General features: G+C 42.7%; 3 long non-coding RNA genes across 3 annotated transcripts; 2 read left to right on the forward strand and 1 right to left on the reverse strand.

Annotated features, from left to right (window-relative positions):
- The first annotated feature begins 28249 nt into the window (after positions 1 to 28249).
- LOC134008974 (uncharacterized) lies at positions 28250 to 29129 on the forward strand. Its single transcript, XR_009928211.1, has 3 exons — positions 28250 to 28596; positions 28691 to 28824; positions 29012 to 29129. It is a non-coding gene; the product is annotated as an uncharacterized LOC134008974 (long non-coding RNA).
- A 17165-nt stretch (positions 29130 to 46294) lies between these two features.
- LOC134008740 (uncharacterized) lies at positions 46295 to 47827 on the reverse strand. Its single transcript, XR_009928181.1, has 4 exons — positions 47416 to 47827; positions 46761 to 47077; positions 46595 to 46666; positions 46295 to 46429 (listed from the first exon to the last, which is right to left on the reverse strand). It is a non-coding gene; the product is annotated as an uncharacterized LOC134008740 (long non-coding RNA).
- Positions 47828 to 57122: 9295 nt separating this feature from the next.
- Positions 57123 to 58365, forward strand: LOC134008662 (uncharacterized). Its single transcript, XR_009928171.1, has 2 exons — positions 57123 to 57699; positions 57927 to 58365. It is a non-coding gene; the product is annotated as an uncharacterized LOC134008662 (long non-coding RNA).
- Positions 58366 to 72089: the final 13724 nt, after the last annotated feature.

Here is a 72089-nt window from a genome sequence, read left to right on the forward strand (position 1 = left end):
GAATCATTATCTTCTGATTTGAAGAACCAAATTATTTGGTGTTAGACACTACACCTATGTGTTAGATGCTACCAGTGGTGCATCTGCTGTTTAAATATTTAGCTTCTAGTCTAACAAGGTTTACTTCCCACCACCATCCATGATTATTACAACTGTGCCTGCCTTGCCCACATAGGGTTGTACCTGCTTTTGCATTACCTGCAGGTTTGGATAATAGTTACATATATTAAAGTCATTGTTTGTTTTAGTTGGAAAATGTCTTGACTTAACTCAGTATTGATCTACTTCAGAGAAAATATGTTCCAATAAACAACCACTCATAAAGCACATCAGGATTTCATTCAGGACGCTAGGATGAATATATTTGTAGTTGACCTAATCAGGGTGCTGTCCCAGACATCACAGTGTTTCTAGTGTGGGCACATTGTGTGCTTTTGTATTTATAGCTTTCCAACTGGGTTAATCTTTGTTATGTAATATTTACTGCCTAACAGACAACGATCCCGCTTTACTAAAGCCCCTCTCCCCTCCCCTTCGCCATTCCAGTCTGGCCACTCAACACACGTGCAATTTTACTCACTGTCTCCAGTCAAGCAAAAAACATCCACAAACACTACCAGTCATAACATTGACTTATACTGCAGTAGACCGCAGTTAATCTAAATATTTTAAGTCATGCCAGTGCCGTTCAAAAATGTCTCATACATCTGAGAATGTTCCTGCAGCAGTTTGAATTCTAAAAGCCAGCAGACATGTTACCCAAGATAAATGCGGCAATGATATTTCATTAAAAAAAAACTGGAGCTGATGTTCCAAAGTATTCAATTTACAATTCAAGTAATTGTTTGTAAGTTTATGTTTATAAATGTAGGAAAATATTTTTGAAATGTGATTTACAGTTGATCATTAAGGTACATATTTGAAGAGAGGTGAAAATTATGTTATCTTCTTATAGACAATTTAACAATATAGAAGTCTTGTTCTTGCTCACTAAGAACATATTTCACTCACTGAGAACATATTGTTCTGGACCATATATATAATACATACAGAATAATTATGTAGAATACTGGTGAATGTCACCACCATATTTAAGGCTATATCTGAGGCCATTTAGAATGAAATGATTAATTAGTAGTTTCTATTCTCCACAATGATGCCTCACTACTAACAGTATCAAAAAGGACAATTAGTCTACATTGAAAGAGTCCTTTGCTATAGTTAACATTCTCTAAAGACTAATCTGTCTCTTTGTACCCTTGTCTTGAAGTGATAATATCACTAAGTTTTCCACAATGGCAGTGAGGAGTTATGGTAATGAAGCAGAATAACAATGAGGATTTGTGTTTAATATTTGGCTTTGTTTCTAAAATTTTTGGTAAACTTCCTTTTTAGTGAGCAAGAGGTAAAGGACGACATTGTGTCACAGCATTCACCATAATGATCTGCACACTCGTGTGATTCACAGTGACATCACCACACACAAACACTCGTGTGATTCACAGTGACATCACCACACACAAACACTCGTGTGATTCACAGTGACATCACCACACACAAACACTCGTGTGATTCACAGTGACATCACCACACACACTCGTGTGATTCACAGTGACATCACCACACACAAACACTCGTGTGATTCACAGTGACATCACCACACACAAACACTCGTGTGATTCACAGTGACATCACCACACACAAACACTCGTGTGATTCACAGTGACATCACCACACACACTCGTGTGATTCACAGTGACATCACCACACACACTCGTGTGATTCACAGTGACATCACCACACACACTCGTGTGATTCACAGTGACATCACCACACACACTCGTGTGATTCACAGTGACATCACCACACACACTCGTGTGATTCACAGTGACATCACCACACACACTCGTGTGATTCACAGTGACATCACCACACACACTCGTGTGATTCACAGTGACATCACCACACACACTCGTGTGATTCACAGTGACATCACCACACACACTCGTGTGATTCACAGTGACATCACCACACACACTCGTGTGATTCACAGTGACATCACCACACACAAACACTCGTGTGATTCACAGTGACATCACCACACACAAACACTCGTGTGATTCACAGTGACATCACCACACACAAACACTCGTGTGATTCACAGTGACATCACCACACACAAACACTCGTGTGATTCACAGTGACATCACCACACACACTCGTGTGATTCACAGTGACATCACCACACACACTCGTGTGATTCACAGTGACATCACCACACACACTCGTGTGATTCACAGTGACATCACCACACACAAACACTCGTGTGATTCACAGTGACATCACCACACACAAACACTCGTGTGATTCACAGTGACATCACCACACACAAACACTCGTGTGATTCACAGTGACATCACCACACACAAACACTCGTGTGATTCACAGTGACATCACCACACACAAACACTCGTGTGATTCACAGTGACATCACCACACACACTCGTGTGATTCACAGTGACATCACCACACACACTCGTGTGATTCACAGTGACATCACCACACACACTCGTGTGATTCACAGTGACATCACCACACACACTCGTGTGATTCACAGTGACATCACCACACACACTCGTGTGATTCACAGTGACATCACCACACACACTCGTGTGATTCACAGTGACATCACCACACACACTCGTGTGATTCACAGTGACATCACCACACACACTCGTGTGATTCACAGTGACATCACCACACACACTCGTGTGATTCACAGTGACATCACCACACACAAACACTCGTGTGATTCACAGTGACATCACCACACACAAACACTCGTGTGATTCACAGTGACATCACCACACACAAACACTCGTGTGATTCACAGTGACATCACCACACACACTCGTGTGATTCACAGTGACATCACCACACACACTCGTGTGATTCACAGTGACATCACCACACACACTCGTGTGATTCACAGTGACATCACCACACACACTCGTGTGATTCACAGTGACATCACCACACACACTCGTGTGATTCACAGTGACATCACCACACACACTCGTGTGATTCACAGTGACATCACCACACACACTCGTGTGATTCACAGTGACATCACCACACACACTCGTGTGATTCACAGTGACATCACCACACACACTCGTGTGATTCACAGTGACATCACCACACACACTCGTGTGATTCACAGTGACATCACCACACACACTCGTGTGATTCACAGTGACATCACCACACACAAACACTCGTGTGATTCACAGTGACATCACCACACACAAACACTCGTGTGATTCACAGTGACATCACCACACACACTCGTGTGATTCACAGTGACATCACCACACACACTCGTGTGATTCACAGTGACATCACCACACACACTCGTGTGATTCACAGTGACATCACCACACACACTCGTGTGATTCACAGTGACATCACCACACACACTCGTGTGATTCACAGTGACATCACCACACACACTCGTGTGATTCACAGTGACATCACCACACACACTCGTGTGATTCACAGTGACATCACCACACACACTCGTGTGATTCACAGTGACATCACCACACACACTCGTGTGATTCACAGTGACATCACCACACACACTCGTGTGATTCACAGTGACATCACCACACACAAACACTCGTGTGATTCACAGTGACATCACCACACACAAACACTCGTGTGATTCACAGTGACATCACCACACACAAACACTCGTGTGATTCACAGTGACATCACCACACACAAACACTCGTGTGATTCACAGTGACATCACCACACACAAACACTCGTGTGATTCACAGTGACATCACCACACACACTCGTGTGATTCACAGTGACATCACCACACACACTCGTGTGATTCACAGTGACATCACCACACACACTCGTGTGATTCACAGTGACATCACCACACACACTCGTGTGATTCACAGTGACATCACCACACACACTCGTGTGATTCACAGTGACATCACCACACACACTCGTGTGATTCACAGTGACATCACCACACACACTCGTGTGATTCACAGTGACATCACCACACACACTCGTGTGATTCACAGTGACATCACCACACACACTCGTGTGATTCACAGTGACATCACCACACACACTCGTGTGATTCACAGTGACATCACCACACACACTCGTGTGATTCACAGTGACATCACCACACACAAACACTCGTGTGATTCACAGTGACATCACCACACACAAACACTCGTGTGATTCACAGTGACATCACCACACACACTCGTGTGATTCACAGTGACATCACCACACACACTCGTGTGATTCACAGTGACATCACCACACACACTCGTGTGATTCACAGTGACATCACCACACACACTCGTGTGATTCACAGTGACATCACCACACACACTCGTGTGATTCACAGTGACATCACCACACACACTCGTGTGATTCACAGTGACATCACCACACACACTCGTGTGATTCACAGTGACATCACCACACACACTCGTGTGATTCACAGTGACATCACCACACACACTCGTGTGATTCACAGTGACATCACCACACACACTCGTGTGATTCACAGTGACATCACCACACACAAACACTCGTGTGATTCACAGTGACATCACCACACACAAACACTCGTGTGATTCACAGTGACATCACCACACACAAACACTCGTGTGATTCACAGTGACATCACCACACACAAACACTCGTGTGATTCACAGTGACATCACCACACACACTCGTGTGATTCACAGTGACATCACCACACACACTCGTGTGATTCACAGTGACATCACCACACACACTCGTGTGATTCACAGTGACATCACCACACACACTCGTGTGATTCACAGTGACATCACCACACACACTCGTGTGATTCACAGTGACATCACCACACACACTCGTGTGATTCACAGTGACATCACCACACACACTCGTGTGATTCACAGTGACATCACCACACACAAAAAAAGCTGCCAAATTCCTCCCGTCCCCAAGGATATCCTCTTTCCTCTGATTCGGTGAAGCCTGATTTCAGTCCACATTGTTGTCACTCACTGACCCTTTAAGTATTAAAGCACATTTACATTTAGTCATTTAGAGCGACTTACAGTAAGTACAGGGACATTCCCCCGAGGCAAGTAGGGTGAAGTGCCTTGCCCAAGGACACAACGTCAGTTGGCATGACCGGGAATCGAACTGGCAACCTTCGGATTACTAGCCCGATTCCCTCACCGCTCAGCCACCTGACTCACATAGAAAGATGCAAACAAACAAGCTGGATAGAAGCAGTCTAGCCTCAAGTGTCTATAGTTTTTTTTTTCCTCTCTCCATCAGTTTGCAGAACGTCCTGTACTATGTGTCAGTTGAGTTCAGTGCCTGTTGGCAAGAGCTGCATCTATGGGGTTATGCCAAGCCAGGGAAATGGCCAAGTTGCTTTGACCTATACTGTTTTAATAAGATCACTTGAAGCATAAACAGCCTTAGGGACTCAGACGCGACACTGTTTCGTAACTTGTGTCTGTCTCATGAATCCACAACACAAACTCCTTTTATCCTTTTTTGACCACACTAACAGTCAGAGCCAGAGCAAAAGCTGTAAACAATACACAGAAAGGACATTGGGCCTCATTCACCAAATGTTATTAAGAACAAATCTGTTCTTACACCCCACTTACGCAGTTTTCACAAAGATTTCTGGCAGTCACCAATGTTCTTATTTGGGATTTGTTAGGTAAGAACAGAATTTACGCACACTTAAGAGCACTCTTACACACAATTGAGAGCTGGCATGTTTGCGCAAAATAAGTAGTGATACCGTTTTCGCCCGTTCTAATTTAAAATTGAATATTTCTCTCCTTTATAATTTTGCAGCTAATAATTGGGTGTGCTTTGCCTTCGGCAAGGGCACAACCTTTGTTCTCTCACATAGGCCTATATCTTATTATTGGGCACAACCTTTGTTCTCTCACATATATATTTATTGTTTCTTGTTTCTTTTCGCACCCCTAAGCATCCATCAATATTTGGACTACATAGAAACGTCGGTGTCAAAGGTTTCGTCTTGGTAGCGATTTAGTTGCTTGTATTTTTATTTACGTTCCGTTGCACGGTTTAGGCTGAACTTAAGTTTTTGTGGCAAAAAGTGCCTTGTGTCAACAAAGGGTACTCAGTGCCAACGTCAACACGTCAGCACACATTAGCAACGGACGCATGGATACAACGTGCATAGATGTGCTGTTGCACAGCGAGTATCGTATCGTGCCGTGGTGTACTAGCAGCATCATACATGTACATTTAAGCAAATCAAGACTTGCATGTACAGTAAGTAATGTCACATTAAAGAATGTATTTAAACTCAAGCTTGTGTGGTGCGTCGCTGGCTTCAGTGCCACAGCCTAAACTTTATGTCAAAAGAAGCATTCTCATTTACGGTTTTACGTCCCAACTAGTTTCCAAACTAACTGGTTTCCCAGCTGTGCGTGCACCTATCAGTCTGCCTCTATCACCAGATTCGTCACAAATTCACAAACATATTACTGGTGATTTTCAAGTCGGATCTCATATTTGCTGCGGCAAATATGAAAGTAGGCCTATAGGCTACGTGCGCACTACATTAGGCTACCATTCGCGACAAAATAAAACATTTGCAGGTTCGCATGAAGTGGGATTCGATCGCACTAGAGCAAAAACACATGCGCACCATAGTCCGATGATTTACACGTCGAGCTATACCAGCTCACAAATATTTGCTGAATCGTTACGTATTTGTTAACTACGTTGGCCTTCAGGTAACACTTTGATTTGGCTTCTTCTGAATCAACTGGTTCCCATAGACACTACCCGAATGTAGGCTACTATGCACGTATTTGGAGTTCCATTTATTATGGCGTGAATGGCTGTAATGTAGTGCTCACTACATTTGTTCAGAATATACAATTATGAAATGAATTGATTTCAAAAGATATAGCAAAGAAACACAACACAACATGTTTCCATGATGTGTTACGCGTATTTTGATAGTATTGTCTGGGTTACCAGCGACGTTCTTAGTATGAATTTTTAATATGTGGTGTCAGAAGGAGCTGTGATGTCGTGGAAAATATGTCTATTGCCTCGAAAACAACCCCAAATACGTGCATAGTAGCCTACATTCGGGTAGTGTCTATGGGAACCAGTTGATGTGTTCGTCTTGGTAGCGATTGCGTTGGTTGAATTCGATTGAACGTTCCGTTGTACGGTTTAGGCTGAAATTAAGTATTTTCATGAACAGATTGACAAAGTTTAGGCGGTGGCAATGAAGTTCAGGTTAGTAGTCAGATAGTTTCACCTATTGAAAGACTTTTTATTTAAGTAAGGGGAGTGCCGAACATGTTCTGTCTCCGTTTGACTTCCTAAACAGCTGTGTAGATGTTTTTGTAGTGTGTCTCGCGTAGGCTATAGCGTTGCAGTGAGCAACACTGGTTTGAAACCACAGGTAATGATAATTTCAGCAACAAATCGTTTACTTGTAATGTAATGTCATAATAAATCCTACAACTAAAATTTATTTGTGAGGAATGTTTATTTTACCGATTGAAAACAGATGCATCATAGACCACTGTAGTGTGTGTTGCCCGGGCAACAGAGGCTAATGTCATGATGCTAATGCTTCAGTGAAATAGTAGACTATCGTTTCCGAATGTAGATGTGGGCCTACTTCCTTAACAATATCAGCTAATATTGTACATTACATTTCACAATTGTGTTTCACATCACAAAGTAAAATGAGTAAATAGTTATCACCCTGGCCTCTTTGCTTGTGGCGTTTCTGCAGCTGCCTTGCAGTAAAGCTATAGTTAGCCTAGCTATCCCCCAAGTTAACAGATGCGAAACGAATGTTCTGCTACAGGTAGTCACGCGTGTTTTCGTGACGTAGTGACGTTAGTAACGTCAGTGACTGTGGCTAGCAAGTTAGCCACCGTTAGCTTCACTTTTCACCACAAAAACATAATTTGAACTTCAACCATCCAACGAAACGTAAATAAAAATACAAGCAACTCAATTGCTACCAAGACGAAACTTTTGACACCTAGGTTGTCTATGTAGGCCAAATATTTACTTAGTTTTAGGGGGGCAAAAAGAACTAGAGAGGGTACAATTTCTGTAGAAATTGTAGGGTGTGCTCGCTTGCGTCGGTTGCAGGTGGGTCCGTCGATTTTCAAGCATTTAGCCTACTCAAGAACCACCTTTGAAACAAGCGAACCCCCTTTGAAACAAGCGACTGTAACAACGTTGTCACCGGCAGTATTTCAGATGGAATCGCGATTCAAACACCATCTGCTAACTGAAAATATGCCCCCAAAAACGTAAATAAGCTTTACATCTATTTAGGGAGAAATGGCTAATTCAAAAGAAGTTTGCTACGAGCAAGCTAGTTGCAGTGGCTAGCCAAACTTCACTGAGTGAGGGGATTGTTTTTAAGCGCCGGAAATGAGAACGTTTCTTTTGACATAAAGTTTAAGCTGTGGCACTGAAACCAGCGACGCACCACACAAGCTTGAGTTTAAACTTTAAATACATTCTTTAATGTGACATTACTTACTGTATATGTAAGTCTTGATTTGCTTAAATGTACATGTATGATGCTGCTAGTAGTAGCAAAGAGTCAATATAAGTTCTTTGGTAGTAGTACGGCACAATACGATACTCGCTGTGCAACAGCACATCAATACATGCGTCGTTGCTAACGTGTGCTGATGTGGTGACGTAGCTAGCACTGAGTACCCTTCGTCGACTAAAGGCACTTTTTTGCCACAAAAACGTAACTTCCTAAACTGTGCAACGGAGCGTAAATAAAAATACAAGCAACGCAATCGAGACCAAGACAAACATTTTGACACAGGCGTTGTCTATGTAGTCCAAATATTGACTGATCCTTAGGGGGCGAAAATAAACAATAAATAAATAATATATATGTGAGAGAACAAAGGTTGTGCCCTTGCCAAAGGCAAAGCACACCCAATAATAACTAGAAAAGGCTGTTCCTGCGAAACAGCAGTGAGAATGCTCAGAAACCTGAATGGGGATACACAAGTTATTGAGCAGTTTCCGCTCTACTTCCTAAATTCCTCCCCTCGATGCAATCCACTTCCGTTCTGGCGGGCTGGGTTTGTTTGTTTGCTAGCTAGCTCCGTTGTGCCGATAAAGAGCCTACCATTGAGTGCGTTTACTCGGCTTTCTTAGGATTCAATGTGTTGATGGAATGCAACATACAGCAGTAGGGCCGATACACAGGGGCGTCTTAATAGCACTTGAGGCCCCTGGGCTATGGACTTTTTTTTCATGTTTTGAGGCCCCCCGCACGCTAATCGCACAAACAATTTCAGCGATATAGCCAAATAGCCCACACAAGATCATTGCCTGCGTGATTGAACCGTATACATAGCTTGCATGTATCTTGTTTAAAATAAAATAACAATCTTAAAAACGAGTTGACTCGAGAACTGTGATCTTTGGCTCATTTACTAAATAAAACAGTACGTGGAAATAGACAGAATGACAATCAACAAGACATTTCATTGCTAACGGCACATAAAAACGTGTGTATAAAGGATAATTATTTCATTTAATTTACTTATTAATTTTGTTGCTAACTGCACATATATCGTGTTTAATTAAATTGGCAAGTTGCCATCAAAGGAAGGAACACATTTGATTTATGATAGGCCTATAGCCTATAGGCTAATAAGACAATCATAAATGGATCACTAGAAAGTCTTTCTCCGGGTCTTTCTAACCGCAAACTCGTTTATTGTTTCATTAAAGTCCACGGCCCGAAGAATGTCATATTCGATGGACATTAGGGTGAGATGGCTCAATCGGTCATGCTGCATGGTGGACCTCAGTTTGCTTTTAATGAGGGCAAGTTTTGAGAAAGATCGCTCTCCACTTGCGTTGGTGACAGGTAAGGTTAGGTACAGACGAAGTGCTATGTCTATGTTAGGAAACACGGTTTGCAGGCCTCTTTTCCTAATTAGTTTCAGGAGTTCGCCTACCGATGTCGACATGGTCATGTCCCTTTGAACATACTGCTGAAACTAAACAGCCTCCTCTACAAAGTCTTCCTCCAGATCAATTGCATATTTTTCCTGTAGTCTCAATGCTGAGTCGGAGGCCATGTGAAGAAGTTGTCCGCAATGTGTTTAAAAAGCCAAAGCTCTCCACTGTGCTGTTGTATGCCTGGTACCTCCTATCTAGCTCCACTACCAGCCTGACGATTACGACATTATAGACGCTCACTAAAAACTTGCGTCGGCCTGGTAGATGGCAATCTGGTGCGGATGACTCGGCCTGTCTCTTCCGTATTTTTATCCGCTCTGTGTCTGCTTTGTAGACATCTGACACAGTAGGAGACATCTTGGAGGCTGCGGTTTCAAAACTATCAAATTGATCACGTAACACCGCAACATAATCTCTCAGTGACCAGACCAGGCTTGCAGCGTTACACAGGTCGAGGTTAATTGCCTGTAGAGCAGCGCTCACTTTGCAGAACCGCAGGAGAATGACATTCCACATATTGGAAAGAAACGCTATTTCCAGCTTATTCATTTTTTGAATGAGTGTTTTGGCCTCATTTTGTGTAGTTAATGTCTGATGTGTATCAGCAGAGAGAAGCCGTAAAGATTGCTGGATACTCGCATAGTTTTGGTGGCGTCGGAGTGAGCTGACCATCTCGTATCTGAAAGTGATTTCAAAGTTTCAATACGGCCCTTCTCATTAGCCTGTAAACCCTCAGTAACAACCTGCCAGCGTGATGTTGACTTGGAGAAGAAGTTGAAGAGTGACTGGACAAAAGTGAAAAACTTTTCAGTTTCCTCGCAGCAGTTTGCACAAGTAACCCCCACTAAGTTTAACGTGTGAGCTGCCCACTCTGCCAGTGAGTTTATCTCTCTGATATGGGACTGCAAGCCTTTGTATGTCCCCGACATATTGCTTGCATTGTCGTAGCATTGCCCGCGACAGTTGTTAATGGATATCTATTAAAGTTGTCTTTAATAATATAGCCTGTCTGGTTTTCTTCCTTTTCTGAGCTCCGCTTGGATGTGAACGCTTCATTTTTTTCCCACCACGGCACCGACCTCTTGTTTTGTCCATGTTTGCGATTGGACATACAGTGCAAACACCGCCCCTTTATGTGAACGCGCACGTCTCTAGATTGGAAAGATCTGGGTTGAGTTAGAGAGTTGATAACCGCCGTCGTGATACCACTTATCGTGATTGCGATTGTTACGCTTCGCGTAGCCGGGTAACTGAAAGTGATCCAGAGCATGTTGATCTTGATTCGTAGTACAGGCCCCTGTTCTCCACAAACTAAGAACACAGCTTTGACTTTGACCTCAGTAAACAGATATTTGGAAGTCCATGTCATGTTAAAAACTCTTCACTTTTCATTTTTGAGGGCTAACCAACAGCTAACTCTCCTGTCGGTGAGGTTGCGCAAGCGCACATATGTAAATCGCCTGATCACTGTAGTCTTTCAGGACTACCTATTTACTACCACTCAACACACTTTTTTTTTTTTTTGATTTACCTCACGCGGGCCCGATTGGGACAGCCCGTGGGCCGGTTGTGGCCCGCGGGCCGTACAATGCCGAGGTCTGCCACTTGAATTGATTCTCTGGTGCTCAGGTCGTAATTCTAATCACACAGCACGGAGCAGTGTAGGCCTACAGGAATATCTGGACCACAGCCAATTAGAGGCAAAGACCTGCCCCATCTCTGTCTCTGATTGGTTTAGACCACGATAAGATCCAACCATGAGTGTGAGTTCCGTCAAAGGAGAACAAACGCGAGGAGGTTAGGTGCACCGGTGCGACCTAGGAACAATTTTAGTCGCACCCGTACAAATTTTGGTCGCACTCTAGAGGCCTGGTATGCATCTGTGAACACAATGTGGCCAGTTATTGTAAACTGAAACTATTATCATTCTCCTCATGATCCTCAATAGTGCAAACTGCTAAACATGTTGAAACATAAGCAGGCAGTCCAACTCTCTTCAATGTCTTGTACACATTTTTTAGACAGGACGAAAGCTACGAAGGAGACAGACACATGTCCTGTCATGTATAAGAAGAACAAAAGAATGGTCAATTAATTACTTTGCAAGTGACTGCACTGGCAACCCAATGTGGCTACAAACATGATACATGTGCTTCCACGTTCCCTTTCCTATTCTTGCCAACCCCACTCTGGGCAGCAATAACAAATCACAGCTACCCATACCAAATAATGTTTGACAGCCTGTCTTCAGACTGTCTGCCTCCAGCAAGAATGAATTCAAGGCCTCAACAATTTATCATCAAGGACCTTTGTTGGTACCACAATGCCCTTTTGAGGCAACCTGTGTGCAAAGAGAAACTGACATGTATCTCCAACTCCCCATGGGTAAATCAGAATGACTTGCTTGTCCTAAATCTTATGTATATATTTCAGTGGCGGCTGCTGGTCTTTCAAACAGGTGAAGCTCATTTTCGGCCTACATCATATACATTTTCAGTTCACTGGCTAGTTCACCCCTACGACACTAGCCTAGCCTACTGTATGAATGAATGAACGAACGATCTAACCAAAAAATATTTAAACCCGAAGGAAATATGGGAATTAGGTTCAACTGAAACAAGGAATGTGATGCATAATTGTATGAAATGTATGATGAAAATTGGCTAGCAATTTCGCCAAGCAAATACCAAGAAATAGGTTGCAGCCGTTTGTCTTTCAACTACAGTTGCAAAATCCGTGATGGGACTGAGTTTGGATAGCTTCGGCGACTTTTTATAGTACAAAATCGCTGTCAATCAAAAGGAGATGCAGTCTTTCGACAGACCCTCCAATCATCACGCGGAAGCCCAGCGTCCAGGCCTGCCCACTCCTCCATTCACCCCCAGAGACGCTGAGCGTCCAGGGCGGGACATAATCGCAGCATTTATCCAATGACCGTATAGTTTCGAAGCACTGAAAAAAACTGTTCAAAGCAGCCCCATTGAAGTCCATGGAAGCTGAGCTTCAACAGGGAAATGCACTGTGGCGCTACGGGAATGTATGAGATGGAAATCAGTCAGTTGACCTGCTAATATATGTAGATGAACGTGTTCTAACTCATTTAAAATGTTAACACAATAGTAAATATTTGACCATGAATTTTTTGAAATGTTAGGGGAAGCTGAGCTTTCCTTGCAGTCTTAAAGAAATCGCCACTGATATATTTTTTATATATACATAAGATTTATATAACGTTTTCCCCATATTCTACGGGGAAAACGTTTGTGAAGTATGATACTGTAACACTATTAAACATGTTAATGATACAACTTTGAAATACATGACGTTGAAGGGCCAAATATACATAATTAAGGCTTTTTATGATACTTCAATCACAGGGGGGTGCTTGTGGTCAGCTCAGACCAAGTGATGTAACCAAAACAAAAGTGACAGTTTTGTAGTGAGTAGTGTCTCTCAAAAGTTTGGGAACAGCTAGTCTTTTATAGTTGAGACGCATGGTTTTATTTTATTTTTCAGAGAACATGCTAACTCATATACATGTAGGTTAAATGTCCTACAGACCGTGATTGAGTGACTGAATTCAAATCTATTAAAAAATATAACAAAAATATCCCATGTACATTAGTATTCACAGTCTTTGCCATGACACTCAAAATGTAGCTCAGATGCATCCTGTTTCCACTGATCATCCTTAAAATGTTTCTACAACATGATCAGAGTCAACCTGTGGTAAATTCAATTGATTGGACATGATTTGGAAAGGCACACACCTGTCTATATGAAGGTCCCACAATTGACAGTGCATGTCAGAGCACAAACCAAGCCATGAAGTCCAAGAAATTGTCTGTAAACCTCCGAGACAGGATTTTATCGAGGCACAGATCTGGGGAAGGGTACAGAAAATATTCTGCAGCATTGAAGGTCCCAATGAGCACAGTGGCCTCCATCATCCATAAATGGAAGACGTTTGGAACCACCAAGACTCTTTCTAGAATTGGCTGCCCAGCCAAACTTAGCAGTTGGGGGAGTAGGGCCTTAGTCAGGGAGGTGACCAAGAACCCAATGGTCACTCTGAAAGAGTTCCTGAATTGCTCTGTGAAGAGAGGACAACATTCCAGAAGGACAAGCATCTCCGCAGAACTTCACCAATCAGGCCTGTGTGGTAGAGTGGCCAGACGGAAGCCACTCCTCAGTAAAAGGCACATGACAGCCCGTCTGGAGTTTGCCAAAAGGCACCTGAAGGACTCTCAGACCATGAGAAACAAAATTCTCTGGTCTGAAGAAACAAAGATTGAACTCTTAAGCCTGAATGCCAAGCATCATGTCTGAAAGAAACCAAGCAACGCTCATCAACTGGCCAATACCATCCCTACAGTGAAGCATGGTGGTGGCAGCGTCATGCTGTGGAGATGTTTTTATGCGGCAGGAACTTGCAGACTAGTCAGGATCGAGGGAAAGATGACTGCAGCAATGTACAGAGACATCCTTGAGGAAAACCTGCTCCAGAGCACTCATGAGCTCAGACTGGGGCGAAGGTTCATCTTCCAACAGGACGACCCTAAGCATACAGCAAAGATAACAAAGGAGTGGCTTCGGCACAACTCTGTGAATGTCCTTGAGTGGCCCAGCCAGAGCCCAGACTTGAACCCGATTGAACATCTCTGGAGATAATGGATAATCTGAAAATGGCTGTGCACCGTTGCTTCCCATCCAACCTGATGGAGCTTGAGAGGTCCTGCAAAGAAGAATAGGAGAAACTGCCTGAAAATAAGTGTGCCAAGCTTGTAGCATCATACTCAAAAGACTTGAGGCTGTAATTGCTGCCAAAGGTGCTTCAACAAAGTATTGAGCAAAGGCTGTGAACACTTCTGTACATGTTATATTTTTGTTCTTAACTTTTGCAAATCTCTTAAAAATATAAAACTAACTTTTTTCACTTTGTTATAATGGGGTATTGTGTGTAGAATTTTGAGATCTTTTAAAAAATGTAATCCATTTTGGAATAAGGCTGTAATATAACAAAATGTGGAAAAAGTGAAGCGCTGTGAATACTTTTAAGATGCACTGTATGAAGAGATATCAGCCAGTCAGACAAGCTGAAATTCATTCACTGACCTGGGGGGTAGAAAGTAAGAAAGAGGGGAACAATTTACTATAGTCAGTGTAGCAATGGTAAGAGAAACCATGGGACCTAATCACTTTATGAAGTAATCTAGTAGTGTGGACCCTATGGGGCCGGCTTTGAAGGACCTACCAGTCAGGTGGGCCCTAAACCAGGAGAGAGTGGTTCCATTTGAGCCAGCTTGGAGATAACCATGTCAAAGGCTACGGACAGGTCTACCAGGATCTGGACAGATGACAGGTTGGAGGCTCTAGCTGTGTTGAGAGTGTCCACAATCACCAGGTGAGTCATCTCTGTCAAGTGTCTAGTTTTGAATCTAGATGGTCCGTTTCAGCAGGTCTCCCTGCTTACAATAAGAGATAGCTTATTACAAAAAGAAAAATCAATTTGAATAGAAATGATAGGAGAGATACTGGTGCATAGTTGGTGACATAAGAATAAGTCCAAGCGGGCCTGATTTTCCTTGTGCCGCCCCCTACCAAAACAGAGGGGGAAAAAAATCGCATTTTGTTTCCTTTTTTCCACTGTATTTTGTCTATTTCGGCTGAGTCAATTATAAAAATGTATTGTAAAAAATAATACTTATTAAATACTGATTGGTTAGTTGGGTGGTATAAAGTCGAGGACAGCAGCAAGAAAGCTGGGAGTCAGATGGCTGAGAGGTTAGGGAATCGGGCTACCAATCAGAAAGTTGCCGGTTTGATTCTTGGCCCTACTTGCCTCGGGGGAATGTCCCTGTACTTAATGTAAGTAGCTCTGGATAAGAGCGTCTGCTAAATGACTAAATGTAGAGCTGCGCTGTGAAGTTTCTGGACAGTTGACAGCCTCTTGTCACATCTGGTGGTTAGCTAGCTAAATCTTCTTTTGAGTCTTTGAGCAAAACAAGGAGAAAATAGTTATTGCATTCCAAATATAATTTTTTCCTCTGTGGTAACATGATTGATCGTTGTGTGTTCATGCAGATACATATTTCAATTAGCTGAGGCAGAGGAGCAAATGCATGCCACTATTTTTAATATTTTACTTGTCAGTGAGGACCATACAAAGATCAATTCAATTGTACTCAGTTTCTCAGATTGCACCAAATTGAAGCTTTAAACTGCTAAAATGTAAAAATAATTTCCCCAAAAGTGGGCTAGAACCGGGCCTGTGTCAGAATAATACACAGTACTATGATGAACATGTTCCAGATCTTCAATAGGTTCACCAAGTACAGAGGGTCAAAAATGCAATTTACAAATAATCCATTTCATGGTTGAGCAGTGCATTGGCATTGCAGAAATACCCTTGGTCTAAAGTATAGGCAAGGTGCAATCCCCTATTTGTATTTAATTTCAGACTCTCTTTATCTGCAATTGCCATAGTTAGACCCAGATTTTGTATTTGTCATACATGTGGTATTTATCGTAAATTGATTTTTTCCCATATAATATGGAAAAACACAGGAGGTTGTTGTTGGATATCACATGTTGATGCACTGCCTGTGGTAAAACAAGATGACACTTCGTTTTAGTACAATTACTCGATATAGACTTGCCCCAAGCCTGTAGATCGTTCTTTGATTAGTAATTTGTGTGGTTGGAAATTGCACAAAAAAACTCCACAACATATCGTTTGAGAAACTTGTATCACAACTTGTATCACCTTGTGATGCGGGGTGAGTGGAGGACCCAAGCGCGAGGAAACACAGAGGCAGGATTTACACTAAAAAGGGTTTCTTGGTTAGTGAACCTATATAAACAAACGGAGCAACAGGTCGAGAGGTGGTCTAGTCTCCCGATCTCTCTCGCTGGTAGAATTAATATTATCAGAATCAATGTCTTGCCGAAGTATTTATTTTTATTTCAGTGTTACAATTTTGATTAATAAGAATTTTTTTACCAAAATAGATTCTTTAGTTGCGTCCTTTATTTGGAATAAAAAGACGCCAAGAATTAAAAAATCATTTTTACAAAGACCCAAACACATACAGTTAGGTCCATAAGTATTTGGACATTGACACAATTTTCATCATTTTGGCTCTGTATACCACCACAATGGATTTGAAATGAAACAATCAAGATGTGCTTTAAGTTCAGACTTTCAGCTTTAATTTCATGGTATTTACATCCAAATCAGGTGAACGGTGTAGGAATTACAATACATTTTATATGTGGCCCCCCCCTTTTTAAGGGACCAAAAGTAATTGGACAATTGGCTGCTCAGCTGTTCCATGGCCAGGTGTATGTTATTCCCTCATAAAGGGAGTTCGTTATTTCATTGACAAGGAGCAGATAAAAGGTCTAGAGCTCATTTCAAGTATGGTATTTGTGTTTGGAATCTGTTGCTGTCAACTCTCAATATGAAGTCCAAAGAGCTGTCACCATCAGTGAAGCAAGCCATCGTTAGGCTGAAAAATCAAAAGAAACCTATCAGAGAGATAGCAAAAACATTAGGTGTGGCCAAATCAACTGTTTGGTACATTCTTAAAAAGAAAGAACGCACTGGTGAGCTCAGCAACACCAAAAGACCCGGAAGACCACGGAAAACAACTGTGGTGGATGACAGAAGAATTCTTTCCCTGGTGAAGAAAAACCCCTTCACAACAGTTGGCCAGATCAAGAACACTCTCCAGGAGGTAGGCGTATCTGTGTCAAAGTCAACAATTAAGAGAAGACTTCACCAGAGTAAATACAGAGGGTTCACCACAAGATGTAAACCATTGGTGAGTCTCAAAAACAGGAAGACCAGATTAGAGTTTGCCAAAAAACATCTAAAAGAGCCTGTACAGTTCTGGAACAACATCCTATGGACAGATGAGACCAAGATCAACTTGTACCAGAATGATGGGAAGAGAAGAGTATGGAGAAGGGAAGGAACTGCTCATGATCCAAAGCATACCACCTCATCAGTGAAGCATGGTGGAGGTAGTGTTATGGCGTGGGCATGTATGGCTGCCAATGGAACTGGTTCTCTTGTATTTATCGATGATGTGACTGCTGACAAAAGCAGTAGGATGAATTATGAAGTGTTTCGGGCAATATTATCTGCTCAGATTCAGCCAAATGCTTCAGAACTCATAGGACGGCGCTTCACAGTGCAGATGGACAATGACCCGAAGCATACTGCGAAAGCAACCAAAGAGTTTTTTAAGGCAAAGAAGTGGAATGTTCTGCAATGGCCAAGTCAATCACCTGACCTAAATCCAATTGAGCATGCATTTCACTTGCTAAAGACAAAACTGAAGGGAAAATGCCCCAAGAACAAGCAGGAACTGAAGACAGTTGCAGTAGAGGCCTGGCAGAGCATCACCAGGGACGAAACCCAGCGTCTGGTGATGTCTATGGGTTCCAGACTTCAGGCTGTCATTGACTGCAAAGGATTTGCAACCAAGTATTAAAAGTGACAATTAGATTTATTATTATGTTAGTTTGTCCAATTATTTTTGGTCCCTTAAAAAGGGGGGGCCACATATAAAATGTGTTGTAATTCCTACACCGTTCACCTGATTTGGATGTAAATACCCTGAAATTAAAGCTGAAAGTCTGCACTTAAAGCACATCTTGATTGTTTCATTTCAAATCCATTGTGGTGGTATACAGAGCCAAAATGATAAATTGTGTCAATGTCCAAATACTTATGGACCTAACTGTAGGAGTAATGGGATTGCCCAGCTTCCGGCTCTATTATTGGGCCTGTAACATTCAATGTATGTCATTCTGGAATGGATCTCTTACACCTGATTGGGAACAGATGGAAAATCAAGCTTTTTCTCCTAATACACTGAGATCATTGATGCATTATTCCTCTGATCTTTCAAAATTTAAGGCTCAGAATCCTCTTGTATCTCACTCACTTAAAATTTGGTCTCAAATCAGAAGACATTTTCAGTGGAATCAATGTTCAGTCCTTACACCAATAACTGGTAATCAAGCGCATAAGCTATTTGCAGGTCAAACATTTCGACATTGGGACCTTAAAGGAGTGCATACAATTATGGACCTCTTCATTGACAAAATATTTCCAACATTTGAACAGTTAATACAAAAATGTAATATTGATAACAAGGACTTTTTTAAATACTTGCAAATACGCAACTTTACTTAAACGACATTTCCCTCTTTTCCCAATCAACCTGAAATATGTCCTATGAATACTGTATTATTGAACAACCCGCTCAAAAAAGGATCTATTTCTAGAATATATAATTACCTTCCGCAGATAGATTCTACAACTACACTTGACCATATAAAGGATGCTTGGAGTGAAGACCTAGGAATAAACATCACAGACGACCAATGGATCGAAGCTCAAGAGCGGGTCCACTCTTCAGTTTGTATCAGACACGGTCTGCTGCAGTTTAAAATCCTGCACCGATTGCACTTTTCCAAACAAAGACCGTCCAGGATGTTTCCGGGAGTGGACACCTCTTACGATCGTTGTGGAAATGCTCCTGCTTCATTGTCACATACATTTTGGAACTGTCCCTGCATCACCCTCTATTGGTCTTAAATAATTGAGACTTTGTCAGCAATTTTTTAAGTTAGACTCCCAGCAGATCCAGTAATGTCATTATTTGGTGTTATACCTGCAGATATACATTTGAACAGCTCACAAATTAATGTATTGTGTTTTGTAATGTTGCTAGCCAGACGTCTAATTTTACTAAACTGGAAAAACAAAATTCCTCCTACTCATCAAAACCTTCTTAGAGATGTAATGAAAAATTTACAATTGGAAAAAATAAAATATTCTTTAAGGAATGAAGAACGAACATTTTACTCAATTTGGCAACCTTTTATTAATTATTATAACAAGTAAATTTGGTCGGTCCTCCTAATGCCTGTTTGGATATATTTTTACTAGTGGTGGGCCGTTATCGGCGTTAACGCGCTGCGACTCTTATCGGCAATAAAAAAAATATCGCCGTTAATCTATTCTCAAAGTTGGGTTGGGAGCTGGGTCTATACTACGCAAGCTATGATGACTTTCACCTTAATATTTTAGCGCGGATGTATACCTAGCCGAATTGCACTGTAGGGGGCGAGAACGAGTCTTCGAAACCGGTGTGTATGCCTTGTGTATGAAATTATCACGTGACGTGCTAACATGGATGCAGCTATGATGCCGCCTGGTTTGCTTCAGGGAAAATGTATTTTTAAGAAGCTTCCCAATGGAAACCTCGACAAGACTAAGGTTGTTTGCACCTTGTGCTATGCGGAATTAGTTTACTGTAGGAGTTCTTCCAGTCTCAAATACCACCAAGCACTGATGTAGCGCAGGGGAAGAGTCGTCGTCAAACTACGATGTCTGAGTGCAACCGAGGCAAGCCCGTCAGCACAGCTCTATCAGCCAAGCTAACTAATCTAATAAACAGTTAATAAACACTAGTACATCTTATTGAACATCATTTATTTTCGGCACCAATTATCATAGTAGAACAGCTTTCTCAAGCAGTTTGTGATGCATTTTGGAAACAGGAGATGAGCTCCTGGTCTAATGCGCCACCTGGCTTGAGAAACCCGTTCTCAAAGACTTACTTTTAGTCATTATTTGGGTAGCACACATATTCTGAATGCCTTTGGCGGAATTCAAATGACCCATTTTAATCTAGATTAACGCGAAGATTAGAGTGAGATTAATCTAGATTTTTAAAATTAATCTATGCCCACCACTATTTTTTACTTAACACTTCAAGTGTGTGCAGGAATAAAAAATAAAAAAAAGACATTTTATGTTATGTTTTGTTTTCTGTTTACATGCATACATATACAAATTGTATATACGTAAGTGATTTGTATAAAACTGTTGGAAAATTGTAATAAAAAAAGAAAGGGTTTCTTGGGAAATACCACGGCGGGGATACTCACATAGACTTTGGACAAAATGGGAACCAGAAACATGCAACATGCTACAAACAACGAACAACGACTGAACAAATATGGACTTTGGGCTCTCTGAATGAAATGGTAGAGAACCTCAATGATGCACTAGACTCTGTAAAGGCCGGTATGCTTCTCCGTTTTCCAAAAAACGGACACATGGGAACGCCCTCCTCTACGGGGAACGCCCTCGGAGAGCCCCGGAGAGCTCGAAGTGCACCTCCTGAATTTTCTAACTATCCGTTGTAATTTCGGAAAGTTACGGATACCCCCTTGGCTGTGATTGGTCAGTATTAAGAACCGCTTGCGTCAGGGATGGGGTTGCCATGATAAACAGGACGAAGAGAATCCTTTGACCGCCATTGCTGTAAGTTTTTACAATTCATATTTCAGCTAAACAGTACATGTAAATCAGCATCTGAATTAAAATGTGACTAGAAATGGGCAGTGTAGTTGCTGAAAATGTGCATATTTTATTGATGAAACGGCTAATTTGTAAATTTGCTCCGACTTCTCGATAACCTAGGTAAATAAACACTCGACGACGACTTACAAAAAAACGTTGCACCACCTACTCTTCTGGCGGTGAATTGTTTTCAGCACCCACAGAGTACGGAGAACCATATACGCAGTCTATCTGTCCGTATCCGTCCGTATCCGTAAGCCCGCCCATCCGTAAACGGAGTCAGAGAAGCATATTGCGGCCTTTAGACTCTGTTGCACCACTGAAAACCAAAAACAAACAAGCAGAACCTCTCCATGGCTGAAAAATTTAAATGTTAGTGAAACGAAAATGGACAAAAACCAAGATCACTATCCACTACAATATATATATAAAGATGCACTAACCACCTATAACAAAACCATCCGTCTAGCAAGGAAATAATATTTTTCCAACATAATTACAGAAAATGCCAGAAACTCCACCATTGACCAGCTGCTAAACAATGCCCCTGCCCCGCCCTCTATCCTCAGCAGTTAAATGTGAAGAGCTTGCTCTGTTATTCAAGAGTGAAATAACTTAGATCAGAGCTAGTATCATAACTATTGGAGGTGAAACTGACACCAGTAGATCTTGCAACATAACCATGAGCACATTTACATGTATCGCACTAAGTGAACTGTCCAAAATCATCAGCAAATGTAACTCCACAACCTCAGATATTGATCCTATACCCACAACATTCTTTAAGCGAGTGTTTGATGGTGTCTCAGGTCCGGTGCTAGATTATAGATTATAAACACATCCCTTAGAACTGGCGTTTTCCCAGATGCCTTCAAGGGGTGATTGACTGGGTTTTTGGGGTATTTCACACTGTTCCTTAATACCAAATAGTGTATTTACATTTACATTACGTTACGATTCCCAACACAAGCTCTTCTCCTGTCTGGCCCCCCAGTGGTGGAATCAACTCCCCACCTCCATCAGAGACACTGACTGTCTCTCCACCTTCAAGAAAAGGCTCAAGACGCACTTGTTCCGGGAGTACAACGGTACTTAGGAATGGTTCGCTTGACCCGATGTTAGTTTCCTCAAGGATCACAATGACTCTTGCTTAGAGACTTGTTGCTCTTGTGGTTAGTGGTAACTGATTTAACATTTTTGTACTCGCTGTGATATATTGTTTTTATTGTTGCTTGTTTTTTCCACAGGTACACTTGCACTTATAGCGGTTCATGTTGTTTAATTGTAACTTGTTTAACTACATGCTCTTATGGTTCTTCCCTTTGGAACTTGGTTGTTCACAATGTGTGCTTCATGTTTTGGCTACTCGCAATGTTTTTGTGGCTATCTTGTTGTTATGATCAGTGACCTATGCACTTTGTAAAGCTCTCTCTAAGTCGCTTTGGATAAAAGCGTCTGCTAAATGAATAAATGTAAATGTAGTTGTTTGTGCCACTCCTGTTGTCGAGGCAAACAGTATCGACTTAGGTGGGTAACGTTAGCACTACAGTTTAGCAAACAAACTATCGTGATTCAACTCAGCTTCAGTTAGCTCTAGCTATCTTGCTGAAAAATAGATCTAGACAAACATGATCTTGAATTGTAGATTTACATAGCTTAGATCAGGGGTCACTAATTGGCGGACCACGGTCCGGGTCCGGACCCAGGCGGTTCCCTATCCGGACCTGGACCTATAACCGATATATTATTATGGAATTAATTCATTTTGACGGAACTTTTCCATTTTAACCGGCACATCTTTTTGTTCCAACTAAATGTGGTTTCTATCTTACTTGTCCAATACAAAGGTCCAATCAGGATCTTTAAGAACTGTGATCACCATGACAAGTCACTCACTGAAAGTTGGCCGCAACCTCTGTGGGTCAGGTTGTGTGTGTCATTTGCAACAAAACAGGCTAATCGATTTGCTAACAGTACCTGTTTCTTCCTTAGCGAAAAACGCATTAAGTATCCTAGCGTTCTCACGAACTAGCATCACATCAAACATAGAATGTGCATGCCCTATTTTTACTCCCAGTCCATCCCTACCGCAACATTAAGCACCCCCCCCCCCCCCCCCCCCAGGGCCAGAAAAATTAACCATAATTGTTCCGGACCCTGGACTGAATAAAAATTTGGTTAGTGGACCTTTTGGGTTTCTAATTGAGTACCCCTGGCTTAGATGATCCCTGTGCAGTTCGACCCAACACATTTGCGCGAACCATTACACCAAGGACGGTTTTGAAAACCTGGGACAATGTAAAGCAGGATTTGCTATGAAGCTATTGCTGAAAAGAGGTGCGTTCCGACCTTATGTTCATCATAACCGCAAGCTGAAGTATGATTTTGTAGGTAAAAGTTATTAGCAATGCTAACGTATCCTGTATCTACCTGCCTTTCTCCAGTTCTTTCAAATAGATCATCTAGACAGGCGTTGGCAATAGGCTAGACTAGCCTATTGTTAACGCCTGTCTAGATTTGAGTTGAATGCCACAGCCTCAACTGACTTGACATGTACGCTATTCAAAGAGCATTGTGTGTGAACACCAAACGTCATTTCTTCAGAACTGATATTGCTAACGCTAACTAATATATTCGTTTTCTGGCTATTTTTTCAGAAGCTTCCCTTCTAATGCCAACTACAGCTAGTCTAGCTAGAGTAAATTGCTAAGTAAGGTATGTTGATGTGTTTATAAACATATTTAGCATTCTACCTATGCTAGATACAGGAGACGTTAGCATTGCTAATAGGCTAACAGCTTGCGTTTGTGATGAGCATACAGTTGGAACATCACCTCTTTTCAGCAACAGCGGCTTAGCAAATCCTTCTTTAAATTGTCCAAGGTTTTCATTCTGTGATTTATGTACCCTTAGTATAGATAGTCCACATATTTAAATTTTAGGTATATGTTTATTGTATGCACCTTCCTGCCAAAGCAAATTCCTTGTCTGTGCAAACTTTCATGGCGAATAAATCCCATTCTGATTCTGATTCAAAACTGTCTTTGGTGAAATGTTCGAGCATAAATGAGTGTCGAACTTGATCACAGGGATCTTCTCATAGAAAAACATCAGCCATGCCCGTCGAGTGTCTGGTCCCTTGGGAAGATTATGAAAAGTGTCAGCATTCCCAGTACAGCCTGGAACACTGCATTTACGATGGTCGATTTTCAATATACTTTAAAAACTTTCAAACTTTCTCCTTTGTTGTTCGCGTGGAAGTACACAGAGCAGCGTGCAGCTAAACTAGTGTCTGAGATCATTGGCCAGAACACCAGAGGGCTGGTCTGTATGTAAATGTTGGGGCGTGACAAAGGTAATGCTATATTTGTGATGTCACAAATGAAGCTTGCGCAAGTTCAGTCAGGCAAGACCGATCTCTGCACTCTGGCTTAATCGTAGCTTCCCCCGTTCCCTGGTCGGGCGGTCACTAGGGTTCAGGTCGATTAACGCTCCTGCTATCAATTAATGGTGTCACATGATCCGTGCCTTTAAATATGATTCTGTCCCTGTGTAGTTTGTCCATGCTATCAAGTGCGCGACCCTCCACCACCCCGTCGCCACCCCGTTCCTGTCTCAGTCTTCGGCTCGATTGGTCGTCGGCTGCCGCCACCGCCACCAGTGTCTGGACCGTGGGGGATTATTCTTCGGGCATTGGGCAGGCGCCCGTTGATCTATATAATTCCCTGTGGGGTTCAAGCTCCAAACACCATAGTACATTTATTAGTCTGTAATAAACATATTTCACTCATCCCAGGTCTCTCCTGATTGAAATACAGCTTTTTCAAAACCGATCGTTTAACAGCTGCAGTTTCAAGTTGTGAGATTTAGATAGGAAAGAGGTGTCAATGGACTCTGAGGTTCACTGTATGTCCATTTTACCCACCAAACTGTCGTTATTCAATTATGACAAGGTAAAATTGGTTTTGCAATCAATGAACCCTTTCAAAACAGCTGTTGTAAAGCCCTTATTAAAAGAAACCCAAATTGTATAACAGTATACTTGCAAATTACAGACCAATATCAAATCTTCCATTTATTAGTATTAGAAAAGATAGTATTCGTCCAATTAAATTATTTTCTTAAAGAAAATAACATATTGGAAGTCTCTCAGTCAGGTTTCAGAATATTTCACAGTACTGAAACTGCTCTCACCAAAATAATTAGCGACCTCAGACTAAACTCTGATGCAAATAAAGTCTCTATCCTTATACTGTTAGATCTCAGTGAAGCATTTGATACCATTGATCTCGACATCCATAATCCTTTTCATTATTATTTTGACAATGTCAGTGGAAATGTTTTGAAGCAGTGTTAATGTGACACACAATGCTTGCCTATGTTAGCAATGTACGTAGCTTACTCTTGAGGAGTTTATTGCAGATCAATGAATTTTATCGCTTTCACCTCCTCTGTGATTTAAGTGACATTTTTAAATGCAATACCTTTGTCTGTCACTGTAAAATGTCTTAAAATGTATATTAGTTATATCTCAATCCAGAGTGTTGATGTGAACTGAATTGTCAGAAGGCTGCATCAGCACCTGAGGGGTACAGTTGAAACCAGAAGTTTATATACAGTACACTGTGCAAAAAGACACATTTTTTCTCACTGTCTGAAGTTGAATCAGACTAAACCTCTCCTGTTTCAGGTCCGTTAGGATTACCAAAATGATTTAACTTTTGCTAAATGTCACAATAATGAGAAAGAGAATATTTTAGAGATTTTTTCATTACTTTCTTCAAGGTCAAAAGTTTACATACAGTTCCTTAGTATTTAGTAGCATTGCCTTTGAACTGCATGACTTGGGTCAAACGTTTTGGGTATCCTTCCACAAGCTTCTTACAGTACTCTGCTGGAATTCTGGCCCATTCCTCCTGACAGAACTGGTGTAACTGAGTCAGGTTTGTTGGCCGCCTCGCTTGCACACGCCTTTTCAGATCTGCCCACAAATGTTTGATGGGATTCAGGTCAGGGCTTTGTGATGGCCACTCCAAGACATTGACTTTGTTGTCCTCAAGCCCCTTTTTAACTATTTTGGCAGTATGCTTAGGGTCATTGTCCATTTGGCAGACCCATTTGCGACCACGTTTTAGCTTCCTGGCTGATGTCCTGAGATGTTGTCTTAATATTTCCATGTTCTTTCTTCATGATGCCATCTATTTTATGAAGAGCTCCAGTTCCTGCTACAGCAAAACAGCCCCACAACATGATGCTGCCACCTCCATGCTTCACAGTTGGGATGGTGTTTTCAGGTCTACAAGCTTCCCCCTTTTTCCTCCAAATGTAACGGTGGTCATTATGCAACCCAGTCTCATCTCAACTCTTCAAATATTGACGCTTGGTCAGAGCCCTTTGGCGTCACTATACCGACGCCAGGGGACGCCTTTTTGGCGTTTTTTTAAGCCTAGGGACGCACATTGACTTCCACGTTAATATGTTCGGCTTTTCCTGTTGAAAATTGTGAAATGGTGTCGTATTTTGACGCATTAGGTCTCCCATAGATTTTGATGAGCGGCTTTCGGATTTTTACGAAACGTCACCAAAATAAGTCGGGTGATTTCGTAAAAATCCGTCCGATGTGCTTTCAACAAGATTTGTTTTGTTATATCCAAGACATAAACGTTATAAATGACATAAACCTTATTTAAGGACATAAAAGTTATTTATAAAATGGACTGATACAAAATAAACCGATCTAAAAACGTAGGCTATATGCATACAAAAAAAAAAGAAATAAAAATCTGGCGGGGGAGGAATATCATTTTATTTTAATCATAATTTTAAGCGCATGGAAGCAAGCATGTCAAATGCACTGACAGGAAAACCTATAAATTATCCAACATTATTGTAATTTTATTATTACACACAAGTCGCTGAAAAGTTTGACGCTCAAGATCTGGCTGGAACTACTTCTACACTGTGCTAGCTAGCTAGCTAGTCTAACCTTATGTCATGCAAGGTCATGAACCGGTGCACATTCATTGGACTCAGACCAATGTTTATCTTTGCTGGCGTGGTCCTTTTTACATCTCATAGCTTGCTAGGTATGACATTTATTGCAGTGGCGATTTCTTTAAGACTGCAAGGGAAGCTCAGCTTCCCCTAACATTTAAAAAAATTCATGGTCAAATATTTACTATTGTGTTAACATTTTAAATGCGTTAGAACACGTTCATAGGGCTGCTTTGAACAGTTTTTTTCAGTGCTTCGAAACTATACGGTCATTGGATAAATGCTGCGATTATGTCCCGCCCTGGACGCTCAGCGTCTCTGGGGGTGAATGGAGGAGTGGGCTGGCCTGGACGCTGGGCTTCCGCGTGATGATTGGAGGGTCTGTCGAAAGACTGCATCTCCTTTTGATTGACAGCGATTTTGTACTATAAAAAGTCGCCGAAGCTATTCAAGCTCAGTCCCATCACGGATTTTGCAACTGTAGTTGAAAGACAAACGGCTGCAACCTATTTCTTGGTATTTGCTTGGCGAAATTGCTAGCCAATTTTCATCATACATTTCATACAATTATGCATCACATTCCTTGTTTCAGTTGAACCTAATTCCCATATTTCCTTCGGGTTTAAATATTTTTTGGTTAGATCGTTCGTTCATTCATTCATACAGTAGGCTAGGCTAGTGTCGTAGGGGTGAACTAGCCAGTGAACTGAAAATATATATGATGTAGGCCGAAAATGAGCTTCCCCTGTTTGAAAGACCAGCAGCCGCCACTGATTTATTGTATTGTATTTTTTATCTTTTCTTACTTGCAGCTGAAGTCACGCATTTTCTGGAAACGATATCCTTATTACCTCACCATATCCTTGCCTTACAGTAGCCTATTTCATAATTTGTCAGGACGTACCTGTGTATACCTGTGTCCACCTATCTCTGTCTACCTGTATTACGCCCTCCACAGGCTCTTCCTGTCTTTCTGTTTGTCTGTGTTTGTGTGCATCTCCAGGCTCCAGTGATCCAGTCCATCCTACCTGCACAAGATCCACACCTGCGGTCCAGTTTCCCAATAACTTGCGGTGACATACCCTGGGTTTGCCCTCCACTCACCGCCAGATCGTTGTTTTTACAACCTGGTAGCTACGTTCCCTGCCTCCTTGTACTTCCGAGTCTATTATCTACTATTTGTATTCAAAGTGTTCTAATATTGCACTTTCTTGTGTCCCAAAGAAACATCCCACTCGCCATCTTCCCATTTGTCTGTCTGCTCTTTCAACTCAATGATGAGTGATTTGCAGTTGATGGAATTGGAGGATGAGCTCAGGAGTGCAGATACATTTATTGAACATCTCAAGACAGAACAGGTAAAGTAGCTTCTGTTTTGTCTATAGTTAACAGTATTCCTTCTTACCAGTCCATATAAGATACATGGAGGTGTATTTAAAAGACATGAATCAGAAGGTTTACGCTACTTTAACTGCTTTTTCTGTCAGTAGTCCGAAGGCATTTCCCATATTGGTAAACCTTTCTTAAACCATGTTGTAATTCTAGACAGAGAAGAACAGACAGAAAACTAGGACTGCATCACCAAAGCCTGTTCATTGGAAGTAGAGGGACCACAATGGGGACATTGTTCACCAGCGCCCACGAGCCCTTAGAAAGCAGTCAACATCAAGACCAGACGATGTTTCTTCTTCACAGCCATTAGACCATGGCCAACACCTAGACCATGGTGAATAATCTTTTGTTCCAAATGCTGTATTTCAACAGTGTGTTGTGGCAATGTTGAAGTTATGATATTATTCTTTTTTCTCCTCCCTTTTGAAGATTTTAATATGCAGCAGCTTGAGGACCTTCTACAGGACTCAGAGAACATTGAATCGCAAGATTTTGTTCAGCAGCCACCATTGTCCAGTGGAGTCAAAGGCAGAAAGAGGTCCAACAATGTTGGCAACAGGCGAGGCCACAGGACCTTGACAATTTACTTTCTGCTGAGAACATCGTCCAGATGACATGCAATCACTGTCACGTGAAAGAAGCTGTCATCCGTTGTGGGGAATGTATGCCCTCAGAGTGGTTTTGTGATGAGTGTGATGGCTTGGTACATAAACACCACACCCTACACAACAGGCAAACCATCAGGGATGGATTTTTCAAATACATCCTGCCAACAGAGTCTGTGACACTCCATGATGAAAAATACATCATTTGTGAACAAGGTTGGCGTTGCTTTTTCAATTGATTGACAATTTTCTTAACAGATCATTCTTATCTGAAATCGAAATGTGTTATTTAAGTCATTACTCACAACCCAAACATTCTTAATTGTATACATTATGGTTCTTTGCCTTGCAGATTGTGTTCTGCCAACAGCTCTACCTCAAAGGATATGCTCTTGTGACACCGCTGATGCAGCAGTCTCTGTTGGTAGATCCATCATATTGGTTTGCATAAATGGTAGGATCTTGTTAAACTTGCTCTCAGGCTGTTATGATCTTCACGTTTCGGTCCTAACATGCAAACATTGCAACCAGAAATGGGCTCCAGAAGTCAGTGACTTTGTAAAGAGTGGTTACTGGCCCGCTACCATGCAGGCACAAACACTGTTCCACCAAAATCTCTTCCATTGCTTTGAGGCTATGAAGACAGCCGCTCCAGGAATGTCCAGACAAGCCTTTACAGCAATGTTGGACCAGAGAACAAAGCAATATGGAAGAGTAAGTAAAAAGCAGTTCAAGGTCCACAAGTGGCTGTAATAGGTAGTACATATTTCAGATAATAGACTGAAGACCTTAGCACACAAAATAGTCATTTGCATCCTTATGGATTTGAAAAGTTGCATACAAAACACAAAACATACAAAGGCAAATATGTAGTTTATCGTCTTGAAAGCTGTATTATATTCTTTCCTTTAGACTGGCAAAGTGAATGCAGATGCATTTCAGATAAGTTTTCTGCAATTTGTGTACTGCAACTATGAAGAGAACCAACTTCTTGGAAAGGAGGCATTGGTCTGTCCAGCCTGTAGCCCTGGAATGGTGGCTGTTTCTGTGGATGGCAACAGAAAGTTGTACAGGTTCCAGAAAACAAACCAGTGAGTTCTGTGCACACATTATAAACAGCCAATGTAGTTAATATACAGTATGTCCACCTGTTTTTAGACCAGGCCCGCCCGCGGGCCCGAAACACTGCCCCCTCCTCCCCCAGTTACTAGGCACTAAATGTTAATAAATATATTTTTTAGACTACTACACATGTTATACATCATTGGAAAGCTACGATTCTTGTGCTTGTAGATATGTAAACCATTTCAAGATCGAGTCACAACAACAACTTTAGTCAACGTCTTTGTCCAGTCACCACTTTGGTGTTGTTTACAAAGCCAAACGTCTCTACTTACCCTCAAAGGTTCCGTGTCGTCCAGGGCCCCGTTCGTCGTAAGGGTTGAAGCTAAGTTAATCAATTGTCCCTTTAGCCCGTTAACATTAGCGAGATGAGTGAGAACAGCAAATATCGGTTCGTCAACGGCTGATCCGCATCCAAATCATGTGGTTAATTTCAATCAGGCTAAACTTATCAGGGAAATTGCACGTGCACGTCCCACCGCTGCCAGAGCAAGACAAGCAGCTTGGGAAAAAATTGCCGATAAGCTAAATGCGAAAGTTTTGGGGAAATGTATAGGCTCATCTTAAGTGCCTCATTACCCCAATCAATCAGATCACATTTCTTTAATTGTGCCTGCTGGTATAGGCTTAATGGAAATTAATAATCGAATGAGATCTTGCTAGCGAAAATAATGATCTCAACTCTTTCAGAATAAGTAGGCTAGATAAAAACAAGGCCAAAGAGTATCTAATTGATACGAATTCATAGACAATTATGATATATGTAGGTTAGCACAGGTTAGTGCTAATTGATGTTACTATGGTGATTTATCGAAAGTTGCTTCCACGAACCAAAAAGAGGGGCGTTTTTTATCTTAGCCTGAAAATTAGCTCGCTAAACCGCTTAGCGAGCTACGACGAATACCCCCCAGGTATGCAAACAACACATCAAAACTTGATCTGCGTACATTCCCAAGGGTTCAAAGTATCTAACCATGTAAAGTAATTCGTCCAAATACAATATTTTACGTTCATGAATAGCCATTATCCTTTGTTTCATTATGCAAGTTAGCCGACGGAAGAAACAACTTGTTCACATAAAAGTGTTATTTTCTCCGGTTAGCAACGGAGCATTTAAGATATGAAGGCATCAAAATGTCCGTTGAACCCTCCCCTTTTGATTGACACCTTGTTTGACCCAATAGGAGCTTCCATGCCCCGTTGACAGCCCTCTAAAGCCCCCCCCCCACACTCGTTCTAAACAAATTTCTCGAACTGGCTTCGACGGGCTCTGAAATTAGCTCGTTAGCCTTGTAGCTGACAGTTAGCTGAAAATGCCAATAATCTTTGTGCGCCAATCCTGGGAATCAGATAAAGCACTCCAATGTGTTCATGCTTCAGTTTTTGTGTTTCAGTAATACTAAATAGGGATTTAGATATTATATATGATAGTTCTAAGTACCACCTTTCATTAGAGATAACAATTATGAAAAATAATACCTTTTTATCCTAAGTATTTGACCTTGGTTACAAAGGGTCATTTTGGAGTCTCCAAAAGGCCCTTTTAGAAAACGCCTGGATGTACTCTTGTACATGTGTCAAATATGAATATATTGTGGTATTATGTTTGAATTTTGATTTGAATTGGGTAAGGCTTCAACCTGTGGTCCAATTTAGTCTTCCAGCTAATACCTACCACCTCTAGGCCTCTTCAGGCCTGTTTTCAAAACAAAATCTAGGCGGAAATAGAAACTTTCACTTTCCTTGTGTTCAAGCTTCTATTACTCAACACCAGTAGGACTGACAGGGGTCCTGACAACAGGGGAAATAACTTCAGTGTCAGCTTTCAAAAGAGATCATTTACATGCATGCACTCCAAATGGTTCAAGAACAGCTTTCAATTTACTTTGGGTATGCTGTTTAGGCGTTTTTTAGGCGTTTTGGGGAGTCAGGTGGCTGAGCGGTGAGGGAATCGGGCTAGTAATCCGAAGGTTGCCAGTTCGATTCCCGGTCATGCAAACTGACGTTGTGTCCTTGGGCAAGGCACTTCACCCTACTTGCCTCGGGGGAATGTCCCTGTACTTACTGTAAGTCGCTCTGGATAAGAGCGTCTGCTAAATGACTAAATGTAAATGTTTTCAGGCAAATTTAACAGGATTATGAAAAGGTTAATGTCACTGTTAATGTCAATGTTTTTTTTGATAAGTGCTACATATATAAAAGGTCCTATTACAAAGGTAGTCCATAATACATTGTCTTAAAGGAGTGAAGAGGTAGGGTTCTTCGATGGAGTGTTTTTAGCCCGAGACTCTGAGGTGTCCAGTTTTGTTGAGGAGGTCCGGGGAACTGTCAAGAGTGTAAATTTTACATTATTCTGAACAACATTTATTGGGATTATTTTGTAACTAATTAAAGTTAAAGTAGAAAACACGATTGCCTTTGGAGAAGGGAGTCTATGATCAGGTGGGGATACAGCACTAGATTCTTATCCAGGGGGCACAGTACATTCATACTGCATATTGCTTTATCCTTCAAATGTAAGATAGGTCAGGCAAAGTGTGGAAGAAATTGCGATTTCCTGTGTGCTTACATTATTCACTAATCATTGGATACTAGTTAGTATGTTCTCATGTAAGCTTGCTAAATAAGAGTAGATTGTGTCTATGTGTCAGGGTTAATAGATGTTCGGGATCAGGAGAAAGTACTGGGTAAACGTCCTTTGTCATGACTACAAGGAGAGCGCCAACTATGATCTCTCTAGTCTGAGTGGTCATGTGTTGGGAGCTGTGAATCTCTTTCTCTGAGACTGTTGTAACGTCATTACTGCCTGACTGTCACTATCTATGTTTACATTCCTGTGCCCTATAAAAGATGGTCCTCCGGCCTTCAGAGCCGAGAGAGACATGATTGAGACCTAAGCCTGGTGTTGTGTTGCCATTTAGTGTCAGCGGTCTGGTTCTCTCCCAATCTGCAGATTGATAATACTTATTTAAATCCAGAACTCAACTGAACTTAGTCACTCCGTTCATGAAGAGACAGACAAAACACTTTCTTCATCGAAAGACAGAATCTTGACAGTTAAAGTTTGTGTGTTTGCGTGAACAGTCCTGCAATCTAGTGTACTTGAATTAACTATTGTCATGTTCAAATGATTTACTTTGGTAGACCGCAGGAAAAGCAATGTGTGGTGACTCCCAATGGAATGCAGCAAGAGACTTCAAAGCGGGCCAACAAGTTGGATGAAGAAGGTGTGGAAATTGCTGTGTGTAGACATGGACTTCTTCTCAAAGGTTGGTATGGGTCTGATTAAGTAGTAGTAAAAAAAGAAATAATATATATTTATATTATGATCTAATGCCTCTTTTTCATGTGCATTGTGCTTTGAGTGGTAGAACATAACACTTAACTTATAACATGGGTGAGTTGGTGACCTAGCTAACGTTTTCGGGTTTTTGTTTTAGATTCACTATTAGGTAAGGGAGTGCGCTGGCTCCGCCTTCCCATTGCGGGGAGGGCCAGCGGCTACCAGGTTTTTGTTTTATTTTCACTAACTCAGTCTTGTTTTTCTGTTCAATAAACTTTCGTATTATTTTTTACATACATTTACTTGCGTGGTTGGACTCACCTTTTGTTGGCTGGCAGATTGGGCAATTGGGAAATTATGGGGATAAATTATTCATTTATTATTCATCATATATTTATTCATCAGATATTTAAATTATCCAGATTGTTTTTGAAAAATTCTGATGTAACTCTGTATAACTCGAGACAACTGTCATCTCAATATTTAGGCTACCACACATGTTAATATTGATTAGTGACCATTAGTGAAAATCCGAGTCTGGATGAGGTTGAAGTTCTGTGTGTAATATAAGGTGCGTTCGACTTCATGCAGCGCCTGCGTCGCCTGCAGCCCGGCTGACTTGAAGCAGCCAATGGTATTCTCAGCTTCAAGGCAGCCGGCTGCCGGCGCTGCATGAAGTCGAATACACCTAAAGTCTCATGGGTAGGCTAATCCGTCGATGCGTCATCTCATTTAGAATACTACTCCATTGCCAACTAGGGCATTTAATGCTAATATTGATTACCTCTTCAACACCTCCATTATATTATAATCTATTCATACATACTTTGTATGTGATATATAAATTGTTAAGATGTTCTGTTTTCAAACCCTAAACATGTAAACTTTGAAACATGTAGTTGAAAACCACATTGCTCCTCCTGAATCCAAGGTTCGACAATCCGACGGACCCTCCTCTCCAGCACCCCTGAATAGACTTTCCCAGGGAGGCTGAGGAGTGTGATCCCCCTAAAGTTGGAGCACACCCTCCGGTCCCCCTTTTTAAAGAGGGGAACCACCACCCCGGTCTGCCAGTCCAGAGGCACTGTCCCTGATGTCCACGCGATGTTGCAGAATCGTGCCAACCAAGACAGCCCTACATCATCCAGAGCCTTAAGGAACTCCGGGCGGACCTCATCCACCCCAGGGGCCTTGCCACCGCGGAGCTTTTCAACCACCTCGGCGACCTCAGCCCCAGAGATAGAAGGGCCCCCCCAATGTCCCCAGACTCTGCCTCCACGTCGGAACGCGTGTTGGTGGGATTAAGGAGGTCTTCAAAGTATTCCTTCCACCGATCCAGGATGTCCCCCATCGAGGTCAGCAGCGCACCATCCCCACCATATACAGCGTTGACAGTGCACTGCTTCCCCCTCCTGAGTCGCCGGATGGTGGTCCAGAACCTTTTCGAAGCCGTTCGGAAGTCATTCTCCATGGCCTCGCCGAACTCCTCCCACGCCCGGGTTTTTGCCTCCGCGACCGCCAAAGCCGCATTCCCCTGGCCTGCCGGTACACATCAGCTGCCTCTGGAGTCCTACCAGCCAACAAAGTCCGATAGGCCTCCTTCTTCAGCTTGACGGCTTCCCTCACCTCCGGCGTCCACCACCGAGTCCGAGAGTTACCGCCGCGACATGCACCGACCGCCTTGCGTCCGCAGCTCCGGTCAGCCGCCTCAACAATGGAGGCCCGGAACATGGCCCATTCGGACTCAATGTCCCCGGCCTCCCCCGAGACATGGTCGAAGCTCTCCCGGAGGTGGGAGTTGAAGCTCCTTCTGACAGGGGATTCTGCCAGACGTTCCCAGCAGACCCTCACATTACGTTTGGGCCTGCCAGGCCTGACCGGCGTCTTCCCCCACCATCGTAGCCAACTCACCACCAGGTGGTGATCAGTTGACAGCTCCGCCCCTCTCCTCACCCGAGTGTCCAAGACATTCGGCCTCAGATCCGACGACACGACTAAAAAGTCTATCATCGAACTGAGACCTCGGGTGTCCTGGTGCCAAGTGCACATATGAACACCCTTATGCTTGAACATGGTGTTCGTTATGGACAAGCCGTGTCTAGCACAGAAGTCCAACAACAAAACACCGCTCGGGTTCAGATTGGGGGGGCCGTTCCTCCCAATCACGCCCCTCCAGGTCTCACTGTCATTGCCCACATGAGCATTGAAGTCCCCCAGGAGGACGAGGGAATCTCCGGGAGGAGCGCTTTCCAGCACCCCTCCCAGAGACTCCAAAAAGGGTGGGTACTCTGCACTGCCATTTGGTGCATAAGCACAAACAACAGTGAGGACCCGTCCCCCCACCCGAAGGCGGAGGGAGGCTACCCTCTCGTCCACCGGGGTGAACCCCAACGTACAGGCGCCGAACCGAGGGGAAACAAGTATTCCCACCCCAGCTCGACGCCTCTCACTGAGGGCAACTCCAGAGTGGAAGAGAGTCCAGCCCCTCTCAAGGAGACTGGTTCCGGAGCCGATGCTGTGCGTCGAGGCGAGGCCGACTATATCTAGCCGGAACTTCTCTACCTCGCGCACCAGCTCCGGCTCCTTTCCCGCCAGCGAGGTGACGTTCCACGTCCCTAGAGCTAGCTTCTGCAGCCGAGGATCGGACCGCCAAGGCCCCCGCCTTCGGCCGCCGCCCGTCTCGCACTGCACCCGACCCCTCCTGCGGATGGTGAGCCCACTGGAAGGGGGTCCCACGTTGTCTCTTCGGGCTGTGCCCGACCGGGCCCCATGGGAAAAGGCCCGGCCACCAGGCGCTCGCCATCGAGCCCCACCCCCGGGCCTGGCTCCAGGGGGGGGGCCCGGTGACCCGCTTCCGGGCAGGGGCAACTGAGAACCATTGTTCGTTTTCTTCATGGTAGTTTTTGAGCCACGCTTTGTCTGATCCTTCGCCTGGAACCTGTTTGCCTTGGGTGACCCTACCAGGGGCATAAAGCCCCCGACAACATAGCTTCCAGGATCATTAGGACACGCAAACCCCTCCACCGCGGTAAGGTGGTGACTCAGGGAGGGGCTGGTGACTCAGGGAGTGGAACTGTGGACCAGCTCTATACCCTCGGCAGGGTTCTGGAGGGTGCATGGGAGTTCGCCCAACCAGTCTACACATGTTTTGTGGATTTGGAAAAGGCGTTCGACCGTGTCCCTCGGGGGCTCATGTGGGGGGTGCTCCGGGAGTACGGGGTACCGGACTCCCTGATCGGGGCTGTTCGGTCCCTGTACGACCGGTGCCAGAGTTTGGTCCGCATTGCCGGTAGTAAGTCGAACTTGTTCCCGGTGAGGGTTGGCCAGGGCTGCCCTTTGTCACCGATTCTGTTCATAACTTATATGGACAGAATTTCTAGGCGCAGCCAGGGCATTGAGGGGGTCCGGTTTGGGGACCTCAGGATCGGGTCGCTGCTTTTTGCGGATGATGTGGTCCTGTTGGCTTCATCGGGCCGTGACCTCCAGCTCTCACTGGAGCGGTTCGCAACCGAATGCGAAGCGGCTGGGATGGGAATCAGCACTTCCAAATCTGAGGCCATGGTTATCGACCGGAAAAAGGTGGAGTGCAATCTCCGGGTCGGGGAGGAGATCTTGTCCCAAGCGGAGGAGTTCAAGTATCTCGGGGTCTTGTTCACGAGTGAGGGAAGGATGGAGCGCGAGATCGACAGGCGGATCGGTGCGGCGTCCGCAGTGATGCGGGCTCTGCATCGGTCCGTTGTGGTGAAGAAGGAGCTGAGTCGAAAGGCGAAGCTCTCTATTTACCAGTCGATCTACGTTCCTACCCTCACCTATGGTCACGAACTGTGGGTAGTGACCGAAAGAACGAGATCGCGAATACAAGCGGCCGAAATGAGTTTTCTCCGCAGGGTGTCCGGGCTCTCCCTTAGAGATAGGGTGAGAAGCTCGGTCATCCGGGAGGGGCTCAGAGTAGCTGGAGGGACTATGTCTCTCGGCTGGCCTGGGAACGCCTCGGGGTCCCCCAGGAAGAGCTGGTGGAAGTGGCCGGGGAGAGGAAAGTCTGGGCCTCCCTGCTTAGGTTGCTGCCCCCGCGACCCGACCCCCGGACAAGCGGAAGATGATGGATGGATGGAACATGTAGTTGAACTACAAATATGGCGTTGTTCAAAATCTCGATTTAGTGTTTAATGGAATACGTTTGTAGTTCTTTTAGTAATTTGTGTTTTACACCAATTTCATCTCAAATTTTATATCGGATTGATCAGAAATGTAAAATGTACATGTATTATAGATCAATAAGCATTATATATAATTAGCACTACAAAAGGAAACTTTGGCATGTATTTTTTTCATACTTTTTATTTTATATTACATTCAAGTTTTGAATGTTTTTGTCACACTGCATGGAACGTCTCAATGGAGCAACATGCACATTTTCAGCCCGGTAGCAGCCCATTTTTGGAAAGTTCTTAGCTTGCATGTTCATTTATGTAAGTTTGACACATTCCTGTAAACCCTTATCTGATATATTGACCTTTGAACCCTTGCCAGGGTTCACCTTAAAACCCTATATTTAGTAACCCTAATTAAGGTCATTAGGGTTAGGGTTCCTTTCATGGCACACAGTTCTGGCTTGGTACAGTGAATAACTGGGGTTAGATAAACTGTGTCTTTCAGTTTAATAACCCAAGCCCCTACAGGGGATCAACAGCGCCACCTAGAAAAGGTAATTTCCTAAAATTCGATTCAATTTTTTTTTTCTGCTGAGGCTAGGATCAGCCTGGGATTTTGTATTTGTATTTGATTTTGACCCTCTTCAAATCATACTGGAACCATGTTTGACGATTATGATGTAAAATAATGTTAAGTAAAGGTTACATACAGACATTTAAATGTTGACTTTTCGAGTACTGATACATTTTGACTTTCATAAAAGACCAGTGAATGTATATTTGTCATATTAACTGATTTAAATGTAACTGAGGACAAAGATCTTCTCAAAAATTAGTTTTTTAATTGAAAGTAAAAAAGAACTACATTTCCCAGAACCCCGCCAATATGTTTTAACGTTAATATGCGCCATATTTGTATTCCATGTAAGTTCACTATGGTTATCATTTTAGTTAAGTGTAGCGCACATTATATAAAGACCTATTCAATTACTTTAAAAACTTGTACAAGTCTTACCACGTGTTCAACACGCAAAAAATGAGAATATATCATTTATAATCCATATACGACGTCATCGCGCCGCAATCCCAGTACAGATTATTCATATTCAGCCACAAGGAATCCATCATTTAACATTGTATGCAATGTGGTGTTAATAGGATAACAAATTTACATCCGCTTGTAATGGCCTAATTTTTAATCTAAGTCTTCTCTTCATAAAAATAATACGAAAGTTTATTGAACAGAAAAACAAGACTGAGTTAGTGAAAATGAAACCAAAACCTGGTAGCCGCTGGCCCTCCCCGCAATGGGAAGGCGGAGCCAGCGCGCTCCCTTACCTAACAGTGAATATAAAACAAAAACCTGAAAACGTTAGCTAGGTCACCAACTCACCCATGTTATAAGTTAAGTGTTATGGAGGCAGCCAAGTTGAACCACAATCAATGCCCAGAACCCAGGAAGTTGATAACAAACAAAACATGAACAGAGAAAAAGACAGTGGCCGTAACAGTATCACAACAAGCTCATAAAATGTTACAGTGTATATCAATAGCAAATACAGAATTGGGAACTCTTAAAACAATAATCAGGCAGCTAGGCACATACATTAACAGAAGGCTTCCAGGAATCCTCCCATTCTTTTAAACTGTGAAAAGAAATACACATCAGAATCAGAATATGGTTTATTCACCATGTATGTGAACAAACACAGAATTTACTGTGGCAGGGAGGGGCAAACAATAAACATACAGATCTTAAATTAAGTAAAAGTGAAAAAGTTTAACTATTTCTAAGAACTAAAATCTAAGAATAAAACTATTTAAATATAAAATATATATAAAAATAAGAATAAGACTAAGTAAGTACAATTTTTATAACATAGTTGTTACTTTATCAAAAGTTAGTGAAATAGAGTGATCAATGTTATCTTGTTTTACAACTTCACCATGAGATTATGTGACTTAAGTTAAAGGTCCCCATGGCATGCTGTTTTTGGATGCTTTTATATAGGCCTAAGTGGTCCCCTAATACTGTATCTGAAGTCTCCTCCTGAAATTCAGCCTTCGTGCAGAATTACAGCCATTACGAGAAGTCCCACAATGAGCTTTCCTCAGGATGTGCCATTTCTGTGTCTGTAGTTTTAAATGCTATGAAGAGGAGAGAGGCGGGGCTAACTGCCATGCTTTGGTCGTTTGCAAGCCATGATGTCTCTCGAGGAAAAACCAATATCGTGCTTGCACGGTCGTAGCTCATTTTATCATTGGTGGGCCAAATTCTTTGGACGAGCAAAGCAGAGAAAGGGGAGGTAACCTTTCCCCTTATGACGACATAAGAGGAAAATTCCAGATTGGCCCATCTGAGCTTTAATTTCCTCGAAGGCGGAGCAGGATATCCAGGGCTTAGTTTACACCTATCGCAATTTCTAGCCACTGGGGGACCATAGGTAGGATAGGGGAACTCATTAACGTTAAATAACCTCCTAAAGTGAAGTTTTCATGTCATGGGACCTTTAACACTAGTATAAGTAAAGGTTTGGAGAAGCACATTTCGTCATATTGGCTTAAATAAAATTCAAATCCTAACAGTAATCAAATCAAATGCTTGGACAGTAATATGAATCTGGTATCTGTGGCCGTTACAGGACTATAATTAACACAAAGAATAACAAATCCTTATTGGATACTGCAGTTCTTTAGTAGAGTAGAAGTTAATCTCTCTGATTAAAGTTGGTGATAGTTTATCCACAGAATATTTCATTTATATGCATCTGGGGAGCCAGGTGGCTGATCGGTGAGGGAGTCGGGCTAGTAATCTGAAGGTTGTCAGTTCGATTCCCGGCCGTGCCAAATGACGTTGGGTCCTTGGGCAAGGCCCTTCACCCTACTTGCCTCGGTGGAATGTCCCTGTACTTACTGTAAGTCGCTCTGGATAAGAGCGTCTGCTAAATGTAAATACCCTATTTGGAGACCTTAAGGAACAGTGTGAAATACCCCAAAAACCCAGTCAATCACCCCTTGAAGGCATCTGGGAAAACGCCAGTTCTAAGGGATGTGTTTATACACTACTTGCCTCGGGGGGAATGTCCCTGTACTTACCGTAAGTCGCTCTGGATAAGAGCGTCTGCTAAAATGACTAAATGTAGGCTACTCGGTGTAGAATGATGGTATTTTAGTGAAATGGTAGCTAATGTGCTAGAAGTAGAAGTTGGAGAGCTCACTGTCTGCTGTCTCTGCTGTAAATGTTTACTCCTGTGTTACAGCTCAGGGGAATATTTCATTTATATGCATCTGTATGTTTCACTCATTGAACAAATACATTCTAATTCTATACTGTTTTGTTCGGCTTGACGTAGCGTCCATTATCTGGGTCGTAGGTAGCTTACTTGAGAGAGGCGGCGCCTTCCAGCGAGGGGGCCGAGCTTCAGCTCCTTCAGGCGACACGCCCCCCCAGTCTCAAACAGAGAAGACTGCTGATTTTCTTACGATTTCAAAGCCTAATTTAACATACTTGTCTGTGTTTTTTTTCATTCGAATTTTGATGGGTAGTTAATAACACATTATTCTGTGGTGTGGTGAACTTGAAACTCGTTTTTAATTCCACTTTACAGATCTTTAACCTGACACATCAGATAGTTTGTTGCACAGAACCACCTGGGGAAGTCATCCTTGGAAACTGTTAGGAAAAGGGCAGGCACTTTTACCCCAAAAATTGCAAGTGATTGTATCTGTCTATTAGGGCCAGGCGGTATGACGGTATGACGGTATAAACCGTGCGACGGCAGAAATGTGTCTACCGGGAGAGATTTGGCTATACCGTTTCAACAGGGATGGAAATTTTTTGTCCACCGGCCAACTGTGGCTGGTGGATTTCAAAATCTACCAGCCACTCAATGTTTTTACCAGCCACTTTCTTGTTTTTAACCGACAATGTGTAACTGCATGTGTAAATTAATACTACAAGATCTGCAGTTTATTTAATCTCAGTCTCAAAGAAACACTGACACTTTCTCTTTTATACATACACAAACTGATATACATTTCATTAAATGAGTAGGGCAGATTAAACAACAAACTAACATTCCTCCACCCATCCTCCCCACTCCCAGTACAGTTTACTCCTGCTCATCAGAATCAGATTCTGAAGTTTCAGAGGTGCTTTCCTGAGCGTTCTTCTTCCACGACAGGGCGAACAGCACCCCGACGCGAAGCTGAGGGGTGTAGCTTCACTCTGAAGGACCGCAGAACGTTGGGAAGCCCCTTCACTCTGAAGGACCACAGAACGTTGGGAAGCCCCATTCAAGTGAATGGGGCATTCTACAGCATTAAGAACAGCCGTGTAATAATTGTATTTACCCGCCACGGTGGCCGGTAGGTGAAGCGAGTTTACCACAACACAAAATCACCCGCATTTGGCTGGTGGCGGGTGCTAATTTCCATCCCTGCGTTTCAACCGCGGTATACTTTTGGACTACTTTTTTATTTTTTTAGGTTGGGCAAAAAGGGCTCGCATCGCATAGTAAAACTCAGACTGATCGCTTTCGCTCATTTTGAAATTTTCGTCGGAGGGCATTACGGATCCTTATTGAGCTGTGAGTACGTCACCATGCGGATGGCATGACTACGCATTAGCCAATCGGAATGCTCGTACTGTCGTTGCCTTTAAATAATAGCCAGTAACGTCTTGTAGTACATGCAATACCGTTTTTCCACCACACGATTGGTACCATTTCTTAATTGAATTTACAGAACAATTACTATACCGTGATATATACCGTAACCGTGATATAAAATTACTCATACCGTGATAGATTTTGGCCTAAGGTCAGATGGCTGAGTGGTTAGGGAATCGGGCTATTAATCAGAAGGTTGCCGGTTCGACTCCCGTCTGTGAAAAATTATGTTGTGTCTTTGGGCAAGACACCTCACCCTACTTGCCTCGGGGGGAATGTCCCTGTACTTGCTGTAAGTCGCTCTGGATAAGAGCGTCTGCTAAATGACTAAGTGTAATGTAAATGTAACTTGAAGCCTGGCAAGATGGATTCATGCACAAGCCAACTCAAATTAAGCCCCCACTACAAATAATTTAAATAAAACACAATTGCATGCATCTGAGCTTACCTGCTTTGAACGTCCCTCTTTTCAAACAGGAAATTGCAGCCTGAAAATATATAAACAGAGGAATAACAAATAAGATGATTTGCCTGATTTTTTGGGGTCATTACAACAAAAGATTGTTCATGATGCATAAGCCTATGACCCTTACATAAGACAACCTTTATGTTAAATTATTTGTCTTTTTCCCGGGTACTGAATTTTGGGAAGACCTTTTTGAGGAGAAGAGATGAGGGAAGGAGTAGAAAGTGGGTAACATAGAGAGAGGGTTGGTGAAGGAGGTAAAGAGAGCGAGGGACTGGGGAAAGGAGGTGCGGAGAAAGAATGGGAGGGAAGAGCAGGAGAAGAGAAAGAGTGGGAGGGAAGAGGAGGTGAAGAGAGAGAGGGAGTCATAGGATGTGAAGAGAGAGGGAGTAGGAAGAGTAGATGAAGAGAGAGAGTTTGAGAGAAGAGGAGGTGAAGAGAGAGAGGGAGTCATAGGAGGTAAGGAGAGAGAGTTGGAGGGAAGAGGAGGTGAAGAGAGAGAGTTGGAGTAAGTAAGTAAGACTTTATTTATATAGCACATTTCATACAAGAATTGCAGCTCAAGGTGCTTTACATAAAATCAATAAAAACAATAATACAAGTGATAAACAATTCAAACAAAAATAAAAATCCCAATAAGATCTCTGTTCAAGAGAGAAACCAACTTTAAACATGCATCTTAAAAGTAACAATAATATAATTAATAAAAGTAGGAAAACCCTTTTGAGATAAAATTACTTAAATGCTTCGGTAAAAAGGTAGGTTTTAAGCTGTCTTTTAAAAATGTCTAGAGTGTTTGCTTCCCTAATATTTATGGGTAATTTGTTCCATAGTTTTGGGGCGTAATTGACAAAGGCCGAATCACCAATCTTATGACTGCTTCTGGTGAGGGAAGAGGAGGTGAAGAGAGAGAGGGAATAGGAAGAGTAGATGAAGAGAGGGAGTAGGAAGAGTAGATGAAGAGAGAGAGGGAGTCATAGGAGGTCGGTGGGGGACCGGGACAAGTTTAAGGGTGAAGGTTTGATCCTGAGTGGAGGCAGGGGATGTTGCTTCTGGTGTTTCTTCTGGTGTTTCTTCACCAGCTGTGGCAAGAAGGCTATTGTGGTCTGAGATAAAGACAAATAAGGAAATGTAGACGTAACATTATTTCAATATAAGTATAACAGCCCCACAAATGAGGTGAATTTAAACAGATATAGGGTCTAATCTGGGAATATTTACTCATCAACAATATTCTAATAGTATATTCTATGTTACAAAAAGTATTTAGAAACTAAATGTAAATGCAAAGTTATAAAAAAGCATGTCCCAATGCAAAATATGTAAGATAGTATTGATAAAGGGTGGTCATTTTTTTAATGATCTCCCTCACAGGCCCCTCTGGTATGAAGCCTATGCCTGCAATGACCTCTGCTGTAACCCCCCCCCCCCTCTCTTCTCTTTCCCCATGAAGAGCAGGGGCTTTAAGTCCAGTTCATGCAGCTTATTGACCTAAAAAACAGACATTAACAAGTTATCAGGCTTTGTCCTCTGAATCAGCTCTCTTGCCATCTGATCAACTACTTTTGAAATGGTATCATACTTCTTCCTTCTTTTCAAAGTATCTACTATACTTCTTTTCAAATTAACAAAGCTAGGGGTCCTGACAGGAAGACTTTTAGATGTGATGCTATTTATTGATTAAATGATATGGCCTGATGCCAATAAAAACTGGCATTTATATCAAGTTCTGACCAGTATAGTATGGATCTGAATGGAACAGTAACCTAAGACCTCTACATTCTCACTCACAGATATGCGGGCTGAATCTATCACTCTGCCTGCGTTGCGGTGCTTCTTCACATTCTCCCCCCAGTCACCAACAGGGTTTTTCCTGGGTCAAAATGGGTCTTCGGTGCTCCCCCCCCCCCAAAAAGGGTATATATATATTCTTTTTTTTCTTCTTCTTTCTAATCAATGTATTTATTCCCAGGTGTTTTGCACCCCCTCCCCCCCCCCCGCCGAAACAACACCTATATTTCTGAACAGCTTAATGTAATAGTCTAATGTAATATTGCACATATTTTCGTCCTATTTCCCCTAAAGCAATAAAGTTTGGCTACTTAAAGACACCTTACACTCATGAAGTATGTTATAAATGGCATAAATGCTGCCAATTAATAATTGACGTAACAACTTATTGTAAATGGTCAGTAGCCTAGCCTATCGATTAAGGTAGGCCACTCTGAAGCATGTACACTGCCTGCTTCATTTGATCTTGATAGGCTAAGTATTCTGTAGCAAATAATAACAATAAACCCACTTTTTATTAATTAAAACTACTTCAGCATAATAATGCACCTAAAATATAAACTTGAGCAAGGGCAGCAATCGAATCAACAGACAATTTAGCTAGCAGGGGAAGAATACAAACAACGAAAATCACCAGTTAACTTGATTTACATTTGCAAGAACTATAGACTTATACAATAACAGGCTTAAATTAACTGACAACATAAGTTATACGACTTACAGTTCTCAAGGACGCACACATGCAATCTCAACTGCGGTGTGAAGCGCGTGTCCGTGCAATTCTCCGACATGCACTCTAACAATCACTGCTGATAGACGGCCTAAAATTTTGTATAGCCTGATTTCTGATACCGTGGCAGCAGAAATGTAGCCATAGAGGAAACACTGCACTATATATTATCATTCCAGGTTAAGAATACCAATGGAGGCTGCGTTGGAAATCGTAAATCAAACTTTTGGCAGGATTTGGAGTGGAAATTTTATTTGCATTTGTACAGGTGTATTCGTGCACGTCGGGCTGGCCCTCGCAGCGGAACGACAGTTTACTGGCCGCTCTGTCCATTCGCGCACCTCACAGTTGCGTATTGATCAGACAAGAAGACACGCTTATCAACTCAATTACTATTTATCAAAACAGAACGAGGGTTCGGCTGTAGCCTACTTGAAACATACTATTGAGAACATATTCGCTGACATGCATTGCACGCGTGATGAACACAGCTTTGTTTTTTGTTTTTCATTGCAGACTTTTTTTTGCTTTTGGCGCTCGGGATTTGTCATTGGCGCTCGGGAAAACGGCTTTGGCGCGCGCCAACATTTTCTCTATGCAGGAAAAACCCTGACCAACATGCAAACTCTCCTCCTTGGACTTAATCCTCTCTTTTGTTGAGAGGCTTGCAAAACATGAAAGGCATGTTTTGCGGTTGGCAGTATTCATGACCTGGCAGTAAGGGCAAGGCCTGCTTTTGGGTTTGGTCATTTTCTGCAAACATAAACACATTGACATGTTATAAGCATTACAAGTAAGAATATGAGTAACACACATTAAATAATTCTTATTCTTACATTTCATTCCTATGGCTTATGGGTATTGTAGTAAAGCATGAACTTCGGCACAATGGAAAGAAGTAATATATATATGTCTCACAAACACAGAGAGGCAGGTAGCAAGCAGAGCGGATAGGCAGGCAGATGGAGAGTTGGGGTGAGTGGGATGTTTCTTTGGGACACAAGAAAGTGCAATATTAGAACACTTTGAATACAAATAGTAGATAATAGACTCGGAAGTACAAGGAGGCCGGGAACGTAGCTACCAGGTTGTAAAAACAACGATCTGGCGGTGAGTGGAGGGCAAACCAGGGTATGTCACCGCAAGTTATTGGGAAACTGGACCGCAGGTGTGGATCTTGTGCAGGTAGGATGGACTGGATCACTGGAGCCTGGAGATGCACACAAACACAGACAAACAGAAAGACAGGAAGAGCCTGTGGAGGGCGTAATACAGGTAGACAGAGATAGGTGGACACAGGTATACACAGGTACGTCCTGACAAATTATGAAATAGGCTACTGTAAGGCAAGGATATGGTGAGGTAATAAGGATATCGTTTCCAGAAAATGTGTGACTTCAACTGCAAGTAAGAAAAGATAAAAAATACAATACAATAAATGTAATACCTAGCAAGCTATGAGATGTAAAAAGGACCACGCCAGCAAATATAAACATTGGTCTGAGTCCAATAAATGTGCACCGGATCATGACCTTGCATGACATCGTTAGACTAGCTAGCACAGTGTATTAGCCTATTTTTGCAGTTTACAAAGTCAATGAATTTATATTGGTGATACAATGCACCGGGCAATGCACGTCAAACATAATAACATTAAACCAACCTAAAAAACATTTAAAAAAAACTGTATAGTAGGATAGTATCTTAAATATATGTTTACCTCATCGATAATAGCTTACCTTTTCAGAACGAGAGAGCGGAGGTTGGGTTGACAAGAAGTAGTTCCAGCCAGATCTTGAGCATCAAACTTTTCAGCGACTTGTGTGTAATAATAAAATTACAATAATGTTGGATAATTTATAGATTTTGCTGTCAGTGCATTTGACATGCTTGCTTCCATGCGCTTAAAATTATGATTAAAATAAAATGATATTCCTCCCCCGCCGGATTTTTATTTCATTTTTTTTTGTATGCATATAGCCTACGTTTTTAGATCGGTTTATTTTGTATCATTCCATTTTATAAATAACTTTTATGTCCTTAAATAAGGTTTGTCATTTATAACGTTTATGTCTTGGATATAACAAAAAAAATCTTGTTGAAAGCACATCGGCCGGACTTTTACGAAATCACCCAACTTATTTTGGTGACGTTTCGTAAAAATCCGAAAGCCGCTCATCAAAATCTATGGGAGACCTAATGCATCAAAATACAACGCCATATTCACAATTTTCTACGGGAAAAGCCGAACATATTAACTTGGAAGTCAATGTGTGTCCCTAGGCGTCAAAAAACGACGAAAAAGGCGTCCACCGGCGACGGCATAGTGACACCAAAGGGCTCTGCCCAAGCGTCAATATTTGACGAGTTGGGATGAGACTGGGTTGCATTATGGCCAAACAGCTCCACTTTAGTTTCATCAGACCACAGGACATGTCTCCAGAAGTTAAGGTCTTTGTCGCGTTGTCTTTTTGCAAACTGTAATCTGTCTTTTTTATGTTTCTTTAGGAGTAATGGCTTCCTTCTTGCTGAGTAGCCTTTCAGCCCATGTCGGTGCACGACTCGTTTTACTGTGGATAATGACACTTTCTTACCAGCTTCAGCCATCATCTTCACAAGGTCTTTAGCTTTTGTTCTGGGGTTGATTTGCACGTCGGACCAAAACACGTTCATCTCTGGGACACAGAGCCCATCTCCTTCCTGAGCGGTGTGATGGCTGGACATTCCCATGTTTATACTTGTGTATAATTGTTTGCACAGATGAGCGTGGCACCTTCAAGCATCTGGAAATTGCACCCAAGGATGAACCAGACTTGTGGAGCTCCACGATTCTCTCCCTGATTTCTTTTGACTTTCCCATGATTTCAAACAAGGAAGCAGAGTGTTTGAGGTGTGGCCTTAAAATACATCCCCAAGTGTGCCTTCAATTAACTCACATGTTGTCAGTTAACCTATCAGGAGCTTCAAAAGCCATGACATCCTCATCTGGGCTTGCCCACGTTGTTTAAAGACAGTACTTTTGGTGTATGTAAACTTTTGACCTTGAAGTAATGAAAAATTCTCTAAAATATTCTTTCTCATTATTGGGACATTTAGCAAAACTTAAATAATTTTGGTAATCCTAACGGACCTGAAACAGGAGAGGTTTAGTCTGATTCAATTTCAGACAGTGAGAAAAAAAGTGATGTCTTTTTGCACAGTGTATGTAAACTTCTGGTTTCAACTGTATATTATCACTGGCTGCAATCTGGTTCCATTTTGTAGTCCATTTGAGATGTTTTTTACTACAAGGTAGCCTAGCCCTCTTGCAGTCAGCACATTTAAAATGGTGAACAGGCAGTTTCATTGGAATTTCTTAGATGGTGATTATCATAAAATAATGAACACCCCACAGCCAATCAGAATCGAGTATACACCCAGACCATGGTTCCTGATAATGGACACCAGTTATAACATGGTCACTTGCCAACTACGTTTTTTTTTTTATGAACATAATTGTATGTTTGCATACGTTTTACAATCCAAATCAGAAGTTTTTCACAAGCCATAAAGCCAGCTCAGATATTTCTAGTCCGATCAGCTCATAGAACCCTTTGGCTCAGCTATTAGCCAGAAAGCTAATGTTATGCTAGCAAGATAGAAGGCAATAACATTGCGTATGGTTGACAAACTGTAAATATAATTTGACAATATGTTTAACAAGACCGAACCAGCCATATATTTGTCTCCAAATCAATATAAAAATTTCTCAAACAAATGATTGGCCATGTGCAGTGTTGGGGGAAGTTACTCAAAAAAGTAATATATTAGTTGGGTGTGCTCACGCCCTCTGCGAGCACAACCATTGTTCTCTCACATATATATATTATTATTGGGTGTGCTCACGCCTTCGGCGAGCACAACTATTGTTCTCTCACATATAAATTATTATTGTTTACTTTTGCACCCCTAAGGATCCGTCAATATTTGGACTACATAGACAACGGTGTCAAAAGTTTCGTCTTGGTAGCGATTGAGTTGCTTGTATTTTTATTTACGTTCCGTTGCACGGTTTAGGCTGAAATTACATTGTTGGGGCAAAAAGTGCCTTGTGTCAACAAAGGGAACTCAGTGCTAGCCTACGTCACAACGTCAGCAATGACGCATGGATACAACGTGCATAGATGTGCTGTTGCACAGCGAGTATCATATCGTGCCGTGGTGTACTAGCAGCACATGTACATTTAAGCAAATCAAGACTTGTATGTACAGTAAGTAATGTCACATTAAATAATGTATTTAAACTCAAGCTTGTGTGGTGCTTCGCTGTTTTCAATGCCACAGCCTAAACTTTATGTCAAAAGAAACGTTTTCATTTCCGGCTCTTTAGCCATTTCCCCCTAAATAAATATTTCCTTTTTTGCGGGCATATTTTCAGTTAGCAGATGGTACTGTTTGAATCGCGATTCCATCTGAAATACTGCCGGTGACAACGTTGTTACAATAGCTTGTTTCAAAGGGGGTTCTTAATGAATTATGCAATATGAGTAGGCTAAATGCTTGAAAATATCCCTAGAAGAGAAAAACTTAAGGGGACGGACCCATCTGCAACCGACGCAAGCAAGCACACCCTACAATTTCCCCAGAAATTGTACCCTCTCTAGTTTGGTATTGCTACAAACATACAGTGACATAAGATTTCCCAACATACAACCATGCAAGTGTATTGCTCAGGACCCGTATGCAGTGTCAAAGGTGTTTGGATGAGCGGTTCACGACAAATAAATATAAAAGATATAAACGCATTTGCCACCATGTTCAGATGCACTAAGTGACTGAGCCATTGATCTTGCAATAACGAGCACTAGCACTCGCTGCCATCATGCTTGGCAAGCTCCCACCCTCATCTTCCCAGCTTGAAGCAAAGTGGATCTAGGTGGTATTGCAACTATTGGACTAAAATAATCGAAATAATTCAAACTTAATTGAGGATGGTTTTTCCACTTTGCACATTGAATTGCCATTTGAAAAATGCCTTGACATTTGAATTAAGAGTGTAATAAACTTTCATACACCAACCTCCTGTAATGGGTCACAGGACCTAAGAACTCAACTGACTTAGCATGTAGTCCTCCACCATCAGAATGGGATTTATTCGCCATGAAAGTTTGCACAGACAAGGAATTTGCTTTGGCAGGAAGGTGCATACAATAAACATATAGGGACCTAAAATTTAAATATGTGGACTATCTATACTAAGGGTACATAAGCTAGCAGTACTAAGTGGAATTAGAATTAAATAAAATATTAAATAAAATTAAATATAAGTTGCCGTGATTTACACTATAAAAATTAAAAAATTACAAAAAATACAAATGTACAAGATACAATTTTGTAATGCAGTGCAAAAAGCAGTGTGTTTTAAGCGTAAGTCATTAGAGTCAGTGTGGTCCCTTGGCCTTGTTGAAGAGGCCAACAGTGGAAGGGAAGAAACTGTTTTTGTGGCGTGAGGTATTGGTCCTGATGGACCGCAGCCTTCTGCCGGCGGGGAGTGACTGAAACGGAGTGTCCAGGGTGGGAGGAGTCGGCCACAATCTTCCTCGCTCGCCTCAGGGTCCTTGAGTTGTGCAGGTCCTCGAGGGTAGGCAGATTGCAGCCAATCACCTTCTCAGCAGTGCGGATGATACGCTCCAGCCTGCTCGTCCTTGGCAGTGGCAGCAGCGTACCAGACGGTGATGGAGGAGGTGAGGATGGACTCAATGATGGCTGAGTAAAAGTGCACCATCATTGTCTTTGGCAGGTTGAACTTCTTCAGCTGCCGAAGGAAGTACATCCTCTGTTGTGCTTTCTTGATGAGGGAGCTGATGTTCAGTTCCCACTTGAGGTCCTGGGAGAGGATAGTGCCCAGGAAGTGGAAGGACCACAGTGTTGACTGGGGAGTCACACAGGGTGATGGGGGTGAGTGGGCTGTGTTCTTACTGAAGTCCACAACCATCTCCACTGTCTTATGAGCATTGAGCTTTAAGTTGTTCTGGCTGCACCAGGTCACCAGGTTGGCCGTTTACCACCTATAATCAGACTCGTCTCCACCAGAGATGAGCCCAATGAGGGTGGTGTCGTCTCTGACGGGGACAAGTCTGATTATAGGTGGGAAGCTGACAACCTGGTTACCTGGTGCAGCCAGAACAACTTAGAGCTCAATGCTCTTAAGACAGTGGAGATGGTTGTGGACTTCAGGAAGAACACAGCCCCACTCACCCCCATCACCCTGTGCGACTCCCCAGTCAACACTGTGGAGTCCTTCCGCTTCCTGGGCACCATCCTCTCCCAGGACCTCAAGTGGGAACTGAACATCAGCTCCCTCACCAAGAAAGCACAACAGAGGATGTACTTCCTACGGCAGCTGAAGAAATTCAACCTGCCAAAGACAATGATGGTGCACTTCTACACAGCCATCATTGAGTCCATCCTCACCTCTTCCATCACCATCTGGTACGCTGCTGCCACTGCCAAGGACAAGAGCAGACTGCAGCGTATCATCCGCACTGCTGAGAAGGTGATCGGCTGCAATCTGCCTACCCTCGAGGACCTGCACACCTCGAGGACCCTGAGGCGAGCAAGGAAGATTGTGGCCGACACCTCCCACCCTGGCCACTCCCTGTTCCAGCTACTCCCCTCCGGCAGAAGGCTGTGGTCCATCAGGACCAAAACCTCACGCCATAAGAACAGTTTCTTTCCATCTGCTACTGGCCTCTTCAACAAGGCCAAGGACTCCCATTGACATTCATTCATTATTTAACCCAGTATCTGATTGCACTATGTTGACCACTCATGCTGCTCATTCTTATTCGTATTTTTATATATATTTTATATTTAAATTGTTTTATTCTTAGATTGTTTAGTTCTTAGGAATAGTTAAACTTTTGTACCTTTACTTAATTTAAGATTTGTGTATGTTTAGTGTTTGCACCTCCCTGCCACAGTAAATTCTGTGTTTGTAAACCAAATTCTGATTCTGATGTTCGCTATTCAAAGAGCATTGTGTGTGAACACCAAACGTCATTTCCTCAGAACTGAGACTGGCCAGTCTTAAGATCTAGTATGGTGTTTTAGAATATGTGCTAAAAATAGTTTGAATCAACTGATTTCTAATTTCAAACAGAGCTTGACAGCAGATTATGTTACCATAATGCACTCCTCTCCTGCTAACTCACAGGCTGGTAAAGCGAGAGGAGGAGGGAATAGGGTGCAGCATGGGAAAGCCTGACGTCAGCATTCAGCGGTACACAGTGTTCCGAGTGTGCCCTACATAACAAAGTACATCATGTCTCCCGCGGCGTGACAGCTCCGGCTCACATGCGCACCAGATTACGGCAAGCCGCCAGAGCTAAATTGTTGTGGCAAAGCCTATTCTCTTGCAGCTAGTGTGGCGGAAACAGTTCCCCATACACTTGGCAGTCAGCCTGCCGCCCTCTTATCAAAGTATATTGGGACTAAGAGAGGGGTGGGGGGGTGGTACAAAAAAGTGGAAATATCCTGCTGTCTCATTAACCGTTACGCATTACGAACAAAATGGCCCACTCATAGCATTGTTTACAAATCTACATATCAAAATAACAAGTAGGTGCTAAGGATACAAAGAGGTAAATACGTTTGAAAAGCAATGCTTTAGGATAGAATAATACATTTAAGAAAAGTGAATGTCATCTGTAAATTCTTCATCTTAAAGCTGCCATCATACAAGGTAGGTAGTGTAGTTAGGGTTGCTGGTCTACTAGAGGATGAAGTTGTTGTAAAAAAATAAATAAGCAGACGTTCCTACAATGCCCACCCCCTCCATTTCATGTGTTTACAGAGCTCTCCATGATAAACACGCTCTATTTAGAAACAAACACAGACTTTCTAGACGCTGTCTGCTTTGCTTTGACGTGTGCAGTGGCGGGGATAGGGAGCCTAGAGACATTGGTCTCAGTTCCACAATGTTCCCGTGTCTGCCTCGTTTGTACAGCTGGGAGAAGTCAAGCGAAAGGAGGTCAAACGCCTTGTCTACAGCCCACCCCCTTTCTGCCCACTCCCGTTTCATTACTCTGCAACGTGAACAGGGCTTGGTGTGTGTGTCTGTATGTGTGAGTGTGTTCCTATGTTTATTTGTAGGGTGTTGTGTTTACATTTGTTGGGGGGACCTTTACTCTGACATAACTTCCATCCGTTGGGTTGATTAGAGAGTACAGAGAGTGCTGGTTCTAAAGGTACTGTGCTGAAGCCTTAAGCTCTCTGCGCGGGTGTGCTTACAGCCGACTGAGCTTTTCAAGTACACTGGCTGAATTGAATTTGACATGCTGAGCAGAATGTCTTAACACATACTTCTTTTACACGTTCTGAAAAGATGGGACTTGTCTTTATTCAATACAATCTATGACTCGAGATGTAGTCCATTTGTGTTTATAGTTAACACCACTTTGCCCAGTTTGTATCATTTGTAAAATTATTTTATAATTTACTCAATATAGGTGCAATGACTTGTAAGAAGACTTGGCCCTAGTCCAATCCTTTACCATGATATGGGGACTGGCATGTAAACATAAACATTTGACCTTGTTCTGTGATGAAACCAAAATATACTTGTGGTTAGAATTAAAAGGAAGCTGTGTGCAGCAAGCATGTGACAAGTTGAGGGAGCTGGAGAGTTTCATTTAACTGTCCTTTCGGTATATATATTTTTTGTTTAACCCTTGTGTCAGTCATTGTGACCCACCGTCGTATTGCGACAACTTTACTGCATACAAAAACAAAGTGAAGCATTTTCTTTTAACCGTCGGGCTGTCTCAGACCCCCCACATTGCGAAGGTTAAAAGAAAATGCTATTTATTTGTTTTTGTATTGGGTAAAATTGGGTGAACCTTTGGGTCATGTGACAACGAAGGCAGCACAAGGGTTAACCATGTCTCTTCATCTAGTAGATAAATGGGTGCATAGAATAAGGATAATACAATACAAATTCTCCCAATCCATGAGTTTGACAACACCACTGGTCAAAATCTGATTTAATCAATTTAAAGAAAAGTTCAGGGTTATTATTTTTCATGCAATGTCTGTAAACTCATTCCTCTCATTTCAGCAGAGTCACAGACTTGCAAAGGTTGACTAGCATCCAGATAGTTAAATTCCAATTGAGGACTGACGACACATCATTAACACTAGATACTGTGCAAAGGGCTCCTGTCTGTCTCCTATAGTGATGTCTAGAGGCGATTAAAGAATTGAGGTTTGACATGAACAAAAGTTTATCATCTGCATATAGTGGTCACTTTTTCCCCATATGATCTATCCCTATTTAGGAACCTATCTCTAAACATATGTCTAAACTAAGCCAATTGGCCTACACTTTGATATATATATATGTCTGAATGGCAAAATGAAGCCTCACCAATTAACCTACCTGAAAATGTCTGTGCCACATATGGTGTGTAGGTAGCTAGGATCGAGTCACGATCAGGAATCTAGCTTTAAAACGAGTGTAGCCCTCTCACTCAATTCTAATCCCCCTAGTAGAACTGCAGCATGGGAGAGGAATTGGTGAAGGTTACTAAGATGTACAAATAATATTTATTTACAGTAGCTACAATTCGGGCATATGACTGCCTAGGGTGCAGAGAGGCCTGGTTAACTTATTATATAGCTATACGGTTATTTGATACATGAAACACTAACATCACCACCACTGAACACTTTATAACAGGGTTATTACAGAGACAGGCAACTTGAACCATTTTCAATTGTATTATGACACAAAGAAATAAACAAAATATACCCGGGGTTTTTTCTATTGTTACTATATGTGATACCACAACGTTGGCACGCTTGTTGGAGCTCTGTAGAGAGAATGTCGTTACTCACTGTTCCTCGGCAACCCAGAAAGCCGTTAGCTAGCAGTCTCGTCAACTCTCAGCGGGAAGTTTGCAACAGTCCACCTGCAGCCACGCTGCTAGCTCCTGCAGCCACGCCGCTAGCTCCACCTCAGCAAAAACCAGCTTTACCCAGTGAAACCACTCTCGACCACAGTTCACTCCCCCACTTCAGCAGAGCCACACCACGATACAAAATCCCCCGTTTTCCAACTGCAATCCAATAGAAAAAAAATGAACTCGCTCCCAACTCTCAGCGTCTCTCTTTCTCCTCTCGATATCGATCTGTCTTCTCGTTCTTCTCATTCACGCGCCCTCCCCACAAAACAATATCTTACCAACTCTGATTGGCACTGATTTGCTAGTCACAGAATTGACACATGACCGCACCCAATACAGAAGTAAAGAAAAGGTATTAAACACCAGGGACAACTGAACCAGGCCACGTTTTTCTTTCTTTCACATAAAACCAATAGAACAATATATTTAACAATTTAGCAGGGTGCTACACGAGTTTGGTGGAAGTTTGTATTTAAATAAAGCTAATAATTCAGAGTTGTCTTGAGTTTCATCAGCTAGCAAGCTATAGGCACATTCAATCATCAGAAAATGTTTTCCTAATGTACATTTAGTCTTTTTCTTTGTTCTCTTTTCAATGCTCTGCACATGTCTGGACTAAAGTTAGTAAGTATATGTATTAAAGTGGCCGAACAACTAAAAGTGCCTCTTAAAATTTGGGAAATTTTAGGGAGTCAGGTGGCTGAGCGGTGAGGGAGTCGGGCTAGTAATCTGAAGGTTGCCAGTTCGATTCCCGGCCGAGTCAGATGACTCGGGGGGAATGTCTCTGTACTTACTGTAAGTAGCTCTGGATAAGAGCGTCTGCTAAATGACTAAATGTAAAATGTAAATGTAAAATCCCGCTACTCAAATAGGCTAGCTGTACTATTAATTCAAGGCTCTCTACAGAAGCTTGCATCCATTTGTCTTGAAAGTACAGTAACCACTGTTCACGTGCTTCCTTAGACAATATGGTATTGAATGAGTCTGTTTGACATCATACAATAACCTAAAATAAGATGAACAAATCGATCCTCCACTAAAGGCTCTTAATGTCAGTTAATAAAGTGGGCCATCATGTCATGATTATGCATGACTTTACAGTCGGATGCAAATCCAAAAGTATTCTATAGGAGTTGCACATACCAGAGATCGACTGGGAGTCCAATGGCATTAATGCTGACCAGAGGCCTGGTGTCCATGTACCAGTCCTTCAGAATTGTCTGGATGAACTGGAGATGGATCATCTAAAAAGATCAATAGACCCAGTTGCCACCTCTGCTGCAGTTTAATGTGTGCAGAGTATCATCAAGACCAGAAGAAGTTACCAGATTCAACATTTGTTTTACCAGTTAGAAGTAAAATCTTAGTTTTGGCCACTGATATGTGTGCCAATTGTTATATATAAGCTTTTGTGTTTGCATTGAAGTACATCTTTAAGCTCTGTCTCCTCCCATTTAGTGCTCCACGCACCTGAATAGTGTCATATCCGCTTAACGTTATAGGTGGTGGGCCGAGCCCGCGTATCTGCTTTATTTTTTTAAATGACCTGTCCCCGTCGATGGAGGAGCTGAATTTTTGATATTATCAACGTCGTTTTTTTCTTAAAACATTTTCGTTTGTTGGCACATCCAATTCTTGCACATTTTTTCTGTAGCTTAGTTCAAAGTTAGCAACTTTATCAGGCAATCGTCTCAACTACCTAACTCTCCAACCAACCAGAACTCGTGTATCATCTTGTTAGCTAATCGAATGGTTCGTAACAGGATCAGCTGATAGTAAAAACAACCTAAGTGACCATGCGTCAAGTAGCTAGCCTAGTAAGCCTACAAGTCTCGGCACCACAATGGTAGCTCGGTGAGCTTTAATTAAATACTTGCTTTCCGTGTCACTGTCTGTCTTTAATTTACCTTATTTTCTTCATTTTTTAAATCAGCGGCAGTAATTAAAACTGTTGGGCACTCACTGGCCTGGAGATTTAGCTGGCTGAGCTCAGGATAGCCAAAAAACACAAAGAAATATGAGAACATTATTGAGACGTTTTTATACAACGAATACCATAATATGTAGCATGTTGAAAGTGTTTATGTAGTCATGGCTCTTCCTCTTGTGTTTAGTGGAGACTTAAAATCGACACTGGCTGACCCTGAATGGGGTAGCCCTTGCAAGTGATCCCCAAAAACCCTGTAAAAAGTAATACACAACATCCGGGTTGGACTGTTTTTAAACATCTGATGCTATAATGTGTTCCAAGTAGAGGGTGTAAGCTGTCTTGTGTCTACCTCTTGTTGAGTGTACTGTAGACTGAGCTGGCTGGTGAAGGGACCCTGAGCTGACTGGAGATGGTAGACTGAGCTGGCTGGTGATGGGAGACTGAGCTGACTGGAGATAGTAGACTGAGCTGGCTGGTGAAGGGACCCTGAGCTGACTTGAGATGGTAGACTGAGCTGGCTGGTGATGGGACCCTGAGCTGACTGGAGATAGTAGACTGAGCTGGCTGGTGAAGGGACCCTGAGCTGACTTGAGATGGTAGACTGAGCTGGCTGGTGAAGGGACCCTGAGCTGACTTGAGATGGTAGACTGAGCTGGCTGGTGATGGGAGACTGAGCTGTGTCAACATAATCAAACGAGCGATAGGTCTCGGTCTGCTCTAAAAGTTATTTCCCGACCTTTAACCTTCGTCATTGTCTTTCTTGCTCTGTCCTTAAACATCTAAAGATTATGTTTTTTAATCTCTTCACTCTATAGCCTTTATTGTACAAAAATTGCATGGTATTCCACATCAGATTATAGGTCTTCTTTGTCCTGCCCATCCTCTCCTTTGCCCTGCCCGTCCTGTCTGTGCTTTTAATAAGCATGCAATGTTTGTTAACTAATTTTCAAATAAAATGTGGTGCACTTAAGATTGTAACAGCAAAATTGATTTTGCAGTAGGTTATTTGTATACACTGACCCCACTGTACATCTTGCCATACAAAATACAGAAAACCTTCTCCAGAGCTGCATTTTCACTCTTACGTGCTTTAGCTATATTTGTTGTGTTGGTGAAGTTACTGTAACACCCCTGTGAAATCCAGAATTACCTAGCACAGTGGTTCCCAACCCTGGTCCTCGGGGCTCCCCAGTCCTGCATGTTTTAGATGTTTCCCTGCTCCAACACACCTGATTCAAATGAATGGTCATAAGCAGGCTTCTGCAGAGCTGGATAAAGACCCATTCATTTGAATCAGGTGTGTTGGAGCAGGGAAACATCTAAAACATGCAGGACAGGCGTGCCCTGAGGACCAGGGTTGGGAACCACTGACCTAGCATAATGGTTCTGAGGTGCTGAATTTAAGTTGAATCTTTCCACTGCTTTTTCTGCAAGAATGCTTTCCTTGCTGTCAATTTTGCAATTGCAATGGACTCTGAACTAACTTGGACCAACTAGCTGCAGTAAATGGGTAGATTACATCTTTTGGTTTGCTACCTACATGCATACAGCATGATTGCAATTACTTGTGGCTTTGAATTGACTGTTGGTTTTCCAAGTGTGCAGAGATGTCAATATGTATTGATAAGTGTTACTGATGTGGTATACCTACTCTTGACCAATTATAATTACGTATGTCATTGATTCATGTCATTATTATATGTTTAGGCAACACACACTTAAAACAATACTGTACATTTATTTGAACAATGTTCTGCACATTTAATTATCACCTAACTTAACAAATATGCTTGTTTAAGTGGAATGTTGCAATGTTTCTTTAGAGAATACCTGAATTAACCATTTGTTTTACTTTTTTCCATACATTTGAAGCCCAGTCGACCACTGGCAATATACCGGCTCACCAAAATGCACATGTGAATGTTTACTTCCTACTTTACTCGCCTTGAATATCAGGGTATACGATTGGTGGATTTTATGAAAGTGTCATGTATATGAGCTCTTATTGGATGCGGACCATAGTTGTCCGGAAAACATGCCTGTGTCGATAAAGAAACAAAATGTTTGTTCCTTGAAAAATGTGCAAGAACTGGACATGCCAACAAATGTTTTAAGGGTTGTAGAAAAGTTTTAAAGCGATGCAGAAAAATCCAGCTCCTCCATCGTTGTTCAAATGGACGATTTTGAGCTTCGGCCCACCACCTATTAGGCTCTCCAGCCTCGAGACGAAGGGAACCGTACTAACAGCGAGGATGGCGTATGTACAATTTGTGTGCGGCACAGACATTTTCAGGAAGGTTAATTGGTCTATTTAGCTTGCTAGTGCCACTTCTATGATGTACTACAGGGCTGCCCCCCCCCCGGGGCAAGCTTTCACGAGTTTCAATTCCCCCCCAGGCGAGTTTACACGGCTGTTTGCGCGTCTATGTTGATTCACTCCGTTAACCTGCGCCTCGTCCATTATTGTTTACAACGTTAGCTTGGCTACTTGTTTGGCGTTGCATTTTCAGCGTGAGATATACAAGGTGTGGTGTGAGAACATGAGAAATGGTTGAAATGCGTGTGTCACACGGCAAAACCGTGACAGTTGGCAGCTCTGGTACTACCAGTTTGCTCGGTGACGCATAAGCGGAGCTAAAGTTATTTCTTCACAGATGACTAGAGTTACTGATAATATTGTATTTTACTGGGCAATATAAGGCCACTTATGGCAGCTAGGCCTTCTACTAAACATACAAATATACTTACCGAAAGCTCTCGAGGCTCCATCGGTGTCTGCCTTGCATCCCAACTGCAGCCACGACGAGTCTAAGGAACCGCTTGACCCACCCAGCAATGTCACGTTGCCTTAAAAATCACTGGACCGCTATAGTGCCGACTGGTGGTATGGAGGCTTTACAGCTACTGAGGCACATATTGTCGCACACGCACACAGGTTGTGGATTTGTACCACAGCAGAAGTGTAGCAAAAGTCATGTGTAAAAACACATCCAATTGAGAGGCCAGCCTTTGTGACTCCATATTTGGATAATGTATTACACATACACATCTCAGTGCGCATTTGTGGATTGTGGTACGCATTTGTGGATCGTACACATTTGTGGATCGTGGAACGCATTTGTGGATCGTGCTATGCATTTGTGGATCGTGCTGTGCATTTGTGAATAGTTTTGCTACAATAATGGCCCCATACTGGACACGCGCCCATTCCCCTTTCAGCTCAGTACAGACTAGCCTGGCTCCGCCCTCCTACGTACTTCCGCTCAATTTGGATTTTGCTTCTGTACTAGGTCTGGGATTTCAATGCATCAGTCGGTTTTCAGAAACAATTTTTTTGTAGGTCCAATCAGCGAACAGAGGGAGTGGCTGAGAACGATGACGTTGATGTTGTGCATTAGTTTGAGTTGTAGTTCAGTAATGGCGGCGGAGAAAGATGCGAGCGAAGCTATTCTGCGGTTGTGGCAACGCAGCCGAATATACATAAGATAAAGCCGGAGCAAGAACAATCCTTGCTGAGTTTTGTTGGTGGTCATGATGTTGTGGCCCTCCTCCCCACGGGGTTCGGGAAAAGTTTAATTTTCCAGCTACGGCAGCTAGCTCCGTGGTGAAGGAGTTGGCTAAGGCGAACGCTAGCGATTGGTTATGGCAGAGTGGCTCTGGGCAGATCCAATAGTTTTGAACTTCAGAATCAGAATCAGAGTTTATTTGCCTTGAAAGTTTGCACAGACAAGGAATTTACTTTGGCAGGAGAGCCTACCTAGGCAGCCATTTTCGGCGGCAACTTAGAAAGTTACAGCATAACATGAGGAGAGAGGAGGAGAGAAAAAACAGAGTACCCGCCTTCAAGGAAGTTAACGCTTGTCAATGGAGCGATCCCAGACCCTCTGTACAAGGGTCTGGTTAGGACCAGGCTAAGTACAGACAGCCTCATAAGGAAAAATAATTATTTTTCTGTTTTGAAAGTGACCAGGAAAATGTGTTTTGAGAGGGTGGGTGCTCATAAAATATTTGACAATCAGGCACATCCTCAAATGTTTCTCATTTTTGATAGGGACTTGGATGGGCAAAATTCACAAATAAAACGTTTTAAAAATAAAAAACTTAACACTTTCCTCCTACATATCATTCCTACTACCATTCTTTTTTATTTTGGGGCAAACCTTTTTCTTTCCAGGGTTTTCCTCAAGCGATTGCTATATTTACCTCTGTCACCCTCTTTCAACACACACCAGAGATTTAGGGTGGCACATTATCATGTCCCAAGGCAGTGTCTGTTCCTATTAATAAAAAGGTCCTCGGAGAGAATAGGCTTCTATTTGCTCACCCTTCTTAATATACATACATTAATATTCAATTTTAATACACATTTTGAGGGAATTCAAAGCCTATGCATAAAGGAAAACACTTATAACTAGATGACTATATCTTGGTATAGTACTATACCTGTAAGTTTAAACAATCATCCTAATTCAAGAATCTAAATTGGTGAATTTCTACAGTTTTTGTACTGTAGTTTAATGCTAAGATTGTGGACAAATGTAGGTTAGAAGAGATATGTAATGTACATAATTTATATTCCATTATATAAATTAATAAAAATATCAAATATAAATTATTTGTTCAGTACAAATCCAAAACCCTGGTGTCACCTGCTGCAGATACGTCGTTTAGAAGTCGTAAAGTCAATTAGAAGCAGATTGTTTATTCTTAAGAATTAGATTAACACACAGTAGGCACAACATTTAAAGACAGCAGATCAAAACAAAGTGTTCAAATCTCCATTGACTAATCATTTTTTAATGGTTGTTTCCTTCCATATTTGAGACCTGAATATGATGCTGCACACATATGTTCAGTAATGAGTGATTTTGCTAAATTCTTCACTAATTATACATAAAAGATACTAGAAAGAGAAAGACAAGAAAGAAGAATGATGTGTGGACAAATAGTGTCTAGCCCATCTACTAGTTTAGGTTTAAATATAATCCTCCACTGTGGGATTAGCAGCCAGGAAAGTTACAGATTGTGGTGAGGTCAGCCAGACCACACAGAGCCAACATCTTGTCACACCTGAAGAGTCTGATGCGACCACATCAGCCCTCTTGACCAAATATGTCCAGAACAATATTTGAACAATCTTTTGAACCAGCCAGAGACCAGTTCACATTCATTCCTTAAGATGAGACTGATTATTGTGTTGTACTTTATAGTACTTCTATTAATAAAGAATGGACCAGAGACCAATGCATAAGGTTGACCATTTACTAGGCATAACTTCAAGTCTGAACACTCGAACATGCGCACTCATTACATAGTAAAACCTGCTCACTACATCTCCCCCTTTTAAACTGATACTTTCAGGATCTTTACAGAAAACTTAAATCTTATGTTAATAAAGCCTAATGCTGATTTTACCAACAAGTCAGGGGATAGCTGGCACCTTTAACAGCTGTAAACATGAGTGTAAGAGCCAGGTCGCGGTAATTAAGGCACCTGGTGGGGGGCGGAGGAAGTTATGTTATTTAACTTGTTCACCTGTGTGTTTGAGGAGAGGAGGGGGTGACGGGGGAAGTTGAATTTTGCTGAACGCTATACTGGATGCACAACCTTGTTTGTTTTAAGATCAAATAAATATCTACAAAGCGCATCTGGCACCTTGGTTTCCCCTATTCAGCCTCTCGGCGGCAGAGTTTGAGGATCACAAATTGTCCGCCTACATTTGTCAGAAAAACAACCTCAAAATCAACGGAAAGGAAACAACGCGAAAACCACACACGCAAGCCCCGGCAACGGATCGTAGGACGGCAGCCGCCCGAGAGAAACCCAGCAAAACAGTGGTATGTAACCTGTGTTGTAGGCGTACTGTGCTACGGTTTGCTTGGTACTAGGGCTGTCAACTTTAGTCGTTTAGTCGACTAATCGGTCGATTTCGTCTTGGTCGACTGACATTCTCATTGGTCGACCAGTTGCATTTTTTTTTTTACCAATAAAGACATTTTCATTGATTTACTCTTTGATATTTATTCCTTTATAAGCAGTTATATATTACTGTATTCAAAATATAATTAGCCTATGTTTTATCCCCAACTTTAAATGCTTTAATTTAGGCTATTTCGTAACAGCGCCACAGTTTAGCGCACCACGTAGAACACTCGGGAACCGCACGTGGCTGGCTGCACTGCTGCTTCGCGCTCAGTAGCCTAAGGAATATGGGTAGTTTTGCTGTATTCATTCAGTTAGAACGCTACGTGTTTTGTCTTTAGTCGACAAAATGTCCAAGAAATCTAAATCTTTTGTCTGGCTGCATTTTACAAAAAAAGACGACAAGACTGTGGAGTGCAAGCTATGCGGCCTAAAGCTAATTTACCATAGCTCAACGACCAATATGGCCTATCACCTAAAAGCGGTAAGCGATTTATACACGTGTCAGACAGCTGAGCTTGCTATGTCTAATGTCTAAAAGTTTATATATTGTATTGGTTATGTACTAGGCGCATCCCCAGGCCATGCCACAGGCGTCAGGAAGCACCCAGACGCAACTGGAGTTGGTCCATCCTCTGTCGGCGAAGAGAAAGGAGGACATCACGAAGGGGATTGTGCATTACATCGCCCAAGATATGAGGCCAGTCAACACAGTGGAAGGAGAGGGCTTTAAGAACATGTTTAAAATCGTCGAGCCAAGATATACTGTGCCAGCACGGGATACTGTCATGCGTGCGCTACGTTCGCGGTTTGATGGACTTAAAGTAAATGTAAACCAGCTACTCCAATCCTCCGAGGCTGTAAGCCTCACAACTGATTTGTGGTCTTCGCTTAGAATGGAGGCATACATGACAGTTACGGCCCATTTTATCGATGCAGACTGGAAAATGAATAGCGTTGTGTTAGAAACAAAGCAGATGGATGAAGCGCACACGGGAGAAAATGTCGCTGCGCGACTCACTGAAGTCGCGGACACTTACAACATTCCACCAGAGAAGCGGCTGTCAGTGGTAACGGACAACGCTGCCAACATGGTCCTCTCGGTGGAATTACTTAAGGGATCCGGTCAGTGGCCAGACGTGGAGTTGGTTAGGTGTGCAGGCCACACCCTGCAGCTGTGCTGCCTTAAAAGAAGACCCGGTGGCGCGCACGGTGGCTGCGGCGCGCCGTCTTGTTGGGCACTTCAAAAAGGGACACAAAGCAAAAACGGGTCTCAAAGAGAAACAGGTGCAGCAAAAAGCTCCTGGGCACGAACTCATCCAGGATGTGGCCACCCGGTGGAACTCCACCTGCTTTATGTTGGAGCGACTGTTGGAGCAGCGCTGGCCCATCACCGCCGTTTTATCGGACCCCAATTACACCAAGAGGAGTGACAGCAGCACTTTGGACATGACAACAGAGCAGTGGAATATGGCTGAAGACATCACAGACGTTCTTAAGCCCTTTATTACACTGACTGAGCTGTTGTCGGAGGAGACTAACACATCCCTGTCTGCGGCCTTCCCAATGCTTGAGAATCTGAAAAAATGTCATCTTGCCGTCACAGATAACGATAGCCCAACAAAGAAGAAGATGAAACTTAAGCTTGTGAAGGAAATAGATAGTCGATGGAAACTCAAAGACTGAGTTGTGATGACAAGCAGCCTGTACATTTCAGCTGCAGTACTGGACCCGCGCTTCAAACAGCTACCTTTTCTTAGTGATGAGAAACGGGATGAGGCCTATTCTGAAGTCGCAAAACTTGCACAAACGCCAAGCCTCTCAGGAGACAGCGCAGAGCAGATGGGGGATGATGAGGACCCGTTGGCAAAAAAACAGAAAACGGCAAAAGAGAAGGAGATAGCAATGCTTCTTTGTGGACATGGTGCAGAGGATGACCCTGATGAGCCAAGCGCACAAAGATCCTCTTGCGACGAAATGAAAGATTATCTTCAGGACAGAAGTAAAGTGGACACTGCTGGGCCACTTGCGTGGTGGAAAAATAATGAGGAGAGATATCCACAACTTGCTCGGGCAGCCAAACGCCTGCTCTGCATCCCTGCAACCTCCACTCCTGCAGAGCGCATATTTTCCAAAGCAGGATTTATCGTTAACAAGTCGAGGAGCTGTCTTTTACCCAAGAACGTGGACATGTTAGTGTTTTTGGCCCACAACATAAAAAAGGTGGACTAGGCCTGCAGATCTGTAAGTAGCCTTAACGGCTTTATTATGCTGACTCAATAGATTGTGTTTTCTTATGTTTTTGTTTTTATTTGTACACTTGACGTGTTTGAAAATAGCCTTAATAATGTAACAAAACGAAAATAAACCTATAGGCCTTCCTACTATACAGCATATTATTGTTAGGATAGTTTTTTTAGGCTATTTGGGTTTTTTGTGTTTGTTTTAAAACGCTTAGATCGGCTGGACAAAAGTTAACCCATAGCTTTGAAAGTAAAGAAGAATATATACAGCCTGTATAAACAAGAGATTTTGTTAGGATTTTTCATTATTTGGCAGTTTTAGCAGTTATATTTTTTGTAGCGTGTGGTGTGGTCAGGTGCGCGATTGTGACGGTCACTATAGACCTAGGACAGAGCTCCTCACTTTGCAGTTAAAAAAATCACTTAATTTTCTATTTTTTTATTATTATTATAGTTTTATGTATTATTGCTGTTTTTTCGTTGTTTTATAAAAGCTCTATGACAATTGTTTAATAAATGGTCAATCAAAATGCAAAACATCGCATCGCATCGCATCTCTTTTTTTTTTTTTTTTTTTTGACTGATCGTTGGGCAGGACAAGACTTTGGTCGACTAAGCATTTCTTTGGTTGACTACAGCCCTACTTGGTACGCAGTTTGAACGGGTTACCACCACTTGTTGAGTTTTTGTTCTGGCGTTGTGTGGAGCGGGTGAATTGCCGCTGTGTGGGATTGTGTCTGCAGCGTTTTTGGAGCGGACCTATCTGATCTATGTGTGTTGTTTCAGCGCGCTGGTTCGCGTGCCTGCATGTGATTGCAGCGGCTGTCGGTGTTGGGTTTTTACGTTGCGTTGATATGTGATTTGCATCCGTCTACATGCACAAGATGAGTAGTTCAAGGGCTGGTTCAATTTCATCAAAAATGGAAAAGAGAAAACTCACAATGACTGAAAAGGCTCTGGCAAACAGGATTTAGTCAATTCAGAACCAGCGTAAAATGGAATTAAGCAAGGTAAAGAAACATATACAGTCTCTCAAAGAGCTCATGAAGGATGAACAAAATGCTTCACAAGTCAAAGCACAGTTGGACGTTCTGTTGCAATTGTCAGAAAATGCCACTGCCTTGCATGAATCTCTGATGTGTTTAATACCACCTGATGAACAAGGAAACCAAAACGAATGGTTCACAAGCATCACTGGATACAATCAAGGATTTGTTGAGGATGTTGAAGTGTGGATTTCAGAAACCATTAGGCCTCGTTCAGAGCTGACCAATAACATTGAGCCACAGGAAGTTCTGCTTGAGAAAAAAAGTGGAGTTCATGAGGATGGAAAAATGGGACAGTGGGCAAAGCCACTCTCATCTCACCAGGAGGACGACCAGGATGACATATTGCCACGTGACAGTATATCAAACCTAAGCAGCAGAAAACAAGGTTCAAATGTTTCCACTACTTCATCCGCATGTGTCAGAGCGGAGGCTGAAATGGCTGCTTTGCTTGCCCGTCATGGTTTACTGAAAGAAAAACATTCTCTTGAGAAGCAGGAAGAGGACTTAAGACAACGAAAGGAACAACTTCAGCTTGACACAGATATAGCTGCATCAGTGGCCAAAGTGAATGTTCTAAGGACCTGTGGATCTGGGGTGCAAACTGCCACTTCTCACCGATCTAATGGCATGGAGTCATACTTCAAGAAAACCATGACAAGACAACTGCAACAGGAACATGACAAGGCAGTTGAAGCTCTTAATATCGATTCAGATATCTTCATTCCACATAAACTTGGAAGGGATGAGAAGGGAAAATTGGCAATGGGAAATTCTGAAATACACTTTGGAGGGACAAAACAGAAAAGGGCAGACAATATCATTCATCTCCGGCAGATGCCCTTGGGGCTTATGAGACAGAGCACGGTTCCAAACGCTAGTACAGTGCCTCATCGTAGAGATGTCCATACACCTTCTTTCATGAACATTAACAGGGACCCGAGCCACATGTTGTCTATAATGGAGAAACAGAATGAGATAACATCCATGCTGGTGCGTCAGCAATGTCTTGCATCACTGCCTAAAAGGGATATGCAAATATTTGATGGTGATCCTCTACAGTACCATGCTTTCATGAGGTCCTTTGAACAAATAATTGAGGAAAGAACCGACAATGCTGAAGACAGCCTTCATTTTCTGGAACAGTACACCAGGGGACAACCACAACAACTTGTCAGGAGCTGTCAACACATGACTGACGGCTCGGGCTTTGCAAAGGCAAGGACTTTACTGCATGAACACTTTGGAAACGAGCATATGATTGCAACTGCCTATTTGGATAAGGTCTCTTCATGGCCAATAATTAAGCCAGAAGATGGAAAGGCTTTACATGCATACAGTTTGTTCTTGCGTGGATGTTGTAATGCCATGGGGGAGGTTCATAGTCTGTGTGAATTGAATACACCTACCAATATGATCACTGTGATTAGAAGACTACCGTACAAACTGAGAGACAAATGGCGAACAGTGTCATGTGACGTCCAGGAAAGGCATCACCGGAGAGCTATGTTTGTTGATATTGTGACCTTTATGGAGCGTCAAGTAAAAATCATGACAGACCCTGTGTTTGGAAACCTACAGGATGCCCCGATGTTGGTGGTAAATAAAGAAAGCAGCAGGACAAGGCCACCTCACTTAGGGGCTAAAGGAAGTAGCTTTGCCACTGCTGCTACTACAGTTGGAAGGACATTCACAGAACACAGGGTTGAAGATGGAACCCGAAGATGTACCTGAAAGGACGTGCCTGTACTGCAATGGTGGACATATGCTGGAGTTCTGTACTCTGCTGGAGCAAAGGGCTCAGAGTGAGAAGATTGATTTCCTGAGAAGGAATGGAGTGTGTTTTGGCTGTTTGTGTACTGGTCACATCAGTAAGGAGTGCAGGAAACGTCTCTCTTGCAAAATGTGTGGCTCAAGGCACCCTAGTGTGCTTCACATCCACCACAAGGACAAGGGAGCAGAGGCTGAGGAAGGCAAGAGGAACTTGAAGAGTGCAGTGGGCCGTTCTTTGGTTGAAGTCCAAACCAGTGGTCTTACTGGGGCCGGTGAACAAGACTTTAAGCTCGCCATTGTACCAGTAAAGGTTAAATCAAAGAAAGGTCAAAAGACGGTGGAGACCTATGCCTTTTTGGACCAGGGCAGTTCAGCATCCTTTTGCACAACGGGTTTGATGGATAGACTGAATCTCTCTGGGAGGAAAACAAAGATTATTTTGCGTACCATGGGCCAAGAGATAATTGTGGACAGTTGTATTGTGTCAGACTTGGAAGTGGCTGGATTGAACAGTGGCTGGTACTGTGAAATGCCAGATATATTCACACAACGTAGGATGCCTGTTAATAGGAGTAACGTCCCACGACAGGAAGATCTGCATAAATGGCCTCACTTGCAACATGTGTACTTACCTGAGATAGATACAGATGTGGAGCTTCTGATAGGCATGAATGTGCCCAGAGCTTTGGAACCACTTGAAGTCATCCGGAGTGTGGAAGAAGGGCCATATGCCATCAAGACGATGCTTGGTTGGACGGTGAATGGACCCCTTGGTAGAGAATGTTGTGATGGACCTGATGTGTATCCGTCTGCAGTTACCATCAACAGAATTTCTGCTGTAACACTTAATGAACTCTGGAAGCAACAGTTTAAGACGGACTTTCCAGAGTGCAGTCAGGAGGAACAGCCAGGACTTTCCAGGGAGGACTGCAAGTTCTTAGAAATGGCTAACAATACTGTGAAATCAGTTGATGGCCATTACAGTATTGCTTTACCTTTGAGGGACAGGAAGATAAGCATGCCTAACAACCGTAGCATTGTAGAACAACGCACCCTTAACCTGAAAAGACTCCTTATTTCATGAAGACTACACTGGTTTCATGAATAACCTTATATCCAGTGGCTATGCAGAGAAAGTACCAACCACAGATCTAAAACGCAGTGATGGAAAGGTTTGGTATGTCCCACACCATGGGGTGTACCACCCGAAGAAAGGAAAAATTCGAGTTGTCTTTGTGCAGCATCATTTCGAGGCGCATCACTCAACGTGCAGCTCCTGAATGGCCCTGACCAGTACGTTGATTGGAGTCCTGACCAGGTTCAGAAAAGAGATTGTTGTTCTGATGTCTGACATCGAGGCGATGTTCCATCAGGTTCAGGTTCCAGAGGAGGATGTAGACCTGTTGAGATTTCTTTGGTGGTCCAGTGGAGACTTCAGTCAGTGTATGGAGGAGTACAGGATGGTTGTCCATTTGTTTGGGGCAACGTCTTCGCCAGGCTGCGCTAACTTTGCTCTACGAAGGTGTGCAGAAGACAACAAAAGCCTTTTCAGCCAACAAGTGTTTGAGACCATCATGTACAGTTTTTATGTGGATGACTGCCTTGTTTCTGTAGCCTCAGAACAGGAAGCTATATCCCTCTATAAAGACCTTAAAGCCATCCGTGCCAAAGGTGGCTTTCATCTTACGAAGTGGATAAGTAACAGCCGCAGTGTGTTGGCCTCAATACCGGAAGAGGAGAGAGCAAAAGAAGTCAAAGACCTGGACCATGACTCACTACCTGTCGAGAGAGCATTGGGAGTGCGTTGGTGCGTCCAGTCCGACACCTTTAAATTCAGCATAACTATTCAGGAGAGACCCTTGACCCGCAGAGGGATCCTTTCGACGGTTAGCTCTTTCTATGACCCTCTGGGGATCCTGGCTCCTGTGGTTTTTACAGATAAAAGGATTCTTCAGGATCTATGTCGGAACCGGCTAGGATGGGATGACGTCATACCAGAAGCAGTTGCTCAGGGGTGGATAGACTGGTTGAAGGAGCTACACCAGTTGGAAGGATTCAGCATCAGACAATGTTTAAAACCTCTGAACTTCGGGGAAGTAACCACTGCTCAGTTGCATCATTTTGCCGACGCAAGTGAGGAAGGATATGGTACTGTTACTTATCTGCTACTGCGCAATGAACATTCTCAGATACACAGCGCCTTCATAATGGGAAAGTCCAGGGTGGCACCTTTAAAGACTGTTACTATCCCACGTATGGAGTTGACAGCTGCTGTTGTAGCAGCACGTATGGACCAACTATGGAGAAAGGAGCTAAGACTACAGCTGCAAGATTCTGTTTTCTGGACAGACAGTTTGTCTGTCTTAAAGTATATCAAGAATGAGACTTCAAGATTTCGAATCTTTGTAGCAAATAGGGTTTCAGAGATTCTTAAGGTTTGTGACGCATCTCAATGGAGATTTGTGGACACTGCACGCAATCCTGCAGACCTTGCCTCCAGAGGTGTAAGGGCGGAGCCATTCCTAAACAACGACTTTTGGATATCCGGTCCCTCGTTTCTCTTACAATCAGAAGAATGCTGGCCCGTTAACCCAGACGGATTGCAGCAACTTCCATCTGAAGACTTCGAGGTAAAGGTATCAGCTGCAATTGGGGTTTCTACAACAAGGAATGAAGATGATGCCGTGACTTGTTTGATAAATCGCACCTCATCTTGGACACGTCTAATAAGAGTGATGGGTTGGATCCTAAGATTCAAGGCATTGCTTTTGAAACTCAGGAGAACGGAGGACACTGCATGTCTTACTGATGCAACGCAACATGAAGATGCTCTCACTAAGGACACTCGTGATTCCAGGAACAGGCTCCGTGGTGGTTACCTCTCATCGGGAGAAATCAGAGGAGCTGAACTTGAGGTTATCATGTTCTGTCAGATAAGAAGGTTCTCAGAAGAGTTCTCATGCTTGCAAAAGGGAGAAAGTGTGAAAAAGGGAAGCCATATACGTAGACTCAATCCAAACTGGAAGACGGTGTGTTAAGGGTTGGAGGACGGCTGAGTAGGGCTGCCATGCCTGAAGAGTCAAAACATCCGGCCATACTAGCTAAAGACCTTCATATTTCTGACCTCATTTTACAACATATTCATCGAGAGGTTGGCCATGGAGGTAGGAATCATATGTTGTCGAGATTACGCCAGAGATACTGGATCCCTGGTGCTAGTGGTTCCATAAGGCGGATTTTGGCTAAATGTGTAGTGTGTCGACGGCTACATGGAGTTGTAGGTCAACAGCAGATGGCGGACTTGCCTGCGGATAGAGTTTCTTCGGAAGAACCTCCATTCAGTCATGTGGGAGTCGACTTCTGTGGTCCGTTCGAGGTTAAGCGTGGGAGGAGCCTTGTGAAAAGATATGGAGTCATCTTCACGTGTTTGGCGATAAGGGCAGTACACATTGAAGTTGCCTCCTCACTGGACACAGATTCTTGCATTAATCATCGCAAGACGAGGGCAGGTCAAAGAGTTGCGGTCAGACAACGGCACCAACTTTGTCGGCGCAG

Source organism: Osmerus eperlanus, chromosome 22, assembly GCF_963692335.1.
Source record: "Osmerus eperlanus chromosome 22, fOsmEpe2.1, whole genome shotgun sequence".
NCBI lineage: Eukaryota > Metazoa > Chordata > Actinopteri > Osmeriformes > Osmeridae > Osmerus > Osmerus eperlanus.